We start from the raw sequence: 72,089 nt of genomic DNA, 5'->3' as shown, positions 1-72,089 counted from the left end.
ATAAAGACATAAATCTTAATTAAAAATTATAAAGACATAAATCTTAATTAAAAATTATAAAGACATAAATCTTTATTAAAAATTATAAAGACATAAAATCTTTATAAAAAATTATGAAGATATAAAATCTTTATTAAAAATTATAAAGACATAAATCTTTATTAAAAATTATAAAGACATAAATCTTTATAAAAAATTGTAAAGACATAAAATCTTTATTAAAAATTATAAAGACATAAATCTTTATTAAAAATTATAAAGACATAAAATCTTTATAAAAAATTATGAAGATATAAAATCTTTATAAAAAATTATAAAGACATAAAATCTTTATTAAAAATTATAAAGACATAAATCTTAATTAAAAATTATAAAGACATAAATCTTTATTAAAAATTGTAAAGACATAAAATCTTTATTAAAAATTGTAAAGACATAAAATCTTTATTAAAAATTGTAAAGACATAAAATCTTTATTTAAAATTATAAAGACATAAATCTTTATTTAAAATTATAAAGACATAAAATCTTTATTAAAAATTATAAAGAAATAAATCTTTATTAAAAATTGTAAAGACATAAAATCTTTATTAAAAATTATAAAGACATAAAATCTTTATTTAAAATTATATAGACATAAATTATTATTTAAAATTATAAAGACATAAAATCTTTATTAAAAATTATAAAGACATAAATCTTTATTAAAAATTGTAAAGACATAAAATCTTTATTAAAAATTATAAAGCCATAAAATCTTTATAAAAAATTATAAAGACATAAAATCTTTATTAAAAATTGTAAAGACAAAAAATCTTTATTAAAAATTATAAAGACATAAAATCTTTATAAAAAATTATAAAGATATAAAATCTTTATTAAAAATTATAAATACATAAATCTTTATTAAAAATTGTAAAGACATAAAATCTTTATTTAAAATTATAAAGACATAAATCTTTATTTAAAATTATAAACACATAATATCTTTATTAAAAATTATAAAGACATAAATCTTTATTAAAAATTGTAAAGACATAAAATCTTTATTTAAAATTATAAAGACATAAAATCTTTATAAAAAATTATAAAGACATAAAATCTTTATTAAAAATTATAAAGACATAAATCTTTATAAAAAATTATAAAGATATAAAATCTTTATTAAAAATTATAAAGACATAAATCTTTATTAAAAATTGTAAAGACATTAAATCTTTATTAAAAATTATAAAGACATAAAATCTTTATAAAAAATTATAAAGACATAAAATCTTTATTAAAAATTGTAAAGACATAAAATCTTTATTAAAAATTATAAAGACATAAAATCTTTATAAAAAATTATAAAGATATAAAATCTTTATTAAAAATTATAAAGACATAAATCTTTATTAAAAATTGTAAAGACATAAAATCTTTATTTAAAATTATAAAGACATAAATCTTTATTTAAAATTATAAAGACATAAAATCTTTATTAAAAATTATAAAGACATAAAATCTTTATAAAAAATTATAAAGACATAAAATCTTTATTAAAAATTGTAAAGACATAAAATGTTTACTAAAAATTATAAAGACATAAAATCTTTATAAAAAATTATAAAGATATAAAATCTTTATTAAAAATTATAAAGACATAAATCTTTATTAAAAATTGTAAAGACATAAAATCTTTATTTAAAATTATAAAGACATAAATCTTTATTTAAAATTATAAAGACATAAAATCTTTATTAAAAATTATAAAGACATAAATCTTTATTAAAAATTGTAAAGACATAAAATCTTTATTTAAAATTATAAAGACATAAAATCTTTATTAAAAATTGTAAAGACATAAATCTTTATAAAAATTATAAAGACATAAATCTTTATTAAAAATTATAAAGACATAAAATCTTTATTAAAAATTGTAAAGACATAAAATCTTTATTAAAAATTGTAAAGACATAAATCTTTATTACAAATTGTAAAGACATAAATCTTTATTAAAAGTTATAAAGACATAAAATGTTTATTAAAAATTATAAAGACATAAAATGTTTATTAAAAATTATAAAGACATAAAATCTTTATTAAAAATTATAAAGACATAAAATCTTTATTAAAAATTATAAAGACATAAAATCTTTATTAAAAATTATAAAGACATAAAATCTTTATTAAAAATTATAAAGACATAAAATCTTTATTAAAAATTATAAAGACATAAAATCTTTATTAAAAATTGTAAAGACATAAATCTTAATTAAAAATTGTAAAGACATAAATCTTTATTTAAAATTATAAAGACATAAAATCTTTATTAAAAATTATAAAGACATAAAATCTTTATTAAAAATTGTAAAGACATAAAATCTTTATTTAAAATTATAAAGACATAAAATCATTATTAAAAATTATAAAGACATAAATCTTAATTAAAAATTGTAAAGACATAAAATCTTTATTAAAAATTATAAAGACATAAAATCTTTATTAAAAATTATAAAGACATAAATCTTATTTAAAAATTGTAAAGATATAAAATCTTTATTAAAAATTATAAAGACATAAAATCTTTATTAAAAATTATAAAGACATAAAATCTTTATTAAAAATTATAAAGACATAAAATCTTTATTTAAAATTATAAAGACATAAAATCTTTATTAAAAATTATAAAGACATAAATCTTAATTAAAAATTGTAAAGACATAAAATCTTTATAAAAAATTATAAAGACATAAAATCTTTATTAAAAATTATAAAGACATAAATCTTAATTAAAAATTGTAAAGACATAAAATCTTTATTAAAAATTATAAAGACATAAAATCTTTATTAAAAATTATAAAGACATAAAATCTTTATTACATATTATAAAGACATAAAATCTTAATTAAAAATTATAAAGACATAAAATCTTTATTAAAAATTATAAAGACATAAATCTTAATTAAAAATTGTAAAGACATAAAATCTTTATTAAAAATTATAAAGACATAAAATCTTTATTAAAAATTATAAAGACATAAATCTTTATTAAAACTTGTAAAGACATAAAATCTTTATTAAAAATTGTAAAGACATAAAATCTTTATTAAAAATTATAAAGACATAAAATCTTTATTAAAAATTATAAAGACATAAATCTTAATTTAAAACTGTAAAGACATAAAATCTTTATTAAAAATTATAAAGACATAAAATCTTTATTAAAAATTATAAAGACATAAAATCTTTATTAAAAATTTTAAAGACATAAATCTTAATTAAAAATTATAAAGACATAAAATCTTTATTAAAAATTATAAAGACATAAATCTTTATTAAAAATTGTAAAGACATAAAATCTTTATTAAAAATTATAAAGACATAAAATCTTTATTAAAAATTATAAAGACATAAATCTTAATTAAAAATTGTAAAGACATAAAATCTTAATTAAAAATTATAAAGACATAAAATCTTTATTAAAAATTATAAAGACATAAAATCTTTATTAAAAATTATAAAGACATAAATCTTAATTAAAAATTATAAAGACATAAATCTTTATTAAAAATTATAAAGACATAAAATCTTTATTAAAATTATAAAGACATAAATCTTAATTAAAAATTGTAAAGACATAAAATCTTTATTAAAAATTATAAAGACATAAAATCTTTATTAAAAATTATAAAGACATAAAATCTTTATTAAAAATTATAAAGACATAAATCTTAATTAAAAATTATAAAGACATAAATCTTTATTAAAAATTATAAAGACATAAAATCTTTATAAAAAATTATGAAGATATAAAATCTTTATTAAAAATTATAAAGACATAAATCTTTATTAAAAATTATAAAGACATAAATCTTTATAAAAAATTGTAAAGACATAAAATCTTTATTAAAAATTATAAAGACATAAATCTTTATTAAAAATTATAAAGACATAAAATCTTTATAAAAAATTATGAAGATATAAAATCTTTATAAAAAATTATAAAGACATAAAATCTTTATTAAAAATTATAAAGACATAAATCTTAATTAAAAATTATAAAGACATAAATCTTTATAAAAAATTGTAAAGACATAAAATCTTTATTAAAAATTGTAAAGACATAAAATCTTTATTAAAAATTGTAAAGACATAAAATCTTTATTGAAAATTATAAAGACATAAATCTTAATTAAAAATTATAAAGACATAAAATCTTTATTAAAAATTATAAAGACATAAATCTTTATTAAAAATTGTAAAGACATAAAATCTTTATTTAAAATTATAAAGACATAAAATCTTTATTTAAAATTATAAAGACAAAAATCTTTATTTAAAATTATAAAGACATAAAATCTTTATTAAAAATTATAAAGACATAAATCTTAATTAAAAATTGTAAAGACATAAAATCTTTATTTAAAATTATAAAGACATAAATCTTTATTTAAAATTATAAAGACATAAAATCTTTATTAAAAATTATAAAGACATAAATCTTTATTTAAAATTATAAAGACATAAATCTTTATTTAAAATTATAAAGACATAAAATCTTTATTAAAAATTATAAAGACATAAAATCTTTATTAAAAATTATAAAGATATAAATCTTTATAAAAAATTATAAGGTTATAAAATCTTTTTTTTAAATTATAAAGACATAAATCTTTATTAAAAATTGTAAAGACATAAAATCTTTATTAAAAATTATAAAGACATAAAATCTTTATAAAAAATTATAAAGACATAAAATCTTTATTAAAAATTGTAAAGACATAAAATCTTTATTAAAAATTATAAAGACATAAAATCTTTATAAAAAATTATAAAGATATAAAATCTTTATTAAAAATTATAAAGACATAAATCTTTATTAAAAATTGTAAAGACATAAAATCTTTATTTAAAATTATAAAGACATAAATCTTTATTTAAAATTATAAAGACATAAAATCTTTATTAAAAATTATAAATACATAAATCTTTATTAAAAATTGTAAAGACATAAAATCTTTATTTAAAATTATAAAGACATAAAATCTTTATAAAAAATTATAAAGACATAAAATCTTTATTAAAAATTATAAAGACATAAATCTTTATAAAAAATTATAAAGATATAAAATCTTTATTAAAAATTATAAAGACATAAATCTTAATTAAAAATTATAAATACATAAAATCTTTATTAAAAATTATAAAGACATAAAATCTTTATAAAAAATTATAAAGACATAAATCTTAATTAAAAATTATAAAGACATAAAATCTTTTTTTTAAATCATAAAGACATAAAATCTTTATTAAAAATTATAAAGACATAAATCTTTATTTAAAATTATAAAGACATAATATCTTTATTAAAAATTATAAAGACATAAAATCTTTATTAAAAATTATAAAGACATAAATCTTAATTAAAAATTGTAAAGACATAAAATCTTTATTAAAAATTATAAAGACATAAAATCTTTATAAAAAATTATAAAGACATAAAATCTTTATTACAAATTATAAAGACATAAAATCTTAATTAAAAATTATAAAGACATAAAATCTTTATTTAAAATTATAAAGACATAAATCTTAATTAAAAATTGTAAAGACATAAAATCTTTATTAAAAATTATAAAGACATAAAATCTTTATTAAAAATTATAAAGACATAAATCTTAATTAAAACTTGTAAAGACATAAAATCTTTATTAAAAATTGTAAAGACATAAAATCTTTATTAAAAATTGTAAAGACATAAAATCTTTATTTAAAATTATAAAGACATAAAATCTTTATAAAAAATTTTAAAGACATAAAATCTTTATTAAAAATTATAAAGACATAAAATCTTTATTAAAAATTATAAAGACATAAAATCTTTATTAAAAATTTTAAAGACATAAATCTTAATTAAAAATTATAAAGACATAAAATCTTTATTAAAAATTATAAAGACATAAAATCTATATTAAAAATTGAAAAGACATAAAATCTTTATTAAAAATTATAAAGACAAAAAATCTTTATTAAAAATTATAAAGATATAAAATCTTTATTAAAAATTATAAAGACATAAAATCTTTATTAAAAATTGTAAAGACATAAAATCTTTATTTAAAATTATAAAGACATAAATCTTTATTTAAAAATTATAAAGACATAAAATGTTTATTAAAAATTATAAAGACATAAAATCTTGATTAAAAATTATAAAGACATAAAATCTTTATAAAAAATTATAAAGACATAAAATCTTTATTAAAAATTGTAAAGACATAAATCTTAATTAAAAATTATAAAGACATAAAATCTTTATTGAAAATTGTAAAGACATAAAATCTTTATTTAAAATTATAAAAACATAAATCTTAATTAAAAATTGTAAAGACATAAAATCTTTATTAAAAATTATAAAGACATAAAATCTTTATTAAAAATTATAAAGACATAAAATCTTTATTAAAAATTATAAAGACATAAATCTTAATTAAAAATTATAAAGACATAAATCTTTATTAAAAATTATAAAGACATAAAATCTTTATAAAAAATTATGAAGATATAAAATCTTTATTAAAAATTATAAAGACATAAATCTTTATTAAAAATTATAAAGACATAAATCTTTATAAAAAATTGTAAAGACATAAAATCTTTATTAAAAATTATAAAGACATAAATCTTTATTAAAAATTATAAAGACATAAAATCTTTATAAAAAATTATGAAGATATAAAATCTTTATAAAAAATTATAAAGACATAAAATCTTTATTAAAAATTATAAAGACATAAATCTTAATTAAAAATTATAAAGACATAAATCTTTATAAAAAATTGTAAAGACATAAAATCTTTATTAAAAATTGTAAAGACATAAAATCTTTATTAAAAATTGTAAAGACATAAAATCTTTATTTAAAATTATAAAGACATAAATCTTAATTAAAAATTATAAAGACATAAAATCTTTATTAAAAATTATAAAGACATAAATCTTTATTAAAAATTGTAAAGACATAAAATCTTTATTTAAAATTATAAAGACATAAAATCTTTATTTAAAATTATAAAGACAAAAATCTTTATTTAAAATTATAAAGACATAAAATCTTTATTAAAAATTATAAAGACATAAATCTTAATTAAAAATTGTAAAGACATAAAATCTTTATTTAAAATTATAAAGACATAAATCTTTATTTAAAATTATAAAGACATAAAATCTTTATTAAAAATTATAAAGACATAAATCTTTATTTAAAATTATAAAGACATAAATCTTTATTTAAAATTATAAAGACATAAAATCTTTATAAAAAATTATAAAGACATAAAATCTTTATTAAAAATTATAAAGATATAAATCTTTATAAAATATTATAAGGTTATAAAATCTTTTTTTTAAATTATAAAGACATAAATCTTTATTAAAAATTGTAAAGACATAAAATCTTTATTAAAAATTATAAAGACATAAAATCTTTATAAAAAATTATAAAGACATAAAATCTTTATTAAAAATTGTAAAGACATAAAATCTTTATTAAAAATTATAAAGACATAAAATCTTTATAAAAAATTATAAAGATATAAAATCTTTATTAAAAATTATAAAGACATAAATCTTTATTAAAAATTGTAAAGACATAAAATCTTTATTTAAAATTATAAAGACATAAATCTTTATTTAAAATTATAAAGACATAAAATCTTTATTAAAAATTATAAATACATAAATCTTTATTAAAAATTGTAAAGACATAAAATCTTTATTTAAAATTATAAAGACATAAAATCTTTATAAAAAATTATAAAGACATAAAATCTTTATTAAAAATTATAAAGACATAAATCTTTATAAAAAATTATAAAGATATAAAATCTTTATTAAAAATTATAAAGACATAAATCTTAATTAAAAATTATAAATACATAAAATCTTTATTAAAAATTATAAAGACATAAAATCTTTATAAAAAATTATAAAGACATAAATCTTAATTAAAAATTATAAAGACATAAAATCTTTTTTTTAAATCATAAAGACATAAAATCTTTATTAAAAATTATAAAGACATAAATCTTTATTTAAAATTATAAAGACATAAAATCTTTATTAAAAATTATAAAGACATAAAATCTTTATTAAAAATTATAAAGACATAAATCTTAATTAAAAATTGTAAAGACATAAAATCTTTATTAAAAATTATAAAGACATAAAATCTTTATTACAAATTATAAAGACATAAAATCTTAATTAAAAATTATAAAGACATAAAATCTTTATTAAAAATTATAAAGACATAAATCTTAATTAAAAATTGTAAAGACATAAAATCTTTATTAAAAATTATAAAGACATAAAATCTTTATTAAAAATTATAAAGACATAAATCTTAATTAAAAATTATAAAGACATAAAATCTTTATTAAAAATTATAAAGACATAAATCTTTATTAAAAATTATAAAGACATAAATCTTAATTAAAAATTATAAATACATAAATCTTAATTAAAAATTGTAAAGACATAAATCTTTATTAAAAATTGTAAAGACATAAATCTTAATTAAAAATTATAAAGACATAAAATCTTTTTTTTAAATCATAAAGACATAAAATCTTTATTAAAAATTATAAAGACATAAAATCTTTATTTAAAATTATAAAGACATAAAATCTTTATTAAAAATTATAAAGACATAAAATCTTTATTAAAAATTATAAAGACATAAATCTTAATTAAAAATTGTAAAGACATAAAATCTTTATTAAAAATTATAAAGACATAAAATCTTTATTAAAAATTATAAAGACATAAAATCTTTATTAAAAATTATAAAGACATAAATCTTAATTAAAAATTGTAAAGACATAAAATCTTTATTAAAAATTATAAAGACATAAAATCTTTATTACAAATTATAAAGACATAAAATCTTAATTAAAAATTATAAAGACATAAAATCTTTATTAAAAATTATAAAGACATAAATCTTAATTAAAAATTGTAAAGACATAAAATCTTTATTAAAAATTATAAAGACATAAAATCTTTATTAAAAATTATAATGACATAAAATCTTTATTAAAAATTATAAAGACATAAAATCTTTATTAAAAATTATAAAGACATAAATCTTTATTAAAAATTATAAAGACATAAATCTTAATTAAAAATTATAAATACATAAATCTTAATTAAAAATTGTAAAGACATAAATCTTTATTAAAAATTGTAAAGACATAAATCTTAATTAAAAATTATAAAGACATAAAATCTTTTTTTTAAATCATAAAGACATAAAATCTTTATTAAAAATTATAAAGACATAAAATCTTTATTTAAAATTATAAAGACATAAAATCTTTATTAAAAATTATAAAGACATAAAATCTTTATTAAAAATTATAAAGACATAAATCTTAATTAAAAATTGTAAAGACATAAAATCTTTATTAAAAATTATAAAGACATAAAATCTTTATTAAAAATTATAAAGACATAAAATCTTTATTACAAATTATAAAGACATAAAATCTTAATTAAAAATTATAAAGACATAAAATCTTTATTAAAAATTATAAAGACATAAATCTTAATTAAAAATTGTAAAGACATAAAATCTTTATTAAAAATTATAAAGACATAAAATCTTTATTAAAAATTATAAAGACATAAATCTTAATTAAAACTTGTAAAGACATAAAATCTTTATTAAAAATTGTAAAGACATAAAATCTTTATTAAAAATTATAAAGACATAAAATCTTTATTAAAAATTATAAAGACATAAATCTTAATTAAAAATTGTAAAGACATAAAATCTTTATTAAAAATTATAAAGACATAAAATCTTTATTAAAAATTATAAAGACATAAAATCTTTATTAAAAATTTTAAAGACATAAATCTTAATTAAAAATTAAAAAGACATAAAATCTTTATTAAAAATTATAAAGACATAAAATCTTTATTAAAAATTGTAAAGACATAAAATCTTTATTACAAATTATAAAGACATAAAATCTTAATTAAAAATTATAAAGACATAAAATCTTTATTAAAAATTATAAAGACATAAATCTTAATTAAAAATTGTAAAGACATAAAATCTTTATTAAAAATTATAAAGACATAAAATCTTTATTAAAAATTATAAAGACATAAATCTTAATTAAAACTTGTAAAGACATAAAATCTTTATTAAAAATTGTAAAGACATAAAATCTTTATTAAAAATTATAAAGACATAAAATCTTTATTAAAAATTATAAAGACATAAATCTTAATTAAAAATTGTAAAGACATAAAATCTTTATTAAAAATTATAAAGACATAAAATCTTTATTAAAAATTATAAAGACATAAAATCTTTATTAAAAATTTTAAAGACATAAATCTTAATTAAAAATTATAAAGACATAAAATCTTTATTAAAAATTATAAAGACATAAAATCTTTATTAAAAATTGTAAAGACATAAAATCTTTATTAAAAATTATAAAGACATAAAATCTTTATTAAAAATTATAAAGATATAAAATCTTTATTAAAAATTATAAAGACATAAAATCTTTATTAAAAATTGTAAAGACATAAAATCTTTATTTAAAATTATAAAGACATAAATCTTTATTTAAAAATTATAAAGACATAAAATGTTTATTAAAAATTATAAAGACATAAAATCTTTATTAAAAATTATAAAGACATAAAATCTTTATAAAAAATTATAAAGACATAAAATCTTTATTAAAAATTGTAAAGACATAAATCTTAATTAAAAATTATAAAGACATAAAATCTTTATTGAAAATTGTAAAGACATAAAATCTTTATTTAAAATTATAAAAACATAAATCTTAATTAAAAATTGTAAAGACATAAAATCTTTATTAGAAATTGTAAAGACATAAAATCTTAATTAAAAATTATAAAGACATAAAATCTTTATTAAAAATTGTAAAGACATAAAATCTTTATTTAAAATTATAAAGACATAAAATCTTTATAAAAAATTATAAAGATATAAAATCTTTATTAAAAATTATAAAGACATAAAATCTTTATTAAAAATTGTAAAGACATAAAATCTTTATTAAAAATTATAAAGACATAAAATCTTTATTAAAAATTGTAAAGACATAAATCTTTATTAAAAATTGTAAAGACATAAAATCTTTATTAAAAATTATAAAGACATAAAATTTTTATTAAAAATTGTAAAGACATAAAATGTTTATTAAAAATTATAAAGACATAAAATCTTTATTAAAAATTATAAAGACATAAAATCTTTTTTTTAAATTATAAAGACATAAAATCTTTATTAAAAATTATAAAGACATAAAATCTTTATTTAAAATTATAAAGACATAAAATCTTTATTAAAAATTATAAAGACATAAATCTTTATTAAAAATTATAAAGACATAAAATCTGTATTAAAAATTATAAAGACATAAAATCTTTATTAAAAATTATAAAGACATAAAATCTTTATTAAAAATTATAAAGACATAAAATCTTTATTAAAAATTATAAAGACATAAAATCTTTATTAAAAATTATAATGACATAAAATCTTTATTAAAAATTATAAAGACATAAAATCTTTATTAAAAATTATAAAGACATAAATCTTTATTAAAAATTATAAAGACATAAATCTTAATTAAAAATTATAAATACATAAATCTTAATTAAAAATTGTAAAGACATAAATCTTTATTAAAAATTGTAAAGACATAAATCTTAATTAAAAATTATAAAGACATAAAATCTTTTTTTTAAATCATAAAGACATAAAATCTTTATTAAAAATTATAAAGACATAAATCTTAATTAAAATTATAAAGACATAAAATCTTTATTAAAAATTATAAAGACATAAAATCTTTATTAAAAATTATAAAGACATAAATCTTAATTAAAAATTGTAAAGACATAAAATCTTTATTAAAAATTAAAAAGACATAAAATCTTTATTAAAAATTATAAAGACATAAAATCTTTATTACAAATTATAAAGACATAAAATCTTAATTAAAAATTATAAAGACATAAAATCTTTATTAAAAATTATAAAGACATAAATCTTAATTAAAAATTGTAAAGACATAAAATCTTTATTAAAAATTATAAAGACATAAAATCTTTATTAAAAATTATAAAGACATAAATCTTAATTAAAACATGTAAAGACATAAAATCTTTATTAAAAATTGTAAAGACATAAAATCTTTATTAAAAATTATAAAGACATAAAATCTTTATTATAAATTATAAAGACATAAATCTTAATTAAAAATTGTAAAGACATAAAATCTTTATTAAAAATTATAAAGACATAAATCTTTATTAAAAATTATAAAGACATAAAATCTTTATTAAAAATTTTAAAGACATAAATCTTAATTAAAAATTATAAAGACATAAAATCTTTATTAAAAATTATAAAGACATAAAATCTTTATTAAAAATTGTAAAGACATAAAATCTTTATTAAAAATTATAAAGACATAAAATCTTTATTAAAAATTATAAAGACATAAATCTTAATTAAAAATTGTAAAGACATAAAATCTTAATTAAAAATTATAAAGACATAAAATCTTTATTAAAAATTATAAAGACATAAAATCTTTATTAAAAATTATAAAGACATAAATCTTAATTAAAAATTATAAAGACATAAATCTTTATTAAAAATTATAAAGACTTAAAATCTTTATTAAAATTATAAAGACATAAATCTTAATTAAAAATTGTAAAGACATAAAATCTTTATTAAAAATTATAAAGACATAAAATCTTTATTAAAAATTATAAAGACATAAAATCTTTATAAAAATTATAAAGACATAAATCTTAATTAAAAATTGTAAAGACATAAAATCTTTATTAAAAATTGTAAAGACATAAAATCTTTATTAAAAATTATAAAGACATAAAATCATTATTAAAAATTATAAAGACATAAAATCTTTATTAAAAATTATAAAGACATAAATCTTAATTAAAAATTATAAAGACATAAATCTTAATTAAAAATTATAAAGACATAAATCTTTATTAAAAATTATAAAGACATAAAATCTTTATAAAAAATTATGAAGATATAAAATCTTTATTAAAAATTATAAAGACATAAATCTTTATTAAAAATTATAAAGACATAAATCTTTATAAAAAATTGTAAAGACATAAAATCTTTATTAAAAATTATAAAGACATAAATCTTTATTAAAAATTATAAAGACATAAAATCTTTATAAAAAATTATGAAGATATAAAATCTTTATAAAAAATTATAAAGACATAAAATCTCTATTAAAAATTATAAAGACATAAATCTTAATTAAAAATTATAAAGACATAAATCTTTATAAAAAATTGTAAAGACATAAAATCTTTATTAAAAATTGTAAAGACATAAAATCTTTATTAAAAATTGTAAAGACATAAAATCTTTATTTAAAATTATAAAGACATAAATCTTTATTTAAAATTATAAAGACATAAAATCTTTATTAAAAATTATAAAGACATAAATCTTTATTAAAAATTGTAAAGACATAAAATCTTTATTTAAAATTATAAAGACATAAAATCTTTATTTAAAATTATAAAGACAAAAATCTTTATTTAAAATTATAAAGACATAAAATCTTTATTAAAAATTATAAAGACATAAATCTTAATTAAAAATTGTAAAGACATAAAATCTTTATTTAAAATTATAAAGACATAAATCTTTATTTAAAATTATAAAGACATAAAATCTTTATTAAAAATTATAAAGACATAAATCTTTATTTAAAATTATAAAGACATAAATCTTTATTTAAAATTATAAAGACATAAAATCTTTATTACAAATTATAAAGACATAAAATCTTAATTAAAAATTATAAAGACATAAAATCTTTATTAAAAATTATAAAGACATAAATCTTAATTAAAAATTGTAAAGACATAAAATCTTTATTAAAAATTATAAAGACATAAAATCTTTATTAAAAATTATAAAGACATAAATCTTAATTAAAACATGTAAAGACATAAAATCTTTATTAAAAATTGTAAAGACATAAAATCTTTATTAAAAATTATAAAGACATAAAATCTTTATTAAAAATTATAAAGACATAAATCTTAATTAAAAATTGTAAAGACATAAAATCTTTATTAAAAATTATAAAGACATAAATCTTTATTAAAAATTATAAAGACATAAAATCTTTATTAAAAATTTTAAAGACATAAATCTTAATTAAAAATTATAAAGACATAAAATCTTTATTAAAAATTATAAAGACATAAAATCTTTATTAAAAATTGTAAAGACATAAAATCTTTATTAAAAATTATAAAGACATAAAATCTTTATTAAAAATTATAAAGACATAAATCTTAATTAAAAATTGTAAAGACATAAAATCTTAATTAAAAATTATAAAGACATAAAATCTTTATTAAAAATTATAAAGACATAAAATCTTTATTAAAAATTATAAAGACATAAATCTTAATTAAAAATTATAAAGACATAAATCTTTATTAAAAATTATAAAGACTTAAAATCTTTATTAAAATTATAAAGACATAAATCTTAATTAAAAATTGTAAAGACATAAAATCTTTATTAAAAATTATAAAGACATAAAATCTTTATTAAAAATTATAAAGACATAAAATCTTTATAAAAATTATAAAGACATAAATCTTAATTAAAAATTGTAAAGACATAAAATCTTTATTAAAAATTGTAAAGACATAAAATCTTTATTAAAAATTATAAAGACATAAAATCATTATTAAAAATTATAAAGACATAAAATCTTTATTAAAAATTATAAAGACATAAATCTTAATTAAAAATTATAAAGACATAAATCTTAATTAAAAATTATAAAGACATAAATCTTTATTAAAAATTATAAAGACATAAAATCTTTATAAAAAATTATGAAGATATAAAATCTTTATTAAAAATTATAAAGACATAAATCTTTATTAAAAATTATAAAGACATAAATCTTTATAAAAAATTGTAAAGACATAAAATCTTTATTAAAAATTATAAAGACATAAATCTTTATTAAAAATTATAAAGACATAAAATCTTTATAAAAAATTATGAAGATATAAAATCTTTATAAAAAATTATAAAGACATAAAATCTCTATTAAAAATTATAAAGACATAAATCTTAATTAAAAATTATAAAGACATAAATCTTTATAAAAAATTGTAAAGACATAAAATCTTTATTAAAAATTGTAAAGACATAAAATCTTTATTAAAAATTGTAAAGACATAAAATCTTTATTTAAAATTATAAAGACATAAATCTTTATTTAAAATTATAAAGACATAAAATCTTTATTAAAAATTATAAAGACATAAATCTTTATTAAAAATTGTAAAGACATAAAATCTTTATTTAAAATTATAAAGACATAAAATCTTTATTTAAAATTATAAAGACAAAAATCTTTATTTAAAATTATAAAGACATAAAATCTTTATTAAAAATTATAAAGACATAAATCTTAATTAAAAATTGTAAAGACATAAAATCTTTATTTAAAATTATAAAGACATAAATCTTTATTTAAAATTATAAAGACATAAAATCTTTATTAAAAATTATAAAGACATAAATCTTTATTTAAAATTATAAAGACATAAATCTTTATTTAAAATTATAAAGACATAAAATCTTTATAAAAAATTATAAAGACATAAAATCTTTATTAAAAATTATAAAGACATAAATCTTTATAAAAAATTATAAGGTTATAAAATCTTTATTAAAAATTATAAAGACATAAATCTTAATTAAAAATTGTAAAGACATAAAATCTTTATTAAAAATTATAAAGACATAAAATCTTTATAAAAAATTATAAAGACATAAAATCTTTATTAAAAATTATAAAGACATAAATCTTAATTAAAAATTATAAAGACATAAATTTTTATAAAAAATTTTAAAGACATAAAATCTTTATTAAAAATTGTAAAGACATAAAATCTTTATTAAAAATTATAAAGACATAAAATCTTTATAAAAAATTATAAAGACATAAAATCTTTATTAAAAATTGTAAAGACATAAAATCTTTATTAAAAATTATAAAGACATAAAATCTTTATAAAAAATTATAAAGATATAAAATCTTTATTAAAAATTATAAAGACATAAATCTTTATTAAAAATTGTAAAGACATAAAATCTTTATTTAAAATTATAAAGACATAAATCTTTATTTAAAATTATAAAGACATAAAATCTTTATTAAAAATTATAAAGACATAAAATCTTTATAAAAAATTATAAAGACATAAAATCTTTATTAAAAATTGTAAAGACATAAAATGTTTACTAAAAATTATAAAGACATAAAATCTTTATAAAAAATTATAAAGATATAAAATCTTTATTAAAAATTATAAAGACATAAATCTTTATTAAAAATTGTAAAGACATAAAATCTTTATTTAAAATTATAAAGACATAAATCTTTATTTAAAATTATAAAGACATAAAATCTTTATTAAAAATTATAAAGACATAAATCTTTATTAAAAATTGTAAAGACATAAAATCTTTATTTAAAATTATAAAGACATAAAATCTTTATAAAAAATTATAAAGACATAAAATCTTTATTAAAAATTATAAAGACATAAATCTTTTTTTAAAATTATAAAGACATAAATCTTTATTAAAAATTATAAAGACATAAAATCTTTATTAAAAATTATAAAGACATAAAATCTTTATTAAAAATTATAAAGACATAAAATCTTTATTAAAAATTATAAAGACATAAAATCTTTATTAAAAATTATAAAGACATAAAATCTTTATTTAAAATTATAAAGACATAAATCTTTATTTAAAATTATAAAGACATAAAATCTTTATTAAAAATTATAAAGACATAAATCTTTATTAAAAATTGTAAAGACATAAAATCTTTATTTAAAATTATAAAGACATAAAATCTTTAAAAAAAATTATAAAGACATAAAATCTTTATTAAAAATTATAAAGACATAAAATCTTTTTTTAAAATTATAAAGACATAAATCTTTATTAAAAATTATAAAGACATAAAATCTTTATTAAAAATTATAAAGACATAAAATCTTTATTAAAAATTATAAAGACATAAAATCTTTATTAAAAATTATAAAGACATAAAATCTTTATAAAAAATTATAAAGACATAAAATCTTTATTAAAAATTGTAAAGACATAAAATCTTTATTAAAAATTATAAAGACATAAAATCTTTATAAAAAATTATAAAGACATAAAATCTTTATTAAAAATTATAAAGACATAAAATCTTTTTTAAAAATTATTAAGACATAAATCTTTATTAAAAATTATAAAGACATAAAATCTTTATTAAAAATTATAAAGACATAAAATCTTTATTAAAAATTATACAGACATAAAATCTTTTTTTAAAATTATAAAGACATAAAATCTTTATTAAAAATTATAAAGACATAAAATCTTTATTAAAAATTATAAAGACATAAAATCTTTATTAAAAATTATAAAGACATAGAATATTTATTAAAAATTATAAAGACATAAAATCTTTATTAAAAATTATAAAGACATCGAATCTTTATTAAAAATTATAAAGACATAAAATATTTATTAAAAATTATAAAGACATAAAATCTTTATTAAAAATTATAAAGACATAAAATCTTTATAAAAAATTATAAAGACATAAAATCTTGATTAAAAATTATAAAGACATAAAATCTTTATAAAAATTATAAAGACATACATCTTTATTAAAAATTATAAAGACATAAAATCTTTATTAAAAATTATAAAGACATAAAATCTTTATTAAAAATTATAAAGACATAAAATCTTTATTAAAAATTATAAAGACATAAAATCTTTATTAAAAATTATAAAGACATAAAATGTTTATTAAAAATTATAAAGACATAAAATCTTTATTAAAAATTATAAAGACATAAAATCTTTATTAAAAATTATAAAGACATAAAATCTTTATTAAAAATTATAAAGACATAAAATCTTTATTAAAAATTATGAAGACATAAAATCTTTATAAAATATTATAAAGACATAAAATCTTTATTAAAAATTGTAAAGACATAAATCTTAATTAAAAATTGTAAAGACATAAATTTTTATTTAAAATTATAAAGACATAAAATCTTTATTAAAAATTATAAAGGCATAAAATCTTTATTAAAAATTATAAAGACATAAAATCTTTATTTAAAATTATAAAGACATAAAATCTTTATTAAAAATTATAAAGACATAAATCTTAATTAAAAATTGTAAAGACATAAAATCTTTATTAAAAATTATAAAGACATAAAATCTTTATTAAAAATTATAAAGACATAAATCTTAATTAAAAATTGTAAAGACATAAAATCTTTATTAAAAATTATAAAGACATAAAATCTTTATTAAAAATTATAAAGACAAAATCTTTATTAAAAATTATAAAGACATAAAATCTTAATTAAAAATTATAAAGACATAAAATCTTTATTAAAAATTATAAAGACATAAATCTTAATATAAAATTATAAAGACATAAAATCTTTATTAAAAATTATAAAGACATAAAATCTTTATTAAAAATTATAAAGACATAAATCTTAATTAAAAATTGTAAAGACATAAAATCTTTATTAAAAATTATAAAGACATAAAATCTTTATTAAAAATTATAAAGACATAAATCTTAATTAAAAATTATAAAGACATAAAAACTTTATTAAAAATTATAAAGACATAAAATCTTTATTAAAAATTGTAAAGACATAAAATCTTTATTAAAAATTATAAAGACATAAAATCTTTATTAAAAATTATAAAGACATAAATCTTAATTAAAAATTGTAAAGACATAAAATCTTAATTAAAAATTATAAAGATATAAAATCTTTATAAAAAATTATAAAGACATAAAATCTTTATTAAAAATTATAAAGACATAAATCTTAATTAAAAATTATAAAGACATAAATCTTTATCAAAAATTATAAAGACATAAAATCTTTATTAAAATTATAAAGACATAAATCTTAATTAAAAATTGTAAAGACATAAAATCTTTATTAAAAATTATAAAGACATAAATCTTAATTAAAAATTGTAAAGACATAAAATCTTTATTAAAAATTGTAAAGACATAAAATCTTTATTAAAAATTATAAAGACATAAAATCATTATTACAAATTATAAAGACATAAAATCTTTATTAAAAATTATAAAGACATAAATCTTAATTAAAAATTATAAAGACATAAATCTTAATTAAAAATTATAAAGACATAAATCTTTATTAAATATTATAAAGACATAAAATCTTTATAAAAAATTATGAAGATATAAAATCTTTATAAAAAATTATAAAGACATAAAATCTTTATTAAAAATTATAAAGACATAAATCTTAATTAAAAATTATAAAGACATAAATTTTTATAAAAAATTGTAAAGACATAAAATCTTTATTAAAAATTGTAAAGACATAAAATCTTTATTAAAAATTATAAAGACATAAAATCATTATAAAAAATTATAAAGACATAAAATCTTTATTAAAAATTGTAAAGACATAAAATCTTTATTAAAAATTATAAAGACATAAAATCTTTATAAAAAATTATAAAGATATAAAATCTTTATTAAAAATTATAAAGACATAAATCTTTATTAAAAATTGTAAAGACATAAAATCTTTATTTAAAATTATAAAGACATAAATCTTTATTTAAAATTATAAAGACAAAAAATCTTTATTAAAAATTATAAAGACATAAAATCTTTATAAAAAATTATAAAGACATAAAATCTTTATTAAAAATTGTAAAGACATAAAATGTTTACTAAAAATTATGAAGACATAAAATCTTTATAAAAAATTATAAAGATATAAAATCTTTATTAAAAATTATAAAGACATAAATCTTTATTAAAAATTGTAAAGACATAAAATCTTTATTTAAAATTATAAAGACATAAATCTTTATTTAAAATTATAAAGACATAAAATCTTTATTAAAAATTATAAAGACATAAATCTTTATTAAAAATCGTAAAGACATAAAATCTTTATTTAAAATTATAAAGACATAAAATCTTTATAAAAAATTATAAAGACATAAAATCTTTATTAAAAATTATAAAGACATAAATCTTTATAAAAAATTATAAGGTTATAAAATCTTTATTAAAAATTATAAAGACATAAATCTTTATTAAACATTGTAAAGACATAAAATCTTTATTAAAAATTATAAAGACATAAAATCTTTATAAAAAATTATAAAGACATAAAATCTTTATTAAAAATTGTAAAGACATAAAATCTTTATTAAAAATTATAAAGACATAAAATCTTTATAAAAAATTATAAAGATATAAAATCTTTATTAAAAATTATAAAGACATAAATCTTTATTAAAAATTGTAAAGACATAAAATCTTTATTTAAAATTATAAAGACATAAATCTTTATTTAAAATTATAAAGACATAAAATCTTTATTAAAAATTATAAAGACATAAATCTTTATTAAAAATTGTAAAGACATAAAATCTTTATTTAAAATTATAAAGACATAAAATCTTTATAAAAAATTATAAAGACATAAAATCTTTATTAAAAATTATAAAGACATAAATCTTTATAAAAAATTATAAAGATATAAAATCTTTATTAAAAATTATAAAGACATAAATCTTTATTAAAAATTGTAAAGACATAAAATCTTTATTAAAAATTATAAAAACATAAAATCTTTATAAAAAATTATAAAGACATAAAATCTTTATTAAAAATTGTAAAGACATAAAATCTTTATTAAAAATTATAAAGACATAAAATCTTTATAAAAAATTATAAAGATATAAAATCTTTATTAAAAATTATAAAGACATAAATCTTTATTAAAAATTGTAAAGACATAAAATCTTTATTTAAAATTATAAAGACATAAATCTTTATTAAAAATTATAAAGACATAAAATCTTTATTAAAAATAATAAAGACATAAAATCTTTATAAAAAATTATAAAGACATAAAATCTTTATTAAAAATTGTAAAGACATAAAATGTTTACTAAAAATTATAAAGACATAAAATCTTTATAAAAAATTGTAAAGATATAAAATCTTTATTAAAAATTATAAAGACATAAATCTTTATTAAAAATTGTAAAGACATAAAATCTTTATTTAAAATTATAAAGACATAAATCTTTATTTAAAATTATAAAGACATAAAATCTTTATTAAAAATTATAAAGACATAAATCTTTATTAAAAATTGTAAAGACATAAAATCTTTATTTAAAATAATAAAGACATAAAATCTTTATTAAAAATTGTAAAGACATAAATCTTTATTAAAAATTATAAAGACATAAATCTTTATTAAAAATTATAAAGACATAAAATCTTTATTAAAAATTGTAAAGACATAAAATCTTTATTAAAAATTGTAAAGACATAAATCTTTATTACAAATTGTAAAGACATAAATCTTTATTAAAAATTATAAAGACATAAAATCTTTATTAAAAATTATAAAGACATAAAATGTTTATTAAAAATTATAAAGACATAAAATCTTTATTAAAAATTATAAAGACATAAAATCTTTATTAAAAATTATAAAGACATAAAATCTTTATTAAAAATTATAAAGACATAAAATCTTTATTAAAAATTATAAAGACATAAAATCTTTATTAAAAATTATAAAGACATAAAATCTTTATTAAAAATTGTAAAGACATAAATCTTAATTAAAAATTGTAAAGACATAAATCTTTATTTAAAATTATAAAGACATAAAATCTTTATTAAAAATTATAAAGACATAAAATCTTTATTAAAAATTATAAAGACATAAAATCTTTATTGAAAATTATAAAGACATAAAATCATTATTAAAAATTATAAAGACATAAATCTTAATTAAAAATTGTAAAGACATAAAATCTTTATTAAAAATTATAAAGACATAAAATCTTTATTAAAAATTATAAAGACATAAATCTTAATTAAACATTGTAAAGACATAAAATCTTTATTAAAAATTATAAAGACATAAAATCTTTATTAAAAATTATAAAGACATAAAATCTTTATTAAAAATTATAAAGACATAAAATCTTTATTTAAAATTATAAAGACATAAAATCTTTATTAAAAATTATAAAGACATAAATCTTAATTAAAAATTGTAAAGACATAAAATCTTTATTAAAAATTATAAAGACATAAAATCTTTATTAAAAATTATAAAGACATAAATCTTAATTAAAAATTGTAAAGACATAAAATCTTTATTAAAAATTATAAAGACATAAAATCTTTATTAAAAATTATAAAGACATAAAATCTTTATTACAAATTATAAAGACATAAAATCTTAATTAAAAATTATAAAGACATAAAATCTTTATTAAAAATTATAAAGACATAAATCTTAATTAAAAATTGTAAAGACATAAAATCTTTATTAAAAATTATAAAGACATAAAATCTTTATTAAAAATTATAAAGACATAAATCTTAATTAAAACTTGTAAAGACATAAAATCTTTATTAAAAATTGTAAAGACATAAAATCTTTATTAAAAATTATAAAGACATAAAATCTTTATTAAAAATTATAAAAACATAAATCTTAATTAAAAATTGTAAAGACATAAAATCTTTATTAAAAATTATAAAGACATAAAATCTTTATAAAAAATTATAAAGACATAAAATCTTTATTAAAAATTATAAAGACATAAATCTTAATTAAAAATTATAAAGACATAAAATCTTTATTAAAAATTATAAAGACATAAAATCTTTATTAAAAATTGTAAAGACATAAATCTTTATAAAAAATTATAAAGACATAAAATCTTTATTAAAAATTATAAAGACATAAATCTTAATTAAAAATTGTAAAGACATAAAATCTTAATTAAAAATTATAAAGACATAAAATCTTTATTAAAAATTATAAAGACATAAAATCTTTATTAAAAATTATAAAGACATAAATCTTAATTAAAAATTATAAAGACATAAATCTTTATTAAAAATTATAAAGACATAAAATCTTTATTAAAATTATAAAGACATAAATCTTAATTAAAAATTGTAAAGACATAAAATCTTTATTAAAAATTATAAAGACATAAAATCTTTATTAAAAATTATAAAGACATAAAATCTTTATAAAAATTATAAAGACATAAATCTTAATTAAAATTGTAAAGACATAAAATCTTTATTAAAAATTGTAAAGACATAAAATCTTTATTAAAAATTATAAAGACATAAAATCATTATTAAAAATTATAAAGACATAAAATCTTTATTAAAAATTATAAAGACATAAATCTTAATTAAAAATTATAAAGACATAAATCTTAATTAAAAATTATAAAGACATAAAGCTTTATTAAAAATTATAAAGACATAAAATCTTTATAAAAAATTATGAAGATATAAAATCTTTATTAAAAATTATAAAGACATAAATCTTTATTAAAAATTATAAAGACATAAATCTTTATAAAAAATTGTAAAGACATAAAATCTTTATTAAAAATTATAAAGACATAAATCTTTATTAAAAATGATAAAGACATAAAATCTTTATAAAAAATTATGAAGATATAAAATCTTTATAAAAAATTATAAAGACATAAAATCTTTATTAAAAATTATAAAGACATAAATCTTAATTAAAAATTATAAAGACATAAATCTTTATTAAAAATTGTAAAGACATAAAATCTTTATTAAAAATTGTAAAGACATAAAATCTTTATTAAAAATTGTAAAGACATAAAATCTTTATTTAAAATTATAAAGACATAAATCTTTATTTAAAATTATAAAGACATAAAATCTTTATTAAAAATTATAAAGAAATAAATCTTTATTAAAAATTGTAAAGACATAAAATCTTTATTAAAAATTATAAAGACATAAAATCTTTATTTAAAATTATAAAGACATAAATTATTATTTAAAATTATAAAGACATAAAATCTTTATTAAAAATTATAAAGACATAAATCTTTATTAAAAATTGTAAAGACATAAAATCTTTATTAAAAATTATAAAGCCATAAAATCTTTATAAAAAATTATAAAGACATAAAATCTTTATTAAAAATTGTAAAGACATAAAATCTTTATTAAAAATTATAAAGACATAAAATCTTTATAAAAAATTATAAAGATATAAAATCTTTATTAAAAATTATAAAGACATAAATCTTTATTAAAAATTGTAAAGACATAAAATCTTTATTTAAAATTATAAAGACATAAATCTTTATTTAAAATTATAAAGACATAAAATCTTTATTAAAAATTATAAAGACATAAATCTTTATTAAAAATTGTAAAGACATAAAATCTTTATTTAAAATTATAAAGACATAAAATCTTTATAAAAAATTATAAAGACATAAAATCTTTATTAAAAATTATAAAGACATAAATCTTTATAAAAAATTATAAAGATATAAAATCTTTATTAAAAATTATAAAGACATAAATCTTTATTAAAAATTGTAAAGACATAAAATCTTTATTAAAAATTATAAAGAAATAAAATCTTTATACAAAATTATAAAGACATAAAATCTTTATTAAAAATTGTAAAGACATAAAATCTTTATTAAAAATTATAAAGACATAAAATCTTTATAAAAAATTATAAAGATATAAAATCTTTATTAAAAATTATAAAGACATAAATCTTTATTAAAAATTGTAAAGACATAAAATCTTTATTTAAAATTATAAAGACATAAATCTTTATTTAAAATTATAAAGACATAAAATCTTTATTAAAAATTATAAAGACATAAAATCTTTATAAAAAATTATAAAGACATAAAATCTTTATTAAAAATTGTAAAGACATAAAATGTTTACTAAAAATTATAAAGACATAAAATCTTTATAAAAAATTATAAAGATATAAAATCTTTATTAAAAATTATAAAGACATAAATCTTTATTAAAAATTGTAAAGACATAAAATCTTTATTTAAAATTATAAAGACATAAATCTTTATTTAAAATTATAAAGACATAAAATCTTTATTAAAAATTATAAAGACATAAATCTTTATTAAAAATTGTAAAGACATAAAATCTTTATTTAAAATTATAAAGACATAAAATCTTTATTAAAAATTGTAAAGACATAAATCTTTATAAAAATTATAAAGACATAAATCTTTATTAAAAATTATAAAGACATAAAATCTTTATTAAAAATTGTAAAGACATAAAATCTTTATTAAAAATTGTAAAGACATAAATCTTTATTACAAATTGTAAAGACATAAATCTTTATTAAAAATTATAAAGACATAAAATGTTTATTAAAAATTATAAAGACATAAAATGTTTATTAAAAATTATAAAGACATAAAATCTTTATTTAAAATTATAAAGACATAAAATCTTTATTAAAAATTATAAAGACATAAAATCTTTATTAAAAATTATAAAGACATAAAATCTTTATTAAAAATTATAAAGACATAAAATCTTTATTAAAAATTATAAAGACATAAAATCTTTATTAAAAATTGTAAAGACATAAATCTTAATTAAAAATTGTAAAGACATAAATCTTTATTTAAAATTATAAAGACATAAAATCTTTATTAAAAATTATAAAGACATAAAATCTTTATTAAAAATTGTAAAGACATAAAATCTTTATTTAAAATTATAAAGACATAAAATCATTATTAAAAATTATAAAGACATAAATCTTAATTAAAAATTGTAAAGACATAAAATCTTTATTAAAAATTATAAAGACATAAAATCTTTATTAAAAATTATAAAGACATAAATCTTATTTAAAAATTGTAAAGATATAAAATCTTTATTAAAAATTATAAAGACATAAAATCTTTATTAAAAATTATAAAGACATAAAATCTTTATTAAAAATTATAAAGACATAAAATCTTTATTTAAAATTATAAAGACATAAAATCTTTATTAAAAATTATAAAGACATAAATCTTAATTAAAAATTGTAAAGACATAAAATCTTTATAAAAAATTATAAAGACATAAAATCTTTATTAAAAATTATAAAGACATAAATCTTAATTAAAAATTGTAAAGACATAAAATCTTTATTAAAAATTATAAAGACATAAAATCTTTATTAAAAATTATAAAGACATAAAATCTTTATTACAAATTATAAAGACATAAAATCTTAATTAAAAATTATAAAGACATAAAATCTTTATTAAAAATTATAAAGACATAAATCTTAATTAAAAATTGTAAAGACATAAAATCTTTATTAAAAATTATAAAGACATAAAATCTTTATTAAAAATTATAAAGACATAAATCTTAATTAAAACTTGTAAAGACATAAAATCTTTATTAAAAATTGTAAAGACATAAAATCTTTATTAAAAATTATAAAGACATAAAATCTTTATTAAAAATTATAAAGACATAAATCTTAATTAAAAATTGTAAAGACATAAAATCTTTATTAAAAATTATAAAGACATAAAATCTTTATTAAAAATTATAAAGACATAAAATCTTTATTAAAAATTTTAAAGACATAAATCTTAATTAAAAATTATAAAGACATAAAATCTTTATTAAAAATTATAAAGACATAAAATCTTTATTAAAAATTGTAAAGACATAAAATCTTTATTAAAAATTATAAAGACATAAAATCTTTATTAAAAATTATAAAGACATAAATCTTAATTAAAAATTGTAAAGACATAAAATCTTAATTAAAAATTATAAAGACATAAAATCTTTATTAAAAATTATAAAGACATAAAATCTTTATTAAAAATTATAAAGACATAAATCTTAATTAAAAATTATAAAGACATAAATCTTTATTAAAAATTATAAAGACATAAAATCTTTATTAAAATTATAAAGACATAAATCTTAATTAAAAATTGTAAAGACATAAAATCTTTATTAAAAATTATAAAGACATAAAATCTTTATTAAAAATTATAAAGACATAAAATCTTTATTAAAAATTATAAAGACATAAATCTTAATTAAAAATTATAAAGACATAAATCTTTATTAAAAATTATAAAGACATAAAATCTTTATAAAAAATTATGAAGATATAAAATCTTTATTAAAAATTATAAAGACATAAATCTTTATTAAAAATTATAAAGACATAAATCTTTATAAAAAATTGTAAAGACATAAAATCTTTATTAAAAATTATAAAGACATAAATCTTTATAAAAAATTATAAAGACATAAAATCTTTATAAAAAATTATGAAGATATAAAATCTTTATAAAAAATTATAAAGACATAAAATCTTTATTAAAAATTATAAAGACATAAATCTTAATTAAAAATTATAAAGACATAAATCTTTATAAAAAATTGTAAAGACATAAAATCTTTATTAAAAATTGTAAAGACATAAAATCTTTATTAAAAATTGTAAAGACATAAAATCTTTATTTAAAATTATAAAGACATAAATCTTTATTTAAAATTATAAAGACATAAAATCTTTATTAAAAATTATAAAGACATAAATCTTTATTAAAAATTGTAAAGACATAAAATCTTTATTTAAAATTATAAAGACATAAAATCTTTATTTAAAATTATAAAGACAAAAATCTTTATTTAAAATTATAAAGACATAAAATCTTTATTAAAAATTATAAAGACATAAATCTTAATTAAAAATTGTAAAGACATAAAATCTTTATTTAAAATTATAAAGACATAAATCTTTATTTAAAATTATAAAGACATAAAATCTTTATTAAAAATTATAAAGACATAAATCTTTATTTAAAATTATAAAGACATAAATCTTTATTTAAAATTATAAAGACATAAAATCTTTATAAAAAATTATAAAGACATAAAATCTTTATTAAAAATTATAAAGATATAAATCTTTATAAAAAATTATAAGGTTATAAAATCTTTTTTTAAAATTATAAAGACATAAATCTTTATTAAAAATTGTAAAGACATAAAATCTTTATTAAAAATTATAAAGACATAAAATCTTTATAAAAAATTATAAAGACATAAAATCTTTATTAAAAATTGTAAAGACATAAAATCTTTATTTAAAATTATAAAGACATAAATCTTTATTTAAAATTATAAAGACATAAAATCTTTATTAAAAATTATAAAGACATAAATCTTTATTAAAAATTGTAAAGACATAAAATCTTTATTTAAAATTATAAAGACATAAAATCTTTATAAAAAATTATAAAGACATAAAATCTTTATTAAAAATTATAAAGACATAAATCTTTATAAAAAATTATAAAGATATAAAATCTTTATTAAAAATTATAAAGACATAAATCTTAATTAAAAATTATAAATACATAAAATCTTTATTAAAAATTATAAAGACATAAAATCTTTATAAAAAATTATAAAGACATAAATCTTAATTAAAAATTATAAAGACATAAAATCTTTTTTTTAAATCATAAAGACATAAAATCTTTATTAAAAATTATAAAGACATAAATCTTTATTTAAAATTATAAAGACATAAAATCTTTATTAAAAATTATAAAGACATAAAATCTTTATTAAAAATTATAAAGACATAAATCTTAATTAAAAATTGTAAAGACATAAAATCTTTATTAAAAATTATAAAGACATAAAATCTTTATAAAAAATTATAAAGACATAAAATCTTTATTACAAATTATAAAGACATAAAATCTTTATTAAAAATTATAAAGACATAAAATCTTTATTAAAAATTATAAAGACATAAATCTTAATTAAAAATTGTAAAGACATAAAATCTTTATTAAAAATTATAAAGACATAAAATCTTTATTAAAAATTATAAAGACATAAATCTTAATTAAAACTTGTAAAGACATAAAATCTTTATTAAAAATTGTAAAGACATAAAATCTTTATTAAAAATTGTAAAGACATAAAATCTTTATTTAAAATTATAAAGACATAAAATCTTTATAAAAAATTGTAAAGACATAAAATCTTTATTAAAAATTATAAAGACATAAAATCTTTATTAAAAATTATAAAGACATAAAATCTTTATTAAAAATTTTAAAGACATAAATCTTAATTAAAAATTATAAAGACATAAAATCTTTATTAAAAATTATAAAGACATAAAATCTTTATTAAAAATTGAAAAGACATAAAATCTTTATTAAAAATTATAAAGACATAAAATCTTTATTAAAAATTATAAAGATATAAAATCTTTATTAAAAATTATAAAGACATAAAATCTTTATTAAAAATTGTAAAGACATAAAATCTTTATTTAAAATTATAAAGACATAAATCTTTATTTAAAAATTATAAAGACATAAAATGTTTATTAAAAATTATAAAGACATAAAATCTTTATTAAAAATTATAAAGACATAAAATCTTTATAAAAAATTATAAAGACATAAAATCTTTATTAAAAATTGTAAAGACATAAATCTTAATTAAAAATTATAAAGACATAAAATCTTTATTGAAAATTGTAAAGACATAAAATCTTTATTTAAAATTATAAAAACATAAATCTTAATTAAAAATTGTAAAGACATAAAATCTTTATTAGAAATTGTAAAGACATAAAATCTTAATTAAAAATTATAAAGACATAAAATCTTTATTAAAAATTGTAAAGACATAAAATCTTTATTTAAAATTATAAAGACATAAAATCTTTATAAAAAATTATAAAGATATAAAATCTTTATTAAAAATCATAAAGACATAAAATCTTTATTAAAAATTGTAAAGACATAAAATCTTTATTAAAAATTATAAAGACATAAAATCTTTATTAAAAATTGTAAAGACATAAATCTTTATTAAAAATTGTAAAGACATAAAATCTTTATTAAAAATTATAAAGACATAAAATTTTTATTAAAAATTGTAAAGACATAAAATGTTTATTAAAAATTATAAAGACATAAAATCTTTATTAAAAATTATAAAGACATAAAATCTTTTTTTTAAATTATAAAGACATAAAATCTTTATTAAAAATTATAAAGATATAAAATCTTTATTTAAAATTATAAAGACATAAAATCTTTATTAAAAATTATAAAGACATAAATCTTTATTAAAAATTATAAAGACATAAAATCTGTATTAAAAATTATAAAGACATAAAATCTTTATTAAAAATTATAAAGACATAAAATCTTTATTAAAAATTATAAAGACATAAAATCTTTATTAAAAATTATAAAGACATAAAATCTTTATTTAAAATTATAATGACATAAAATCTTTATTAAAAATTATAAAGACATAAAATCTTTATTAAAAATTATAAAGACATAAATCTTTATTAAAAATTATAAAGACATAAATCTTAAATAAAAATTATAAATACATAAATCTTAATTAAAAATTGTAAAGACATAAATCTTTATTAAAAATTGTAAAGACATAAATCTTAATTAAAAATTATAAAGACATAAAATCTTTTTTTTAAATTATAAAGACATAAAATCTTTATTAAAAATTATAAAGACATAAAATCTTTATTTAAAATTATAAAGACATAAAATCTTTATTAAAAATTATAAAGACATAAAATCTTTATTAAAAATTATAAAGACATAAATCTTAATTAAAAATTGTAAAGACATAAAATCTTTATTAAAAATTATAAAGACATAAAATCTTTATTAAAAATTATAAAGACATAAAATCTTTATTACAAATTATAAAGACATAAAATCTTAATTAAAAATTATAAAGACATAAAATCTTTATTAAAAATTATAAAGACATAAATCTTAATTAAAAATTGTAAAGACATAAAATCTTTATTAAAAATTATAAAGACATAAAATCTTTATTAAAAATTATAAAGACATAAATCTTAATTAAAACTTGTAAAGACATAAAATCTTTATTAAAAATTGTAAAGACATAAAATCTTTATTAAAAATTATAAAGACATAAAATCTTTATTAAAAATTATAAAGACATAAATCTTAATTAAAAATTGTAAAGACATAAAATCTTTATTAAAAATTATAAAGACATAAAATCTTTATTAAAAATTATAAAGACATAAAATCTTTATTAAAAATTTTAAAGACATAAATCTTAATTAAAAATTATAAAGACATAAAATCTTTATTAAAAATTATAAAGACATAAAATCTTTATTAAAAATTGTAAAGACATAAAATCTTTATTACAAATTATAAAGACATAAAATCTTAATTAAAAATTATAAAGACATAAAATCTTTATTAAAAATTATAAAGACATAAATCTTAATTAAAAATTGTAAAGACATAAAATCTTTATTAAAAATTATAAAGACATAAAATCTTTATTAAAAATTATAAAGACATAAATCTTAATTAAAACTTGTAAAGACATAAAATCTTTATTAAAAATTGTAAAAAAATAAAATCTTTATTAAAAATTATAAAGACATAAAATCTTTATTAAAAATTATAAAGACATAAATCTTAATTAAAAATTGTAAAGACATAAAATCTTTATTAAAAATTATAAAGACATAAAATCTTTATTAAAAATTATAAAGACATAAAATCTTTATTAAAAATTTTAAAGACATAAATTTTAATTAAAAATTATAAAGACATAAAATCTTTATTAAAAATTATAAAGACATAAAATCTTTATTAAAATTGTAAAGACATAAAATCTTTATTAAAAATTATAAAGACATAAAATCTTTATTAAAAATTATAAAGATATAAAATCTTTATTAAAAATTATAAAGACATAAAATCTTTATTAAAAATTGTAAAGACATAAAATCTTTATTTAAAATTATAAAGACATAAATCTTTATTTAAAAATTATAAAGACATAAAATGTTTATTAAAAATTATAAAGACATAAAATCTTTATTAAAAATTATAAAGACATAAAATCTTTATAAAAAATTATAAAGACATAAAATCTTTATTAAAAATTGTAAAGACATAAATCTTAATTAAAAATTATAAAGACATAAAATCTTTATTGAAAATTGTAAAGACATAAAATCTTTATTTAAAATTATAAAAACATAAATCTTAATTAAAAATTGTAAAGACATAAAATCTTTATTAGAAATTGTAAAGACATAAAATCTTAATTAAAAATTATAAAGACATAAAATCTTTATTAAAAATTGTAAAGACATAAAATCTTTATTTAAAATTATAAAGACATAAAATCTTTATAAAAAATTATAAAGATATATAATCTTTATTAAAAATTATAAAGACATAAAATCTTTATTAAAAATTGTAAAGACATAAAATCTTTATTAAAAATTATAAAGACATAAAATCTTTATTAAAAATTGTAAAGACATAAATCTTTATTAAAAATTGTAAAGACATAAAATCTTTATTAAAAATTATAAAGACATAAAATTTTTATTAAAAATTGTAAAGACATAAAATGTTTATTAAAAATTATAAAGACATAAAATCTTTATTAAAAATTATAAAGACATAAAATCTTTTTTTTAAATTATAAAGACATAAAATCTTTATTAAAAATTATAAAGACATAAAATCTTTATTTAAAATTATAAAGACATAAAATCTTTATTAAAAATTATAAAGACATAAATCTTTATTAAAAATTATAAAGACATAAAATCTGTATTAAAAATTATAAAGACATAAAATCTTTATTAAAAATTATAAAGACATAAAATCTTTATTAAAAATTATAAAGACATAAAATCTTTATTAAAAATTATAAAGACATAAAATCTTTATTAAAAATTATAATGACATAAAATCTTTATTAAAAATTATAAAGACATAAAATCTTTATTAAAAATTATAAAGACATAAATCTTTATTAAAAATTATAAAGACATAAATCTTAATTAAAAATTATAAATACATAAATCTTAATTAAAAATTGTAAAGACATAAATCTTTATTAAAAATTGTAAAGACATAAATCTTAATTAAAAATTATAAAGACATAAAATCTTTTTTTTAAATCATAAAGACATAAAATCTTTATTAAAAATTATAAAGACATAAATCTTAATTAAAATTATAAAGACATAAAATCTTTATTAAAAATTATAAAGACATAAAATCTTTATTAAAAATTATAAAGACATAAATCTTAATTAAAAATTGTAAAGACATAAAATCTTTATTAAAAATTATAAAGACATAAAATCTTTATTAAAAATTATAAAGACATAAAATCTTTATTACAAATTATAAAGACATAAAATCTTAATTAAAAATTATAAAGACATAAAATCTTTATTAAAAATTATAAAGACATAAATCTTAATTAAAAATTGTAAAGACATAAAATCTTTATTAAAAATTATAAAGACATAAAATCTTTATTAAAAATTATAAAGACATAAATCTTAATTAAAACTTGTAAAGACATAAAATCTTTATTAAAAATTGTAAAGACATAAAATCTTTATTAAAAATTATAAAGACATAAAATCTTTATTAAAAATTATAAAGACATAAATCTTAATTAAAAATTGTAAAGACATAAAATCTTTATTAAAAATTATAAAGACATAAATCTTAATTAAAAATTATAAAGACATAAAATCTTTATTAAAAATTTTAAAGACATAAATCTTAATTAAAAATTATAAAGACATAAAATCTTTATTAAAAATTATAAAGACATAAAATCTTTATTAAAAATTGTAAAGACATAAAATCTTTATTAAAAATTATAAAGACATAAAATCTTTATTAAAAATTATAAAGACATAAATCTTAATTAAAAATTGTAAAGACATAAAATCTTAATTAAAAATTATAAAGACATAAAATCTTTATTAAAAATTATAAAGACATAAAATCTTTATTAAATATTATAAAGACATAAATCTTAATTAAAAATTATAAAGACATAAATCTTTATTAAAAATTATAAAGACTTAAAATCTTTATTAAAATTATAAAGACATAAATCTTAATTAAAAATTGTAAAGACATAAAATCTTTATTAAAAATTATAAAGACATAAAATCTTTATTAAAAATTATAAAGACATAAAATCTTTATAAAAATTATAAAGACATAAATCTTAATTAAAAATTGTAAAGACATAAAATCTTTATTAAAAATTGTAAAGACATAAAATCTTTATTAAAAATTATAAAGACATAAAATCATTATTAAAAATTATAAAGACATAAAATCTTTATTAAAAATTATAAAGACATAAATCTTAATTAAAAATTATAAAGACATAAATCTTAATTAAAAATTATAAAGACATAAATCTTTATTAAAAATTATAAAGACATAAAATCTTTATAAAAAATTATGAAGATATAAAATCTTTATTAAAAATTATAAAGACATAAATCTTTATTAAAAATTATAAAGACATAAATCTTTATAAAAAATTGTAAAGACATAAAATCTTTATTAAAAATTATAAAGACATAAATCTTTATTAAAAATTATAAAGACATAAAATCTTTATAAAAAATTATGAAGATATAAAATCTTTATAAAAAATTATAAAGACATAAAATCTCTATTAAAAATTATAAAGACATAAATCTTAATTAAAAATTATAAAGACATAAATCTTTATAAAAAATTGTAAAGACATAAAATCTTTATTAAAAATTGTAAAGACATAAAATCTTTATTAAAAATTGTAAAGACATAAAATCTTTATTTAAAATTATAAAGACATAAATCTTTATTTAAAATTATAAAGACATAAAATCTTTATTAAAAATTATAAAGACATAAATCTTTATTAAAAATTGTAAAGACATAAAATCTTTATTTAAAATTATAAAGACATAAAATCTTTATTTAAAATTATAAAGACAAAAATCTTTATTTAAAATTATAAAGACATTAAATCTTTATTAAAAATTATAAAGACATAAATCTTAATTAAAAATTGTAAAGACATAAAATCTTTATTTAAAATTATAAAGACATAAATCTTTATTTAAAATTATAAAGACATAAAATCTTTATTAAAAATTATAAAGACATAAATCTTTATTTAAAATTATAAAGACATAAATCTTTATTTAAAATTATAAAGACATAAAATCTTTATAAAAAATTATAAAGACATAAAATCTTTATTAAAAATTATAAAGACATAAATCTTTATAAAAAATTATAAGGTTATAAAATCTTTATTAAAAATTATAAAGACATAAATCTTAATTAAAAATTGTAAAGACATAAAATCTTTATTAAAAATTATAAAGACATAAAATCTTTATAAAAAATTATAAAGACATAAAATCTTTATTAAAAATTGTAAAGACATAAAATCTTTATTAAAAATTATAAAGACATAAAATCTTTATAAAAAATTATAAAGATATAAAATCTTTATTAAAAATTATAAAGACATAAATCTTTATTAAAAATTGTAAAGACATAAAATCTTTATTTAAAATTATAAAGACATAAATCTTTATTTAAAATTATAAAGACATAAAATCTTTATTAAAAATTATAAAGACATAAATCTTTATTAAAAATTGTAAAGACATAAAATCTTTATTTAAAATTATAAAGACATAAAATCTTTATAAAAAATTATAAAGACATAAAATCTTTATTAAAAATTATAAAGACATAAATCTTTATAAAAAATTATAAAGATATAAAATCTTTATTAAAAATTATAAAGACATAAATCTTTATTTAAAATTGTAAAGACATAAAATCTTTATTAAAAATTATAAAGACATAAAATCTTTATAAAAAATTATAAAGACATAAAATCTTTATTAAAAATTGTAAAGACATAAAATCTTTATTAAAGATTATAAAGACATAAAATCTTTATAAAAAATTATAAAGATATAAAATCTTTATTAAAAATTATAAAGACATAAATCTTTATTAAAAATTGTAAAGACATAAATCTTTATTTAAAATTATAAAGACATTAATCTTTATTTAAAATTATAAAGACATAAAATCTTTATTAAAAATTATAAAGACATAAAATCTTTATAAAAAATTATAAAGACATAAAATCTTTATTAAAAATTGTAAAGACATAAAATGTTTACTAAAAATTATAAAGACATAAACTCTTTATAAAAAATTATAAAGATATAAAATCTTTATTAAAAATTATAAAGACATAAATCTTTATTAAAAATTGTAAAGACATAAAATCTTTATTTAAAATTATAAAGACATAAATCTTTATTTAAAATTATAAAGACATAAAATCTTTATTAAAAATTATAAAGACATAAATCTTTACTAAAAATTGTAAAGACATAAAATCTTTATTTAAAATTATAAAGACATAAAATCTTTATAAAAAATTGTAAAGACATAAATCTTTATTAAAAATTATAAAGACATAAATCTTTATTAAAAATTATAAAGACATAAAATATTTATTAAAAAATTGTAAAGACATAAAATCTTTATTAAAAATTATAAAGACATAAATCTTTATTAAAAATTGTAAAGACATAAATCTTTATTAAAAATTATAAAGACATAAAATGTTTATTAAAAATTATAAAGACATAAAATCTTTATTAAAAATTATAAAGACATAAAATCTTTATTAAAAATTATAAAGACATAAAATCTTTATTAAAAATTATAAAACATAAAATCTTTATTAAAAATTGTAAAGACATAAAATCTTTATTTAAAATTATAAAGACATAAAATCTTTATTAAAAATTATAAAGATATAAAATCTTTATTAAAAATTATAAAGACATAAAATCTTTATTAAAAATTGTAAAGACATAAAATCTTTATTTAAAATTATAAAGACATAAATCTTTATTAAAAATTATAAAGACATAAAATCTTTATTAAAAATTATAAAGACATAAAATCTTTATTAAAAATTATAAAGACATAAAATCTTTATAAAAAATTATAAAGACATAAAATCTTTATTAAAAATTGTAAAGACATAAATCTTAATTAAAAATTATAAAGACATAAAATCTTTATTGAAAATTGTAAAGACATAAAATCTTTATTTAAAATTATAAAAACATAAATCTTAATTAAAAATTGTAAAGACATAAAATCTTTATTAAAAATTGTAAAGACATAAAATCTTAATTAAAAATTATAAAGACATAAAATCTTTATTAAAAATTGTAAAGACATAAAATCTTTATTAAAAATTATAAAGACATAAAATCTTTATAAAAAATTATAAAGATATAAAATCTTTATTAAAAATTATAAAGACATAAAATCTTTATTAAAAATTGTAAAGACATAAAATGTTTATTAAAAATTATAAAGACATAAAATCTTTATTAAAAATTGTAAAGACATAAATCTTAATTAAAAATTGTAAAGACATAAAATCTTTATTAAAAATTATAAAGACATAAAATTTTTATTAAAAATTGTAAAGACATAAAATGTTTATTAAAAATTATAAAGACATAAAATCTTTATTAAAAATTATAAAGACATAAAATCTTTTTTTTAAATTATAAAGACATAAAATCTTTATTAAAAATTATAAAGACATAAAATCTTTATTTAAAATTATAAAGACATAAAATCTTTATTAAAAATTATAAAGACATAAATCTTTATTAAAAATTATAAAGACATAAAATCTGTATTAAAAATTATAAAGACATAAAATCTTTATTAAAAATTATAAAGACATAAAATCTTTATTAAAAATTATAAAGACATAAAATCTTTATTAAAAATTATAAAGACATAAAATCTTTATTAAAAATTATAATGACATAAAATCTTTATTAAAAATTATAAAGACATAAAATCTTTATTAAAAATTATGAAGACATAAATCTTTATTAAAAATTATAAAGACATAAAATCTTTATTAAAAATTATAAATACATAAATCTTAATTAAAAATTGTAAAGACATAAATCTTTATTAAAAATTGTAAAGACATAAATCTTAATTAAAAATTATAAAGACATAAAATCTTTTTTTTAAATCATAAAGACATAAAATCTTTATTAAAAATTATAAAGACATAAATCTTTATTTAAAATTATAAAGACAAAAAATCTTTATTAAAAATTATAAAGACATAAAATCTTTATTAAAAATTATAAAGACATAAAATCTTTATTAAAAATTATAAAGACATAAAATCTTTATTAAAAATTGTAAAGACATAAATCTTTATTAAAAATTGTAAAGACATAAATCTTAATTAAAAATTGTAAAGACATAAATCTTAATTTAAAATTATAAAGACATAAAATCTTTATTAAAAATTATAATCACATAAAATCTTTATAAAAAATTATAAAGACATAAATCTTTATTTAAAATTATAAAGATATAAAATCTTTATTAAAAATTATAAAGACATAAAATGTTTATTAAAAATTATAAAGACATAAATCTTTATTTAAAATTATAAAGACATAAAATCTTTATAAAAAATTAGAAAGACATGAATCTTTATTAAAAATTATAAAGACATAAAATCTTTATTAAAAATTATAAAGACATAAAATGTTTATTAAAAATTATAAACACATAAATCTTAATTAAAAATTGTAAAGACATAAATCTTAATTAAAATTTATAAAGACATAAAATCTTTATTAAAAATTGTAAAGACATAAAATCTTTATAAAACATTATAAAGACATAAAATCTTTATAAAAAATTATAAAGATATAAAATCTTTAAAAAAAATTATAAAGACATAAAATCTTTATTAAAAATTGTAAAGACATAAAATGTTTATTAAAAATTATAAAGACATAAAATCTTTATTAAAAATTGTAAAGACATAAATCTTAATTAAAAATTGTAAAGACATAAAATCTTTATTAAAAATTATAAAGACATAAAATCTTTATTAAAAATTGTAAAGACATAAAATGTTTATTAAAAATTATAAAGACATAAAATCTTTATTAAAAATTATAAAGACATAAAATCTTTTTTTTAAATTATAAAGACATAAAATCTTTATTAAAAATTATAAAGACATAAAATCTTTATTTAAAATTATAAAGACATAAATCTTTATTAAAAATTATAAAGACATAAATCTTTATTAAAAATTGTCAAGACATAAAATCTGTATTAAAAATTATCAAGACATAAAACCTTTATTAAAAATTATAAAGACATAAAATCTTTATTAAAAATTATAAAGACATAAAATCTTTATTAAAAATTATAAAGACATAAAATCTTTATTAAAAATTATAAAGACATAAAATCTTTATTAAAAATTGTAAAGACATAAAATCTTTATTTAAAATTATAAAGACATAAAATCTTTATTAAAAATTATAAAGACATAAAATCTTTATTAAAAATTATAAAGACATAAAATCTTTATTAAAAATTATAAAGACATAAATCTTTATTTAAAATTATAAAGACATAAATCTTTATTTAAAATTATAAAGACATAAATCTTAATTAAAAATTGTAAAGACATAAATCTTTATTAAAAATTGTAAAGACATAAATCTTAATTAAAAATTATAAAGACATAAAATCTTTTTTTTAAATAATAAAGACATAAAATCTTTATTAAAAATTATAAAGACATAAATCTTTATTTAAAATTATAAAGACATAAAATCTTAATTAAAAATTATAAAGACATAAAATCTTTATTAAAATTATAAAGACATAAAATTTTTTTTAAAAATTATAAAACATAAAATCTTTATTAAAAATTGTAAAGACATAAAATCTTTATTAAAAATTATAAAGAAATAAAATCTTTATTAAAAATTATAAAGATATAAAATCTTTATTTAAAATTATAAAGACATAAAATCTTTATTAAAAATTGTAAAGACATAAAATCTTTATTTAAAATTATAAAGACATAAATCTTTATTAAAAATTATAAAGACATAAAATCTTTATTAAAAATTATAAAGACATAAAATCTTTATTAAAAATTATAAAGACATAAAATCTTTAAAAATTTGTAAAGACATAAAATCTTTATTAAAAATTGTAAAGACATAAATCTTAATTACAAATTATAAAGACATAAAATCTTTATTGAAAATTGTAAAGACATAAAATCTTTATTTAAAATTATAAAGACATAAATCTTAATTAAAAATTGTAAAGACATAAAATCTTTATTAAAAATTGTAAAGACATAAAATCTTAATTAAAAATTATACAGACATAAAATCTTTATTAAAAATTGTAAAGACATAAAATCTTTATTTAAAATTATAAAGACATAAAATCTTTATAAAAAATTATAAAGATATAAAATCTTTATTAAAAATTATAAAGACATAAAATCTTTAATAAAAATTGTAAAGACATAAAATGTTTATTAAAAATTATAAAGACATAAAATCTTTATTAAAAATTGTAAAGACATAAATCTTAATTAAAAATTGTAAAGACATAAAATCTTTATTAAAAATTATAAAGACATAAAATCTTTATTAAAAATTATAAAGACATAAATCTTTATTAAAAATTATAAAGACATAAATCTTTATTAAAAATTATAAAGACATAAAATCTTAATTTAAAATTATAAAGACATAAAATCTTTATTAAAAATTATAAAGACATAAATCTTAATTAAAAATTGTAAAGACATAAATCTTAATTTAAAATTATAAAGACATAAATCTTTATTTAAAATTATAAAGACATAAAATCTTTATTAAAAATTATAAAGACATAAATCTTTATTAAAAATTGTAAAGACATAAAATCTTTATTTAAAATTATAAAGACATAAAATCTTTATTAAAAATTGTAAAGACATAAATCTTTATTAAAAATTATAAAGACATAAATCTTTATTAAAAATTATAAAGACATAAAATCTATATTAAAAATTGTAAAGACATAAAATCTTTATTAAAAATTGTAAAGACATAAATCTTTATTAAAAATTGTAAAATCATAAATCTTTATTAAAAATTATAAAGACATAAAATGTTTATTAAAAATTATAAAGACATAAAATCTTTATTAAAAATTATAAAGACATAAAATCTTTATTAAAAATTATAAAGACATAAAATCTTTATTAAAAATTATAAAACATAAAATCTTTATTAAAAATTGTAAAGACATAAAATCTTTATGAAAAATTATAAAGACAAAATCTTTATTAAAAATTATAAAGATATAAAATCTTTATTAAAAATTATAAAGACATAAAATCTTTATTAAAAATTGTAAAGACATAAAATCTTTATTTAAAATTATAAAGACATAAATCTTTATTAAAAATTATAAAGACATAAAATCTTTATTGAAAATTATAAAGACATGAAATCTTTATTAAAAATTATAAAGACATAAAATCTTTATTAAAAATTATAAAGACATAAAATCTTTATTAAAAATTGTAAAGACATAAATCTTAATTAAAAATTATAAAGACATAAAATCTTTATTGAAAATTGTAAAGACATAAAATCTTTATTTAAAATTATAAAGACATAAATCTTAATTAAAAATTGTAAAGACATAAAATCTTTATTAAAAATTGTAAAGACATAAAATCTTAATTAAAAATTATAAAGACATAAAATCTTTATTAAAAATTGTAAAGACATAAAATCTTTATTTAAAATTATAAAGACATAAAATCTTTATAAAAAATTATAAAGATATAAAATCTTTATTAAAAATTATAAAGACATAAAATCTTTATTAAAAATTGTAAAGACATAAAATGTTTATTAAAAATTATAAAAACATAAAATCTTTATTAAAAATTGTAAAGACATAAATCTTAATTAAAAATTGTAAAGACATAAAATCTTTATTAAAAATTATAAAGACATAAAATTTTTATTAAAAATTGTAAAGACATAAAATGTTTATTAAAAATTATAAAGACATAAAATCTTTATTTAAAATTATAAAGATATAAATCTTTATTAAAAATTATAAAGACATAAATCTTAATTAAAAATTGTAAAGACATAAATCTTAATAAAAAATTATAAAGACATAAAATCTTTATTAAAAATTGTAAAGACATAAAATCTTTATAAAAAATTATAAAGACATAAAATCTTTATTAAAAATTATAAAGACATAAAATCTTTATAAAAAATTATAAAGACATAAATCTTAATTAAAAATTGTAAAGACATAAATCTTAATTAAAAATTATAAAGACATAAAATCTTTATTAAAAATTGTAAAGTCATAAAATTTTTATTAAATATTATAAAGACATAAAATCTTTATAAAAAATTATAAAGACATAAAATCTTTATTAAAAATTATATAGACATAAATCTTTATTAAAAATTGTAAAGACATAAATCTTTATTTAAAATTATAAAGACATAAAATCTTTATTTAAAAATTGTAAAGACATAAAATCTTTATTAAAAATTATAAAGACATAAAATCTTTATTAAAAATTATAAAGACATAAATCTTTATTAAAAATTATAAAGACATAAATCTTTATTAAAAATTATAAAGACATAAAATCTTAATTAAAAATTATAAAGTCATAAAATCTTTATAAAAAATTATAAAGACATAAATCTTAATTAAAAATTGTAAAGACATAAATCTTAATTAAAATTATAAAGACATAAATCTTTATTTAAAATTATAAAGACATAAAATCTTTATTAAAAATTATAAAGACATAAATCTTTATTAAAAATTGTAAAGACATAAATCTTTATTTAAAATTATAAAGACATAAAATCTTTATTAAAAATTGTAAATACATAAATCTTTATTAAAAATTATAAAGACATAAATCTGTATTAAAAATTATAAAGACATAAAATCTTTATTAAAAATTGTAAAGACATAAAATCTTTATTAAAAATTGTAAAGACATAAATCTTTATTAAAAATTGTAAAGACATAAATCTTTATTAAAAATTATAAAGACATAAAATGTTTATTAAAAATTATAAAGACATAAAATGTTTATTAAAAATTATAAAGACATAAAATCTTTATTAAAAATTGAAAAGACATAAAATCTTTATTAAAAATTATAAAGACATAAATCTTTATTAAAAATTGTAAAGACATAAATCTTTATTAAAAATTATAAAGACATAAAATGTTTATTAAAAATTATAAAGACATAAAATCTTTATTAAAAATTATAAAGACATAAAATCTTTATTAAAAATTATAAAGACATAAAATCTTTATTAAAAATTATAAAACATAAAATCTTTATTAAAAATTGTAAAGACATAAAATCTTTATTAAAAATTATAAAGACATAAAATCTTTATTAAAAATTATAAAGATATAAAATCTTTATTAAAAATTATAAAGACATAAAATCTTATTAAAAATTGTAAAGACATAAAATCTTTATTTAAAATTATAAAGACATAAATCTTTATTAAAAATTATAAAGACATAAAATCTTTATTAAAAATTATAAAGACATAAAATCTTTATTAAAAATAATAAAGACATAAAATCTTTATAAAAAATTATAAAGACATAAAATCTTTATTAAAAATTGTAACGACATAAATCTTAATTACAAATTATAAAGACATAAAATCTTTATTAAAAATTGTAAAGACATAAAATCTTTATTTAAAATTATAAAGACATAAAATCTTTATAAAAAATTATAAAGATATAAAATCTTTATTAAAAATTATAAAGACATAAAATCTTTATTAAAAATTGTAAAGACATAAAATGTTTATTAAAAATTATAAAGACATAAAATCTTTATTAAAAATTGTAAAGACATAAATCTTAATTAAAAATTGTAAAGACATAAAATCTTTATTAAAAATTATAAAGACATAAAATCTTTATTAAAAATTATAAAGACATAAATCTTTATTAAAAATTATAAAGACATAAATCTTTATTAAAAATTATAAAGACATAAAATCTTAATTTAAAATTATAAAGACATAAAATCTTTATTAAAAATTATAAAGACATAAATCTTAATTAAAAATTGTAAAGACATAAATCTTAATTAAAAATTATAAAGACATAAATCTTTATTTAAAATTATAAAGACATAAAATCTTTATTAAAAATTATAAAGACATAAATCTTTATTAAAAATTGTAAAGACATAAAATCTTTATTTAAAATTATAAAGACATAAAATGTTTATTAAAAATTGTAAAGACATAAATCTTTATTAAAAATTATAAAGACATAAATCTTTATTAAAAATTATAAAGACATAAAATCTTTATTAAAAATTGTAAAGACATAAAATCTTTATTAAAAATTGTAAAGACATAAATCTTTATTAAAAATTGTAAAGACATAAATCTTTATTAAAAATTATAAAGACATAAAATGTTTATTAAAAATTATAAAGACATAAAATGTTTATTAAAAATTATAAAGACATAAAATCTTTATTAAAAATTGTAAAGACATAAAATCTTTATTAAAAATTATAAAGACATAAATCTTTATTAAAAATTGTAAAGACATAAATCTTAATTAAAAATTATAAAGACATAAAATGTTTATTAAAAATTATAAAGACATAAAATCTTTATTAAAAATTATAAAGACATAAAATCTAGATTAAAAATTATAAAGACATAAAATCTTTATTAAAAATTATAAAACATAAAATCTTTATTAAAAATTGTAAAGACATAAAATCTTTATTAAAAATTATAAAGACATAAAATCTTTATTAAAAATTATAAAGATATAAAATCTTTATTAAAAATTATAAAGACATAAAATCTTATTAAAAATTGTAAAGACATAAAATCTTTATTTAAAATTATAAAGACATAAATCTTTATTAAAAATTATAAAGACATAAAATCTTTATTAAAAATTATAAAGACATAAAATCTTTATTAAAAATTATAAAGACATAAAATCTTTATAAAAAATTGTAAAGACATAAAATCTTTATTAAAAATTGTAAAGACATAAATCTTAATTACAAATTATAAAGACATAAAATCTTTATTGAAAATTGTAAAGACATAAAATCTTTATTTAAAATTATAAAGACATAAATCTTAATTAAAAATTGTAAAGACATAAAATCTTTATTAAAAATTGTAAAGACATAAAATCTTAATTAAAAATTATACAGACATAAAATCTTTATTAAAAATTGTAAAGACATAAAATCTTTATTTAAAATTATAAAGACATAAAATCTTTATAAAAAATTATAAAGATATAAAATCTTTATTAAAAATTATAAAGACATAAAATCTTTATTAAAAATTGTAAAGACATAAAATGTTTATTAAAAATTATAAAGACATAAAATCTTTATTAAAAATTGTAAAGACATAAATCTTAATTAAAAATTGTAAAGACATAAAATCTTTATTAAAAATTATAAAGACATAAAATCTTTATTAAAAATTATAAAGACATAAATCTTTATTAAAAATTATAAAGACATAAATCTTTATTAAAAATTATAAAGACATAAAATCTTAATTTAAAATTATAAAGACATAAAATCTTTATTAAAAATTATAAAGACATAAATCTTAATTAAAAATTGTAAAGACATAAATCTTAATTTAAAATTATAAAGACATAAATCTTTATTTAAAATTATAAAGACATAAAATCTTTATTAAAAATTATAAAGACATAAATCTTTATTAAAAATTGTAAAGACATAAAATCTTTATTTAAAATTATAAAGACATAAAATCTTTATTAAAAATTGTAAAGACATAAATCTTTATTAAAAATTATAAAGACATAAATCTTTATTAAAAATTATAAAGACATAAAATCTATATTAAAAATTGTAAAGACATAAAATCTTTATTAAAAATTGTAAAGACATAAATCTTTATTAAAAATTGTAAAAACATAAATCTTTATTAAAAATTATAAAGACATAAAATCTTAATTTAAAATTATAAAGACATAAAATCTTTATTAAAAATTATAAAGACATAAATCTTAATTAAAAATTGTAAAGACATAAATCTTAATTTAAAATTATAAAGACATAAATCTTTATTTAAAATTATAAAGACATAAAATCTTTATTAAAAATTATAAAGACATAAATCTTTATTAAAAATTGTAAAGACATAAAATCTTTATTTAAAATTATAAAGACATAAAATCTTTATTAAAAATTGTAAAGACATAAATCTTTATTAAAAATTATAAAGACATAAATCTTTATTAAAAATTATAAAGACATAAAATCTATATTAAAAATTGTAAAGACATAAAATCTTTATTAAAAATTGTAAAGACATAAATCTTTATTAAAAATTGTAAAATCATAAATCTTTATTAAAAATTATAAAGACATAAAATGTTTATTAAAAATTATAAAGACATAAAATCTTTATTAAAAATTATAAAGACATAAAATCTTTATTAAAAATTATAAAGACATAAAATCTTTATTAAAAATTATAAAACATAAAATCTTTATTAAAAATTGTAAAGACATAAAATCTTTATGAAAAATTATAAAGACAAAATCTTTATTAAAAATTATAAAGATATAAAATCTTTATTAAAAATTATAAAGACATAAAATCTTTATTAAAAATTGTAAAGACATAAAATCTTTATTTAAAATTATAAAGACATAAATCTTTATTAAAAATTATAAAGACATAAAATCTTTATTAAAAATTATAAAGACATGAAATCTTTATTAAAAATTATAAAGACATAAAATCTTTATTAAAAATTATAAAGACATAAAATCTTTATTAAAAATTGTAAAGACATAAATCTTAATTAAAAATTATAAAGACATAAAATCTTTATTGAAAATTGTAAAGACATAAAATCTTTATTTAAAATTATAAAGACATAAATCTTAATTAAAAATTGTAAAGACATAAAATCTTTATTAAAAATTGTAAAGACATAAAATCTTAATTAAAAATTATAAAGACATAAAATCTTTATTAAAAATTGTAAAGACATAAAATCTTTATTTAAAATTATAAAGACATAAAATCTTTATAAAAAATTATAAAGATATAAAATCTTTATTAAAAATTATAAAGACATAAAATCTTTATTAAAAATTGTAAAGACATAAAATGTTTATTAAAAATTATAAAAACATAAAATCTTTATTAAAAATTGTAAAGACATAAATCTTAATTAAAAATTGTAAAGACATAAAATCTTTATTAAAAATTATAAAGACATAAAATTTTTATTAAAAATTGTAAAGACATAAAATGTTTATTAAAAATTATAAAGACATAAAATCTTTATTTAAAATTATAAAGATATAAATCTTTATTAAAAATTATAAAGACATAAATCTTAATTAAAAATTGTAAAGACATAAATCTTAATTAAAAATTATAAAGACATAAAATCTTTATTAAAAATTGTAAAGACATAAAATCTTTATAAAAAATTATAAAGACATAAAATCTTTATTAAAAATTATAAAGACATAAAATCTTTATAAAAAATTATAAAGACATAAATCTTAATTAAAAATTGTAAAGACATAAATCTTAATTAAAAATTATAAAGACATAAAATCTTTATTAAAAATTGTAAAGTCATAAAATTTTTATTAAATATTATAAAGACATAAAATCTTTATAAAAAATTATAAAGACATAAAATCTTTATTAAAAATTATATAGACATAAATCTTTATTACAAATTGTAAAGACATAAATCTTTATTTAAAATTATAAAGACATAAAATCTTTATTTAAAAATTGTAAAGACATATAATCTTTATTAAAAATTATAAAGACATAAAATCTTTATTAAAAATTATAAAGACATAAATCTTTATTAAAAATTATAAAGACATAAATCTATATTAAAAATTATAAAGACATAAAATCTTAATTAAAAATTATAAAGTCATAAAATCTTTATAAAAAATTATAAAGACATAAATCTTAATTAAAAATTGTAAAGACATAAATCTTAATTAAAATTATAAAGACATAAATCTTTATTTAAAATTATAAAGACATAAAATCTTTATTAAAAATTATAAAGACATAAATCTTTATTAAAAATTGTAAAGACATAAATCTTTATTTAAAATTATAAAGACATAAAATCTTTATTAAAAATTGTAAATACATAAATCTTTATTAAAAATTATAAAGACATAAATCTGTATTAAAAATTATAAAGACATAAAATCTTTATTAAAAATTGTAAAGACATAAAATCTTTATTAAAAATTGTAAAGACATAAATCTTTATTAAAAATTGTAAAGACATAAATCTTTATTAAAAATTATAAAGACATAAAATGTTTATTAAAAATTATAAAGACATAAAATGTTTATTAAAAATTATAAAGACATAAAATCTTTATTAAAAATTGAAAAGACATAAAATCTTTATTAAAAATTATAAAGACATAAATCTTTATTAAAAATTGTAAAGACATAAATCTTTATTAAAAATTATAAAGACATAAAATGTTTATTAAAAATTATAAAGACATAAAATCTTTATTAAAAATTATAAAGACATAAAATCTTTATTAAAAATTATAAAGACATAAAATCTTTATTAAAAATTATAAAACATAAAATCTTTATTAAAAATTGTAAAGACATAAAATCTTTATTAAAAATTATAAAGACATAAAATCTTTATTAAAAATTATAAAGATATAAAATCTTTATTAAAAATTATAAAGACATAAAATCTTATTAAAAATTGTAAAGACATAAAATCTTTATTTAAAATTATAAAGACATAAATCTTTATTAAAAATTATAAAGACATAAAATCTTTATTAAAAATTATAAAGACATAAAATCTTTATTAAAAATAATAAAGACATAAAATCTTTATAAAAAATTATAAAGACATAAAATCTTTATTAAAAATTGTAACGACATAAATCTTAATTACAAATTATAAAGACATAAAATCTTTATTAAAAATTGTAAAGACATAAAATCTTTATTTAAAATTATAAAGACATAAAATCTTTATAAAAAATTATAAAGATATAAAATCTTTATTAAAAATTATAAAGACATAAAATCTTTATTAAAAATTGTAAAGACATAAAATGTTTATTAAAAATTATAAAGACATAAAATCTTTATTAAAAATTGTAAAGACATAAATCTTAATTAAAAATTGTAAAGACATAAAATCTTTATTAAAAATTATAAAGACATAAAATCTTTATTAAAAATTATAAAGACATAAATCTTTATTAAAAATTATAAAGACATAAATCTTTATTAAAAATTATAAAGACATAAAATCTTAATTTAAAATTATAAAGACATAAAATCTTTATTAAAAATTATAAAGACATAAATCTTAATTAAAAATTGTAAAGACATAAATCTTAATTAAAAATTATAAAGACATAAATCTTTATTTAAAATTATAAAGACATAAAATCTTTATTAAAAATTATAAAGACATAAATCTTTATTAAAAATTGTAAAGACATAAAATCTTTATTTAAAATTATAAAGACATAAAATGTTTATTAAAAATTGTAAAGACATAAATCTTTATTAAAAATTATAAAGACATAAATCTTTATTAAAAATTATAAAGACATAAAATCTTTATTAAAAATTGTAAAGACATAAAATCTTTATTAAAAATTGTAAAGACATAAATCTTTATTAAAAATTGTAAAGACATAAATCTTTATTAAAAATTATAAAGACATAAAATGTTTATTAAAAATTATAAAGACATAAAATGTTTATTTAAAATTATAAAGACATAAAATCTTTATTAAAAATTGTAAAGACATAAAATCTTTATTAAAAATTATAAAGACATAAATCTTTATTAAAAATTGTAAAGACATAAATCTTAATTAAAAATTATAAAGACATAAAATGTTTATTAAAAATTATAAAGACATAAAATCTTTATTAAAAATTATAAAGACATAAAATCTAGATTAAAAATTATAAAGACATAAAATCTTTATTAAAAATTATAAAACATAAAATCTTTATTAAAAATTGTAAAGACATAAAATCTTTATTAAAAATTATAAAGACATAAAATCTTTATTAAAAATTATAAAGATATAAAATCTTTATTAAAAATTATAAAGACATAAAATCTTATTAAAAATTGTAAAGACATAAATTCTTTATTTAAAATTATAAAGACATAAATCTTTATTAAAAATTATAAAGACATAAAATCTTTATTAAAAATTATAAAGACATAAAATCTTTATTAAAAATTATAAAGACATAAAATCTTTATAAAAAATTGTAAAGACATAAAATCTTTATTAAAAATTGTAAAGACATAAATCTTAATTACAAATTATAAAGACATAAAATCTTTATTGAAAATTGTAAAGACATAAAATCTTTATTTAAAATTATAAAGACATAAATCTTAATTAAAAATTGTAAAGACATAAAATCTTTATTAAAAATTGTAAAGACATAAAATCTTAATTAAAAATTATACAGACATAAAATCTTTATTAAAAATTGTAAAGACATAAAATCTTTATTTAAAATTATAAAGACATAAAATCTTTATAAAAAATTATAAAGATATAAAATCTTTATTAAAAATTATAAAGACATAAAATCTTTATTAAAAATTGTAAAGACATAAAATGTTTATTAAAAATTATAAAGACATAAAATCTTTATTAAAAATTGTAAAGACATAAATCTTAATTAAAAATTGTAAAGACATAAAATCTTTATTAAAAATTATAAAGACATAAAATCTTTATTAAAAATTATAAAGACATAAATCTTTATTAAAAATTATAAAGACATAAATCTTTATTAAAAATTATAAAGACATAAAATCTTAATTTAAAATTATAAAGACATAAAATCTTTATTAAAAATTATAAAGACATAAATCTTAATTAAAAATTGTAAAGACATAAATCTTAATTAAAAATTATAAAGACATAAATCTTTATTTAAAATTATAAAGACATAAAATCTTTATTAAAAATTATAAAGACATAAATCTTTATTAAAAATTGTAAAGACATAAAATCTTTATTTAAAATTATAAAGACATAAAATGTTTATTAAAAATTGTAAAGACATAAATCTTTATTAAAAATTATAAAGACATAAATCTTTATTAAAAATTATAAAGACATAAAATCTTTATTAAAAATTGTAAAGACATAAAATCTTTATTAAAAATTGTAAAGACATAAATCTTTATTAAAAATTGTAAAGACATAAATCTTTATTAAAAATTATAAAGACATAAAATGTTTATTAAAAATTATAAAGACATAAAATGTTTATTAAAAATTATAAAGACGTAAAATCTTTATTAAAAATTGTAAAGACATAAAATCTTTATTAAAAATTATAAAGACATAAATCTTTATTAAAAATTGTAAAGACATAAATCTTAATTAAAAATTATAAAGACATAAAATGTTTATTAAAAATTATAAAGACATAAAATCTTTATTAAAAATTATAAAGACATAAAATCTAGATTAAAAATTATAAAGACATAAAATCTTTATTAAAAATTATAAAACATAAAATCTTAATTAAAAATTGTAAAGACATAAAATCTTTATTAAAAATTATAAAGACATAAAATCTTTATTAAAAATTATAAAGATATAAAATCTTTATTAAAAATTATAAAGACATAAAATCTTATTAAAAATTGTAAAGACATAAAATCTTTATTTAAAATTATAAAGACATAAATCTTTATTAAAAATTATAAAGACATAAAATCTTTATTAAAAATTATAAAGACATAAAATCTTTATTAAAAATAATAAAGACATAAAATCTTTATAAAAAATTATAAAGACATAAAATCTTTATTAAAAATTGTAACGACATAAATCTTAATTACAAATTATAAAGACATAAAATCTTTATTGAAAATTGTAAAGACATAAAATCTTTATTTAAAATTATAAAGACATAAATCTTAATTAAAAATTGTAAAGACATAAAATCTTTATTAAAAATTGTAAAGACATAAAATCTTAATTAAAAATTATAAAGACATAAAATCTTTATTAAAAATTGTAAAGACATAAAATCTTTATTTAAAATTATAAAGACATAAAATCTTTATAAAAAATTATAAAGATATAAAATCTTTATTAAAAATTATAAAGACATAAAATCTTTATTAAAAATTGTAAAGACATAAAATGTTTATTAAAAATTATAAAGACATAAAATCTTTATTAAAAATTGTAAAGACATAAATCTTAATTAAAAATTGTAAAGACATAAAATCTTTATTAAAAATTATAAAGACATAAAATCTTTATTAAAAATTATAAAGACATAAATCTTTATTAAAAATTATAAAGACATAAATCTTTATTAAAAATTATAAAGACATAAAATCTTAATTTAAAATTATAAAGACATAAAATCTTTATTAAAAATTATAAAGACATAAATCTTAATTAAAAATTGTAAAGACATAAATCTTAATTAAAAATTATAAAGACATAAATCTTTATTTAAAATTATAAAGACATAAAATCTTTATTAAAAATTATAAAGACATAAATCTTTATTAAAAATTGTAAAGACATAAAATCTTTATTTAAAATTATAAAGACATAAAATGTTTATTAAAAATTGTAAAGACATAAATCTTTATTAAAAATTATAAAGACATAAATCTTTATTAAAAATTATAAAGACATAAAATCTTTATTAAAAATTGTAAAGACATAAAATCTTTATTAAAAATTGTAAAGACATAAATCTTTATTAAAAATTGTAAAGACATAAATCTTTATTAAAAATTATAAAGACATAAAATGTTTATTAAAAATTATAAAGACATAAAATGTTTATTAAAAATTATAAAGACATAAAATCTTTATTAAAAATTGTAAAGACATAAAATCTTTATTAAATATTATAAAGACATAAATCTTTATTAAAAATTGTAAAGACATAAATCTTAATTAAAAATTATAAAGACATAAAATGTTTATTAAAAATTATAAAGACATAAAATCTTTATTAAAAATTATAAAGACATAAAATCTAGATTAAAAATTATAAAGACATAAAATCTTTATTAAAAATTATAAAACATAAAATCTTTATTAAAAATTGTAAAGACATAAAATCTTTATTAAAAATTATAAAGACATAAAATCTTTATTAAAAATTATAAAGATATAAAATCTTTATTAAAAATTATAAAGACATAAAATCTTATTAAAAATTGTAAAGACATAAAATCTTTATTTAAAATTATAAAGACATAAATCTTTATTAAAAATTATAAAGACATAAAATCTTTATTAAAAATTATAAAGACATAAAATCTTTATTAAAAATTATAAAGACATAAAATCTTTATAAAAAATTGTAAAGACATAAAATCTTTATTAAAAATTGTAAAGACATAAATCTTAATTACAAATTATAAAGACATAAAATCTTTATTGAAAATTGTAAAGACATAAAATCTTTATTTAAAATTATAAAGACATAAATCTTAATTAAAAATTGTAAAGACATAAAATCTTTATTAAAAATTGTAAAGACATAAAATCTTAATTAAAAATTATACAGACATAAAATCTTTATTAAAAATTGTAAAGACATAAAATCTTTATTTAAAATTATAAAGACATAAAATCTTTATAAAAAATTATAAAGATATAAAATCTTTATTAAAAATTATAAAGACATAAAATCTTTATTAAAAATTGTAAAGACATAAAATGTTTATTAAAAATTATAAAGACATAAAATCTTTATTAAAAATTGTAAAGACATAAATCTTAATTAAAAATTGTAAAGACATAAAATCTTTATTAAAAATTATAAAGACATAAAATCTTTATTAAAAATTATAAAGACATAAATCTTTATTAAAAATTATAAAGACATAAATCTTTATTAAAAATTATAAAGACATAAAATCTTAATTTAAAATTATAAAGACATAAAATCTTTATTAAAAATTATAAAGACATAAATCTTAATTAAAAATTGTAAAGACATAAATCTTAATTTAAAATTATAAAGACATAAATCTTTATTTAAAATTATAAAGACATAAAATCTTTATTAAAAATTAGAAAGACATAAATCTTTATTAAAAATTGTAAAGACATAAAATCTTTATTTAAAATTATAAAGACATAAAATCTTTATTAAAAATTGTAAAGACATAAATCTTTATTAAAAATTATAAAGACATAAATCTTTATTAAAAATTATAAAGACATAAAATCTATATTAAAAATTGTAAAGACATAAAATCTATATTAAAAATTGTAAAGACATAAATCTTTATTAAAAATTGTAAAAACATAAATCTTTATTAAAAATTATAAAGACATAAAATGTTTATTAAAAATTATAAAGACATAAAATCTTTATTAAAAATTATAAAGACATAAAATCTTTATTAAAAATTATAAAGACATAAAATCTTTATTAAAAATTATAAAACATAAAATCTTTATTAAAAATTGTAAAGACATAAAATCTTTATTAAAAATTATAAAGACAAAATCTTTATTAAAAATTATAAAGATATAAAATCTTTATTAAAAATTATAAAGACATAAAATCTTTATTAAAAATTGTAAAGACATAAAATCTTTATTTAAAATTATAAAGACATAAATCTTTATTAAAAATTATAAAGACATAAAATCTTTATTAAAAATTATAAAGACATGAAATCTTTATTAAAAATTATAAAGACATAAAATCTTTATTAAAAATTATAAAGACATAAAATCTTTATTAAAAATTGTAAAGACATAAATCTTAATTAAAAATTATAAAGACATAAAATCTTTATTGAAAATTGTAAAGACATAAAATCTTTATTTAAAATTATAAAGACATAAATCTTAATTAAAAATTGTAAAGACATAAAATCTTTATTAAAAATTGTAAAGACATAAAATCTTAATTAAAAATTATAAAGACATAAAATCTTTATTAAAAATTGTAAAGACATAAAATCTTTATTTAAAATTATAAAGACATAAAATCTTTATAAAAAATTATAAAGATATAAAATCTTTATTAAAAATTATAAAGACATAAAATCTTTATTAAAAATTGTAAAGACATAAAATGTTTATTAAAAATTATAAAAACATAAAATCTTTATTAAAAATTGTAAAGACATAAATCTTAATTAAAAATTGTAAAGACATAAAATCTTTATTAAAAATTATAAAGACATAAAATTTTTATTAAAAATTGTAAAGACATAAAATGTTTATTAAAAATTATAAAGACATAAAATCTTTATTTAAAATTATAAAGATATAAATCTTTATTAAAAATTATAAAGACATAAATCTTAATTAAAAATTGTAAAGACATAAATCCTTATTAAAAATTATAAAGACATAAAATCTTTATTAAAAATTGTAAAGACATAAAATCTTTATAAAAAATTATAAAGACATAAAATCTTTATTAAAAATTATAAAGACATAAAATCTTTATAAAAAATTATAAAGACATAAATCTTAATTAAAAATTGTAAAGACATAAATCTTAATTAAAAATTATAAAGACATAAAATCTTTATTAAAAATTGTAAAGTCATAAAATTTTTATTAAATATTATAAAGACATAAAATCTTTATAAAAAATTATAAAGACATAAAATCTTTATTAAAAATTATATAGACATAAATCTTTATTAAAAATTGTAAAGACATAAATCTTTATTTAAAATTATAAAGACATAAAATCTTTATTTAAAAATTGTAAAGACATAAAATCTTTATTAAAAATTATAAAGACATAAAATCTTTATTAAAAATTATAAAGACATAAATCTTTATTAAAAATTATAAAGACATAAATCTTTATTAAAAATTATAAAGACATAAAATCTTAATTAAAAATTATAAAGTCATAAAATCTTTATAAAAAATTAAAAAGACATAAATCTTAATTAAAAATTGTAAAGACATAAATCTTAATTAAAATTATAAAGACATAAATCTTTATTTAAAATTATAAAGACATAAAATCTTTATTAAAAATTATAAAGACATAAATCTTTATTAAAAATTGTAAAGACATAAATCTTTATTTAAAATTATAAAGACATAAAATCTTTATTAAAAATTGTAAAGACATAAATCTTTATTAAAAATTATAAAGACATAAATCTGTATTAAAAATTATAAAGACATAAAATCTTTATTAAAAATTGTAAAGACATAAAATCTTTATTAAAAATTGTAAAGACATAAATCTTTATAAAAAATTGTAAAGACATAAATCTTTATTAAAAATTATAAAGACATAAAATGTTTATTAAAAATTATAAAGACATAAAATGTTTATTAAAAATTATAAAGACATAAAATCTTTATTAAATATTGAAAAGACATAAAATCTTTATTAAAAATTATAAAGACATAAATCTTTATTAAAAATTGTAAAGACATAAATCTTTATTAAAAATTATAAAGACATAAAATGTTTATTAAAAATTATAAAGACATAAAATCTTTATTAAAAATTATAAAGACATAAAATCTTTATTAAAAATTATAAAGACATAAAATCTTTATTAAAAATTATAAAACATAAAATCTTTATTAAAAATTGTAAAGACATAAAATCTTTATTAAAAATTATAAAGACATAAAATCTTTATTAAAAATTATAAAGATATAAAATCTTTATTAAAAATTATAAAGACATAAAATCTTATTAAAAATTGTAAAGACATAAAATCTTTATTTAAAATTATAAAGACATAAATCTTTATTAAAAATTATAAAGACATAAAATCTTTATTAAAAATTATAAAGACATAAAATCTTTATTAAAAATAATAAAGACATAAAATCTTTATAAAAAATTATAAAGACATAAAATCTTTATTAAAAATTGTAACGACATAAATCTTAATTACAAATTATAAAGACATAAAATCTTTATTGAAAATTGTAAAGACATAAAATCTTTATTTAAAATTATAAAGACATAAATCTTAATTAAAAATTGTAAAGACATAAAATCTTTATTAAAAATTGTAAAGACATAAAATCTTAATTAAAAATTATAAAGACATAAAATCTTTATTAAAAATTGTAAAGACATAAAATCTTTATTTAAAATTATAAAGACATAAAATCTTTATAAAAAATTATAAAGATATAAAATCTTTATTAAAAATTATAAAGACATAAAATCTTTATTAAAAATTGTAAAGACATAAAATGTTTATTAAAAATTATAAAGACATAAAATCCTTATTAAAAATTGTAAAGACATAAATCTTAATTAAAAATTGTAAAGACATAAAATCTTTATTAAAAATTATAAAGACATAAAATCTTTATTAAAAATTATAAAGACATAAATCTTTATTAAAAATTATAAAGACATAAATCTTTATTAAAAATTATAAAGACATAAAATCTTAATTTAAAATTATAAAGACATAAAATCTTTATTAAAAATTATAAAGACATAAATCTTAATTAAAAATTGTAAAGACATAAATCTTAATTAAAAATTATAAAGACATAAATCTTTATTTAAAATTATAAAGACATAAAATCTTTATTAAAAATTATAAAGACATAAATCTTTATTAAAAATTGTAAAGACATAAAATCTTTATTTAAAATTATAAAGACATAAAATGTTTATTAAAAATTGTAAAGACATAAATCTTTATTAAAAATTATAAAGACATAAATCTTTATTAAAAATTATAAAGACATAAAATCTTTATTAAAAATTGTAAAGACATAAAATCTTTATTAAAAATTGTAAAGACATAAATCTTTATTAAAAATTGTAAAGACATAAATCTTTATTAAAAATTATAAAGACATAAAATGTTTATTAAAAATTATAAAGACATAAAATGTTTATTAAAAATTATAAAGACGTAAAATCTTTATTAAAAATTGTAAAGACATAAAATCTTTATTAAAAATTATAAAGACATAAATCTTTATTAAAAATTGTAAAGACATAAATCTTAATTAAAAATTATAAAGACATAAAATGTTTATTAAAAATTATAAAGACATAAAATCTTTATTAAAAATTATAAAGACATAAAATCTAGATTAAAAATTATAAAGACATAAAATCTTTATTAAAAATTATAAAACATAAAATCTTTATTAAAAATTGTAAAGACATAAAATCTTTATTAAAAATTATAAAGACATAAAATCTTTATTAAAAATTATAAAGATATAAAATCTTTATTAAAAATTATAAAGACATAAAATCTTATTAAAAATTGTAAAGACATAAAATCTTTATTTAAAATTATAAAGACATAAATCTTTATTAAAAATTATAAAGACATAAAATCTTTATTAAAAATTATAAAGACATAAAATCTTTATTAAAAATAATAAAGACATAAAATCTTTATAAAAAATTATAAAGACATAAAATCTTTATTAAAAATTGTAACGACATAAATCTTAATTACAAATTATAAAGACATAAAATCTTTATTGAAAATTGTAAAGACATAAAATCTTTATTTAAAATTATAAAGACATAAATCTTATTTAAAAATTGTAAAGACATAAAATCTTTATTAAAAATTGTAAAGACATAAAATCTTAATTAAAAATTATAAAGACATAAAATCTTTATTAAAAATTGTAAAGACATAAATCTTAATTAAAAATTATAAAGACATAAAATCTTTATTGAAAATTGTAAAGACATAAAATCTTTATTTAAAATTATAAAGACATAAATCTTAATTAAAAATTGTAAAGACATAAAATCTTTATTAAAAATTGTAAAGACATAAAATCTTAATTAAAAATTATAAAGACATAAAATCTTTATTAAAAATTGTAAAGACATAAAATCTTTATTTAAAATTATAAAGACATAAAATCTTTATAAAAAATTGTAAAGATATAAAATCTTTATTAAAAATTATAAAGACATAAAATCTTTATTAAAAATTGTAAAGACATAAAATGTTTATTAAAAATTATAAAAACATAAAATCTTTATTAAAAATTGTAAAGACATAAATCTTAATTAAAAATTGTAAAGACATAAAATCTTTATTAAAAATTATAAAGACATAAAATTTTTATTAAAAATTGTAAAGACATAAAATGTTTATTAAAAATTATAAAGACATAAAATCTTTATTTAAAATTATAAAGATATAAATCTTTATTAAAAATTATAAAGACATAAATCTTAATTAAAAATTGTAAAGACATAAATCTTAATTAAAAATTATAAAGACATAAAATCTTTATTAAAAATTGTAAAGACATAAAATCTTTATAAAAAATTATAAAGACATAAAATCTTTATTAAAAATTATAAAGACATAAAATCTTTATAAAAAATTATAAAGACATAAATCTTAATTAAAAATTGTAAAGACATAAATCTTAATTAAAAATTATAAAGACATAAAATCTTTATTAAAAATTGTAAAGTCATAAAATTTTTATTAAATATTATAAAGACATAAAATCTTTATAAAAAATTATAAAGACATAAAATCTTTATTAAAAATTATATAGACATAAATCTTTATTAAAAATTGTAAAGACATAAATCTTTATTTAAAATTATAAAGACATAAAATCTTTATTTAAAAATTGTAAAGACATAAAATCTTTATTAAAAATTATAAAGACATAAAATCTTTATTAAAAATTATAAAGACATAAATCTTTATTAAAAATTATAAAGACATAAATCTTTATTAAAAATTATAAAGACATAAAATCTTAATTAAAAATTATAAAGTCATAAAATCTTTATAAAAAATTAAAAAGACATAAATCTTAATTAAAAATTGTAAAGACATAAATCTTAATTAAAATTATAAAGACATAAATCTTTATTTAAAATTATAAAGACATAAAATCTTTATTAAAAATTATAAAGACATAAATCTTTATTAAAAATTGTAAAGACATAAATCTTTATTTAAAATTATAAAGACATAAAATCTTTATTAAAAATTGTAAAGACATAAATCTTTATTAAAAATTATAAAGACATAAATCTGTATTAAAAATTATAAAGACATAAAATCTTTATTAAAAATTGTAAAGACATAAAATCTTTATTAAAAATTGTAAAGACATAAATCTTTATAAAAAATTGTAAAGACATAAATCTTTATTAAAAATTATAAAGACATAAAATGTTTATTAAAAATTATAAAGACATAAAATGTTTATTAAAAATTATAAAGACATAAAATCTTTATTAAATATTGAAAAGACATAAAATCTTTATTAAAAATTATAAAGACATAAATCTTTATTAAAAATTGTAAAGACATAAATCTTTATTAAAAATTATAAAGACATAAAATGTTTATTAAAAATTATAAAGACATAAAATCTTTATTAAAAATTATAAAGACATAAAATCTTTATTAAAAATTATAAAGACATAAAATCTTTATTAAAAATTATAAAACATAAAATCTTTATTAAAAATTGTAAAGACATAAAATCTTTATTAAAAATTATAAAGACATAAAATCTTTATTAAAAATTATAAAGATATAAAATCTTTATTAAAAATTATAAAGACATAAAATCTTATTAAAAATTGTAAAGACATAAAATCTTTATTTAAAATTATAAAGACATAAATCTTTATTAAAAATTATAAAGACATAAAATCTTTATTAAAAATTATAAAGACATAAAATCTTTATTAAAAATAATAAAGACATAAAATCTTTATAAAAAATTATAAAGACATAAAATCTTTATTAAAAATTGTAACGACATAAATCTTAATTACAAATTATAAAGACATAAAATCTTTATTGAAAATTGTAAAGACATAAAATCTTTATTTAAAATTATAAAGACATAAATCTTAATTAAAAATTGTAAAGACATAAAATCTTTATTAAAAATTGTAAAGACATAAAATCTTAATTAAAAATTATAAAGACATAAAATCTTTATTAAAAATTGTAAAGACATAAAATCTTTATTTAAAATTATAAAGACATAAAATCTTTATAAAAAATTATAAAGATATAAAATCTTTATTAAAAATTATAAAGACATAAAATCTTTATTAAAAATTGTAAAGACATAAAATGTTTATTAAAAATTATAAAGACATAAAATCTTTATTAAAAATTGTAAAGACATAAATCTTAATTAAAAATTGTAAAGACATAAAATCTTTATTAAAAATTATAAAGACATAAAATCTTTATTAAAAATTATAAAGACATAAATCTTTATTAAAAATTATAAAGACATAAATCTTTATTAAAAATTATAAAGACATAAAATCTTAATTTAAAATTATAAAGACATAAAATCTTTATTAAAAATTATAAAGACATAAATCTTAATTAAAAATTGTAAAGACATAAATCTTAATTAAAAATTATAAAGACATAAATCTTTATTTAAAATTATAAAGACATAAAATCTTTATTAAAAATTATAAAGACATAAATCTTTATTAAAAATTGTAAAGACATAAAATCTTTATTTAAAATTATAAAGACATAAAATGTTTATTAAAAATTGTAAAGACATAAATCTTTATTAAAAATTATAAAGACATAAATCTTTATTAAAAATTATAAAGACATAAAATCTTTATTAAAAATTGTAAAGACATAAAATCTTTATTAAAAATTGTAAAGACATAAATCTTTATTAAAAATTGTAAAGACATAAATCTTTATTAAAAATTATAAAGACATAAAATGTTTATTAAAAATTATAAAGACATAAAATGTTTATTAAAAATTATAAAGACGTAAAATCTTTATTAAAAATTGTAAAGACATAAAATCTTTATTAAAAATTATAAAGACATAAATCTTTATTAAAAATTGTAAAGACATAAATCTTAATTAAAAATTATAAAGACATAAAATGTTTATTAAAAATTATAAAGACATAAAATCTTTATTAAAAATTATAAAGACATAAAATCTAGATTAAAAATTATAAAGACATAAAATCTTTATTAAAAATTATAAAACATAAAATCTTTATTAAAAATTGTAAAGACATAAAATCTTTATTAAAAATTATAAAGACATAAAATCTTTATTAAAAATTATAAAGATATAAAATCTTTATTAAAAATTATAAAGACATAAAATCTTATTAAAAATTGTAAAGACATAAAATCTTTATTTAAAATTATAAAGACATAAATCTTTATTAAAAATTATAAAGACATAAAATCTTTATTAAAAATTATAAAGACATAAAATCTTTATTAAAAATAATAAAGACATAAAATCTTTATAAAAAATTATAAAGACATAAAATCTTTATTAAAAATTGTAACGACATAAATCTTAATTACAAATTATAAAGACATAAAATCTTTATTGAAAATTGTAAAGACATAAAATCTTTATTTAAAATTATAAAGACATAAATCTTAATTAAAAATTGTAAAGACATAAAATCTTTATTAAAAATTGTAAAGACATAAAATCTTAATTAAAAATTATAAAGACATAAAATCTTTATTAAAAATTGTAAAGACATAAAATCTTTATTTAAAATTATAAAGACATAAAATCTTTATAAAAAATTATAAAGATATAAAATCTTTATTAAAAATTATAAAGACATAAAATCTTTATTAAAAATTGTAAAGACATAAAATGTTTATTAAAAATTATAAAGACATAAAATCTTTATTAAAAATTGTAAAGACATAAATCTTAATTAAAAATTGTAAAGACATAAAATCTTTATTAAAAATTATAAAGACATAAAATCTTTATTAAAAATTATAAAGACATAAATCTTTATTAAAAATTATAAAGACATAAATCTTTATTAAAAATTATAAAGACATAAAATCTTAATTTAAAATTATAAAGACATAAAATCTTTATTAAAAATTATAAAGACATAAATCTTAATTAAAAATTGTAAAGACATAAATCTTAATTAAAAATTATAAAGACATAAATCTTTATTTAAAATTATAAAGACATAAAATCTTTATTAAAAATTATAAAGACATAAATCTTTATTAAAAATTGTAAAGACATAAAATCTTTATTTAAAATTATAAAGACATAAAATGTTTATTAAAAATTGTAAAGACATAAATCTTTATTAAAAATTATAAAGACATAAATCTTTATTAAAAATTATAAAGACATAAAATCTTTATTAAAAATTGTAAAGACATAAAATCTTTATTAAAAATTGTAAAGACATAAATCTTTATTAAAAATTGTAAAGACATAAATCTTTATTAAAAATTATAAAGACATAAAATGTTTATTAAAAATTATAAAGACATAAAATGTTTATTAAAAATTATAAAGACATAAAATCTTTATTAAAAATTGTAAAGACATAAAATCTTTATTAAAAATTATAAAGACATAAATCTTTATTAAAAATTGTAAAGACATAAATCTTAATTAAAAATTATAAAGACATAAAATGTTTATTAAAAATTATAAAGACATAAAATCTTTATTAAAAATTATAAAGACATAAAATCTAGATTAAAAATTATAAAGACATAAAATCTTTATTAAAAATTATAAAACATAAAATCTTTATTTAAAATTATAAAGACATAAAATCTTTATTAAAAATTATAAAGACATAAAATCTTTATTAAAAATTATAAAGATATAAAATCTTTATTAAAAATTATAAAGACATAAAATCTTATTAAAAATTGTAAAGACATGAAATCTTTATTTAAAATTATAAAGACATAAATCTTTATTAAAAATTATAAAGACATAAAATCTTTATTAAAAATTATAAAGACATAAAATCTTTATTAAAAATAATAAAGACATAAAATCTTTATAAAAAATTATAAAGACATAAAATCTTTATTAAAAATTGTAACGACATAAATCTTAATTACAAATTATAAAGACATAAAATCTTTATTGAAAATTGTAAAGACATAAAATCTTTATTTAAAATTATAAAGACATAAATCTTAATTAAAAATTGTAAAGACATAAAATCTTTATTAAAAATTGTAAAGACATAAAATCTTAATTAAAAATTATAAAGACATAAAATCTTTATTAAAAATTATAAAGACATAAAATCTTTATTAAAAATTATAAAGATATAAAATCTTTATTAAAAATTATAAAGACATAAAATCTTATTAAAAATTGTAAAGACATAAAATCTTTATTTAAAATTATAAAGACATAAATCTTTATTAAAAATTATAAAGACATAAAATCTTTATTAAAAATTATAAAGACATAAAATCTTTATTAAAAATAATAAAGACATAAAATCTTTATAAAAAATTATAAAGACATAAAATCTTTATTAAAAATTGTAACGACATAAATCTTAATTACAAATTATAAAAACATAAAATCTTTATTTAAAATTATAAAGACATAAATCTTAATTAAAAATTGTAAAGACATAAAATCTTTATTAAAAATTGTAAAGACATAAAATCTTAATTAAAAATTATAAAGACATAAAATCTTTATTAAAAATTGTAAAGACATAAAATCTTTATTTAAAATTATAAAGACATAAAATCTTTATAAAAAATTATAAAGATATAAAATCTTTATTAAAAATTATAAAGACATAAAATCTTTATTAAAAATTGTAAAGACATAAAATGTTTATTAAAAATTATAAAGACATAAAATCTTTATTAAAAATTGTAAAGACATAAATCTTAATTAAAAATTGTAAAGACATAAAATCTTTATTAAAAATTATAAAGACATAAAATCTTTATTAAAAATTATAAAGACATAAATCTTTATTAAAAATTATAAAGACATAAATCTTTATTAAAAATTATAAAGACATAAAATCTTAATTTAAAATTATAAAGACATAAAATCTTTATTAAAAATTATAAAGACATAAATCTTAATTAAAAATTGTAAAGACATAAATCTTAATTAAAAATTATAAAGACATAAATCTTTATTTAAAATTATAAAGACATAAAATCTTTATTAAAAATTATAAAGACATAAATCTTTATTAAAAATTGTAAAGACATAAAATCTTTATTTAAAATTATAAAGACATAAAATGTTTATTAAAAATTGTAAAGACATAAATCTTTATTAAAAATTATAAAGACATAAATCTTTATTAAAAATTATAAAGACATAAAATCTTTATTAAAAATTGTAAAGACATAAAATCTTTATTAAAAATTGTAAAGACATAAATCTTTATTAAAAATTGTAAAGACATAAATCTTTATTAAAAATTATAAAGACATAAAATGTTTATTAAAAATTATAAAGACATAAAATGTTTATTAAAAATTATAAAGACATAAAATCTTTATTAAATATTGAAAAGACATAAAATCTTTATTAAAAATTATAAAGACATAAATCTTTATTAAAAATTGTAAAGACATAAATCTTTATTAAAAATTATAAAGACATAAAATGTTTATTAAAAATTATAAAGACATAAAATCTTTATTAAAAATTATAAAGACATAAAATCTTTATTAAAAATTATAAAGACATAAAATCTTTATTAAAAATTATAAAACATAAAATCTTTATTAAAAATTGTAAAGACATAAAATCTTTATTAAAAATTATAAAGACATAAAATCTTTATTAAAAATTATAAAGATATAAAATCTTTATTAAAAATTATAAAGACATAAAATCTTATTAAAAATTGTAAAGACATAAAATCTTTATTTAAAATTATAAAGACATAAATCTTTATTAAAAATTATAAAGACATAAAATCTTTATTAAAAATTATAAAGACATAAAATCTTTATTAAAAATAATAAAGACATAAAATCTTTATAAAAAATTATAAAGACATAAAATCTTTATTAAAAATTGTAACGACATAAATCTTAATTACAAATTATAAAGACATAAAATCTTTATTGAAAATTGTAAAGACATAAAATCTTTATTTAAAATTATAAAGACATAAATCTTAATTAAAAATTGTAAAGACATAAAATCTTTATTAAAAATTGTAAAGACATAAAATCTTAATTAAAAATTATAAAGACATAAAATCTTTATTAAAAATTGTAAAGACATAAAATCTTTATTTAAAATTATAAAGACATAAAATCTTTATAAAAAATTATAAAGATATAAAATCTTTATTAAAAATTATAAAGACATAAAATCTTTATTAAAAATTGTAAAGACATAAAATGTTTATTAAAAATTATAAAGACATAAAATCTTTATTAAAAATTGTAAAGACATAAATCTTAATTAAAAATTGTAAAGACATAAAATCTTTATTAAAAATTATAAAGACATAAAATCTTTATTAAAAATTATAAAGACATAAATCTTTATTAAAAATTATAAAGACATAAATCTTTATTAAAAATTATAAAGACATAAAATCTTAATTTAAAATTATAAAGACATAAAATCTTTATTAAAAATTATAAAGACATAAATCTTAATTAAAAATTGTAAAGACATAAATCTTAATTAAAAATTATAAAGACATAAATCTTTATTTAAAATTATAAAGACATAAAATCTTTATTAAAAATTATAAAGACATAAATCTTTATTAAAAATTGTAAAGACATAAAATCTTTATTTAAAATTATAAAGACATAAAATGTTTATTAAAAATTGTAAAGACATAAATCTTTATTAAAAATTATAAAGACATAAATCTTTATTAAAAATTATAAAGACATAAAATCTTTATTAAAAATTGTAAAGACATAAAATCTTTATTAAAAATTGTAAAGACATAAATCTTTATTAAAAATTGTAAAGACATAAATCTTTATTAAAAATTATAAAGACATAAAATGTTTATTAAAAATTATAAAGACATAAAATGTTTATTAAAAATTATAAAGACGTAAAATCTTTATTAAAAATTGTAAAGACATAAAATCTTTATTAAAAATTATAAAGACATAAATCTTTATTAAAAATTGTAAAGACATAAATCTTAATTAAAAATTATAAAGACATAAAATGTTTATTAAAAATTATAAAGACATAAAATCTTTATTAAAAATTATAAAGACATAAAATCTAGATTAAAAATTATAAAGACATAAAATCTTTATTAAAAATTATAAAACATAAAATCTTTATTAAAAATTGTAAAGACATAAAATCTTTATTAAAAATTATAAAGACATAAAATCTTTATTAAAAATTATAAAGATATAAAATCTTTATTAAAAATTATAAAGACATAAAATCTTATTAAAAATTGTAAAGACATAAAATCTTTATTTAAAATTATAAAGACATAAATCTTTATTAAAAATTATAAAGACATAAAATCTTTATTAAAAATTATAAAGACATAAAATCTTTATTAAAAATAATAAAGACATAAAATCTTTATAAAAAATTATAAAGACATAAAATCTTTATTAAAAATTGTAACGACATAAATCTTAATTACAAATTATAAAGACATAAAATCTTTATTGAAAATTGTAAAGACATAAAATCTTTATTTAAAATTATAAAGACATAAATCTTAATTAAAAATTGTAAAGACATAAAATCTTTATTAAAAATTGTAAAGACATAAAATCTTAATTAAAAATTATAAAGACATAAAATCTTTATTAAAAATTGTAAAGACATAAAATCTTTATTTAAAATTATAAAGACATAAAATCTTTATAAAAAATTATAAAGATATAAAATCTTTATTAAAAATTATAAAGACATAAAATCTTTATTAAAAATTGTAAAGACATAAAATGTTTATTAAAAATTATAAAGACATAAAATCTTTATTAAAAATTGTAAAGACATAAATCTTAATTAAAAATTGTAAAGACATAAAATCTTTATTAAAAATTATAAAGACATAAAATCTTTATTAAAAATTATAAAGACATAAATCTTTATTAAAAATTATAAAGACATAAATCTTTATTAAAAATTATAAAGACATAAAATCTTAATTTAAAATTATAAAGACATAAAATCTTTATTAAAAATTATAAAGACATAAATCTTAATTAAAAATTGTAAAGACATAAATCTTAATTAAAAATTATAAAGACATAAATCTTTATTTAAAATTATAAAGACATAAAATCTTTATTAAAAATTATAAAGACATAAATCTTTATTAAAAATTGTAAAGACATAAAATCTTTATTTAAAATTATAAAGACATAAAATGTTTATTAAAAATTGTAAAGACATAAATCTTTATTAAAAATTATAAAGACATAAATCTTTATTAAAAATTATAAAGACATAAAATCTTTATTAAAAATTGTAAAGACATAAAATCTTTATTAAAAATTGTAAAGACATAAATCTTTATTAAAAATTGTAAAGACATAAATCTTTATTAAAAATTATAAAGACATAAAATGTTTATTAAAAATTATAAAGACATAAAATGTTTATTAAAAATTATAAAGACATAAAATCTTTATTAAAAATTGTAAAGACATAAAATCTTTATAAAAATTATAAAGACATAAATCTTTATTAAAAATTGTAAAGACATAAATCTTAATTAAAAATTATAAAGACATAAAATGTTTATTAAAAATTATAAAGACATAAAATCTTTATTAAAAATTATAAAGACATAAAATCTAGATTAAAAATTATAAAGACATAAAATCTTTATTAAAAATTATAAAACATAAAATCTTTATTTAAAATTATAAAGACATAAAATCTTTATTAAAAATTATAAAGACATAAAATCTTTATTAAAAATTATAAAGATATAAAATCTTTATTAAAAATTATAAAGACATAAAATCTTATTAAAAATTGTAAAGACATGAAATCTTTATTTAAAATTATAAAGACATAAATCTTTATTAAAAATTATAAAGACATAAAATCTTTATTAAAAATTATAAAGACATAAAATCTTTATTAAAAATAATAAAGACATAAAATCTTTATAAAAAATTATAAAGACATAAAATCTTTATTAAAAATTGTAACGACATAAATCTTAATTACAAATTATAAAGACATAAAATCTTTATTGAAAATTGTAAAGACATAAAATCTTTATTTAAAATTATAAAGACATAAATCTTAATTAAAAATTGTAAAGACATAAAATCTTTATTAAAAATTGTAAAGACATAAAATCTTAATTAAAAATTATAAAGACATAAAATCTTTATTAAAAATTATAAAGACATAAAATCTTTATTAAAAATTATAAAGATATAAAATCTTTATTAAAAATTATAAAGACATAAAATCTTATTAAAAATTGTAAAGACATAAAATCTTTATTTAAAATTATAAAGACATAAATCTTTATTAAAAATTATAAAGACATAAAATCTTTATTAAAAATTATAAAGACATAAAATCTTTATTAAAAATAATAAAGACATAAAATCTTTATAAAAAATTATAAAGACATAAAATCTTTATTAAAAATTGTAACGACATAAATCTTAATTACAAATTATAAAGACATAAAATCTTTATTTAAAATTATAAAGACATAAATCTTAATTAAAAATTGTAAAGACATAAAATCTTTATTAAAAATTGTAAAGACATAAAATCTTAATTAAAAATTATAAAGACATAAAATCTTTATTAAAAATTGTAAAGACATAAAATCTTTATTTAAAATTATAAAGACATAAAATCTTTATAAAAAATTATAAAGATATAAAATCTTTATTAAAAATTATAAAGACATAAAATCTTTATTAAAAATTGTAAAGACATAAAATGTTTATTAAAAATTATAAAGACATAAAATCTTTATTAAAAATTGTAAAGACATAAATCTTAATTAAAAATTGTAAAGACATAAAATCTTTATTAAAAATTATAAAGACATAAAATCTTTATTAAAAATTATAAAGACATAAATCTTTATTAAAAATTATAAAGACATAAATCTTTATTAAAAATTATAAAGACATAAAATCTTAATTTAAAATTATAAAGACATAAAATCTTTATTAAAAATTATAAAGACATAAATCTTAATTAAAAATTGTAAAGACATAAATCTTAATTAAAAATTATAAAGACATAAATCTTTATTTAAAATTATAAAGACATAAAATCTTTATTAAAAATTATAAAGACATAAATCTTTATTAAAAATTGTAAAGACATAAATCTTTATTAAAAATTATAAAGACATAAAATGTTTATTAAAAATTATAAAGACATAAAATGTTTATTAAAAATTATAAAGACATAAAATCTTTATTAAAAATTGTAAAGACATAAAATCTTTATTAAAAATTATAAAGACATAAATCTTTATTAAAAATTGTAAAGACATAAATCTTAATTAAAAATTATAAAGACATAAAATGTTTATTAAAAATTATAAAGACATAAAATCTTTATTAAAAATTATAAAGACATAAAATCTAGATTAAAAATTATAAAGACATAAAATCTTTATTAAAAATTATAAAACATAAAATCTTTATTAAAAATTGTAAAGACATAAAATCTTTATTAAAAATTATAAAGACATAAAATCTTTATTAAAAATTATAAAGATATAAAATCTTTATTAAAAATTATAAAGACATAAAATCTTATTAAAAATTGTAAAGACATAAAATCTTTATTTAAAATTATAAAGACATAAATCTTTATTAAAAATTATAAAGACATAAAATCTTTATTAAAAATTATAAAGACATAAAATCTTTATTAAAAATAATAAAGACATAAAATCTTTATAAAAAATTATAAAGACATAAAATCTTTATTAAAAATTGTAACGACATAAATCTTAATTACAAATTATAAAGACATAAAATCTTTATTGAAAATTGTAAAGACATAAAATCTTTATTTAAAATTATAAAGACATAAATCTTAATTAAAAATTGTAAAGACATAAAATCTTTATTAAAAATTGTAAAGACATAAAATCTTAATTAAAAATTATAAAGACATAAAATCTTTATTAAAAATTGTAAAGACATAAAATCTTTATTTAAAATTATAAAGACATAAAATCTTTATAAAAAATTATAAAGATATAAAATCTTTATTAAAAATTATAAAGACATAAAATCTTTATTAAAAATTGTAAAGACATAAAATGTTTATTAAAAATTATAAAGACATAAAATCTTTATTAAAAATTGTAAAGACATAAATCTTAATTAAAAATTGTAAAGACATAAAATCTTTATTAAAAATTATAAAGACATAAAATCTTTATTAAAAATTATAAAGACATAAATCTTTATTAAAAATTATAAAGACATAAATCTTTATTAAAAATTATAAAGACATAAAATCTTAATTTAAAATTATAAAGACATAAAATCTTTATTAAAAATTATAAAGACATAAATCTTAATTAAAAATTGTAAAGACATAAATCTTAATTAAAAATTATAAAGACATAAATCTTTATTTAAAATAATAAAGACATAAAATCTTTATTAAAAATTATAAAGACATAAATCTTTATTAAAAATTGTAAAGACATAAAATCTTTATTTAAAATTATAAAGACATAAAATGTTTATTAAAAATTGTAAAGACATAAATCTTTATTAAAAATTATAAAGACATAAATCTTTATTAAAAATTATAAAGACATAAAATCTTTATTAAAAATTGTAAAGACATAAAATCTTTATTAAAAATTGTAAAGACATAAATCTTTATTAAAAATTGTAAAGACATAAATCCTTATTAAAAATTATAAAGACATAAAATGTTTATTAAAAATTATAAAGACATAAAATGTTTATTAAAAATTATAAAGACATAAAATCTTTATTAAAAATTGTAAAGACATAAAATCTTTATTAAAAATTATAAAGACATAAATCTTTATTAAAAATTGTAAAGACATAAATCTTAATTAAAAATTATAAAGACATAAAATGTTTATTAAAAATTATAAAGACATAAAATCTTTATTAAAAATTATAAAGACATAAAATCTAGATTAAAAATTATAAAGACATAAAATCTTTATTAAAAATTATAAAACATAAAATCTTTATTAAAAATTGTAAAGACATAAAATCTTTATTAAAAATTATAAAGACATAAAATCTTTATTAAAAATTATAAAGATATAAAATCTTTATTAAAAATTATAAAGACATAAAATCTTATTAAAAATTGTAAA

This window comes from Euprymna scolopes, chromosome 5 (genome assembly GCF_053919585.1).
Source record: "Euprymna scolopes isolate OS-2025 chromosome 5, ASM5391958v1, whole genome shotgun sequence".
NCBI lineage: Eukaryota > Metazoa > Mollusca > Cephalopoda > Sepiida > Sepiolidae > Euprymna > Euprymna scolopes.
The sequence above is the reverse complement of the archived record's forward strand: the minus strand, read 5'-3'. Positions refer to the sequence as shown.